The sequence below is a fragment of the Platalea leucorodia genome, assembly GCF_965183815.1.
Source record: "Platalea leucorodia genome assembly, chromosome: 2".
Classification (NCBI taxonomy): domain Eukaryota; kingdom Metazoa; phylum Chordata; class Aves; order Pelecaniformes; family Threskiornithidae; genus Platalea; species Platalea leucorodia.
The window spans coordinates 82,072,012-82,144,100 of NC_138824.1; the positions used below are offsets into that span (position 1 = coordinate 82,072,012).

General features: G+C 41.2%; 3 protein-coding genes across 3 annotated transcripts in view; all 3 read left to right on the forward strand.

Moving 5' to 3' along the window:
• Positions 1–11,096: 11,096 nt before the first annotated feature.
• EGFL6 (EGF like domain multiple 6) lies at positions 11,097–55,244 on the forward strand (the record flags this gene model as incomplete). Its single annotated transcript, XM_082333747.1, has 12 exons — positions 11,097–11,164; positions 17,656–17,768; positions 19,901–19,993; positions 22,856–22,975; positions 26,105–26,224; positions 29,992–30,126; positions 31,866–31,988; positions 40,040–40,369; positions 48,964–49,044; positions 51,774–51,860; positions 53,229–53,494; positions 54,687–55,244. 12 exons carry the CDS (start codon positions 11,097–11,099, stop codon positions 54,780–54,782), a joined length of 1,632 nt encoding a protein of 543 aa, XP_082189873.1. The 3' UTR covers positions 54,783–55,244.
• Positions 55,245–66,634: 11,390 nt separating this feature from the next.
• RAB9A (RAB9A, member RAS oncogene family) overlaps positions 66,635–72,089 on the forward strand; it is a gene marked incomplete at its 5' end in the record, with an annotated part of 32,577 nt that continues 27,122 nt past the window's right edge. Inside the window, one exon of the mRNA XM_082304605.1 lies at positions 66,635–66,720. The remainder of the gene's footprint in view (positions 66,721–72,089) is intronic.
• Positions 66,639–72,089, forward strand: part of TCEANC (transcription elongation factor A N-terminal and central domain containing) — a 16,162-nt gene continuing 10,711 nt past the window's right edge. Inside the window, exon 1 of the mRNA XM_082304601.1 lies at positions 66,639–66,720. Coding sequence (XP_082160727.1) covers positions 66,651–66,720 — 70 coding nt within the window. The 5' untranslated portion in view covers positions 66,639–66,650. The remainder of the gene's footprint in view (positions 66,721–72,089) is intronic.

Here is a 72,089-nt window from a genome sequence, read left to right on the forward strand (position 1 = left end):
GCAGTTCAGTCACTACTGCCAAATAACTTTATAACCTCACTTGGAAATCCAGGCTGTGGAATATAAACCTAACATGTGAAACCTCTTACTTATAAGTTTAGAAAAGTAAACTACTGCCTGATGGTATAATTTTAACAGGCTCTTGTTAATGTTGTGTTAGGCCACCCACCATCTTGAATGCATGATTTTTGATTATTTAAATATAATAAAATACAAAGCATTTCCTAAACACTGAGCTTTTATGCTTGCCATTATTTTGGCCAGAAATAAGGATTCCCTCATAGAAACCAGAATTTGGTTAGATGTACTGATCCCTTCTTAGGAGTATCTGGGATCCATGTTGATTGTGTCAATGGATTCATACCGTATGCTGCACAGAAGTCAGCAAGCGTTGCCCTATGAACTACAGGGTTGAGTTTAACCATGGTACCAATCTGAAAAACATTATCAAATATCAAAGTATGCAAACAGCCCACTTTGGGGGGTATTTTATAATTTCAGGTAGAAAAGAAGTTGAGGTTCCAAGTAAATTTTCCTAGTGGCAGAGATTTGTTAATACTGGTGCTCTACCTTTAACAATCTAGCTTGCCAACTTTTCCTCATATACATAGTCTCAGTGAAGCAATATTACCAGCTCTCATAAATCCCTGGATATTTTATAGTTTTCCTAAAGCCTCAGATCCTAGTTAAATGACTCCAAGAATTTCAACTTTCAACTTAATTTTGTTTCTTAAGATAGCCTGAAGCAATACTAAATGAATGATTTCTGAGACTCAACCAGCCAAACCAAAAATGAATTACAATTCATTTTATAATCATGATTCTAACCCAATTCAGAAATTCCATTCATGACTTTTTAGTGTTTTGAAATGGTCTGTTAAAGCTGATAGAATGATTCATGGGAACAAGAAATGAATGGTTTGCTCTTATTCCCCTGTTTATTCTACTGCACAAAAAGTCTATAAAATTACTCGATCTGAAACTACTTAGCAAAACAAATGGAAACTTCAGTAACCTAAAAAAGGGACATAGTCATGATTGCTATTATAGTAATATTTCAATCCTTAATGCTGCAAGTGATCTATTTTTCGCTCTATCCAAAGCCTAATGTAAATATGTTAGCTAAAGTATTTCTCTTTCAACTTCATTGGTCTTTCGTGACTCCTAATTAGAGATTAGATAATTGATATTTCCAGCATAAGAAAAATTAGAATCTTAAACATTAGAATCTTAAACCAAGAGCTACTTCCAATAATAAGACACAGAGAGAACCTGCAACTCCCATGATAACAGAAGTGTAGTCTTTGCGGTTAGCATTGTAACTACAACAGTCTGTCAGCTGAGAATACAGGGCCAAATGCCTTTGTGATGTGAAACCATGAAGATCTTCAAAAAAATAACACACCTTTGCATGGGGAAAGCAGTCTCTGGCCACTCGCAAACTGAACTTACCCTGCTACAGAGAGACATACACATAGCAGGTGGTCTTTATACAAAATTATCTCAACGGACTAAAGGGATTTCACTGTTTTGACAGATATAAGCCTTCATTCATTCTACGAGTAACTTCAGCTGCAACATGAGAAAATACCTGCTCTAGGAACTGAGTACTTTAACATGCAGAGGAGGCTTGATGAATTCTGCAAAGCAGCTCTGCATCCTGGCTCACAAAAATATAACTGCTCTCAAGCTAGATATGTTCATCTAGAAAAATACAGAGAAGTCTTTAGACCCTTGGCTTCCTCCTATAAATGCAGAGCCCAGCTGCCCCATTCTTCCCACTCCTGTCATTCTGGGTGCCTCATGACCACTGACAATTTCCCTAAAATGTCAGGTGATTATGAAAAGATGTAGGTGTAATTTTTAAAAGAATTTTCCATAACTCTTATCTGAAGAGAATATTTCATTCTAAAAACCCTAGAAGCAAAAAAAATCCATTACCAATTTTAAGTCCATCTTGTAATTTAAATTTTTTAATTGGTACAATTAGGGTAAACAGTACTTCCTATGATGGAGTTTGTAAAACACCTTATGTATTGTAGTTTTTAAGCAGTACCGCAACTGAGTTGTTAAATGATAAGAACCATTATACTAAAAGTAATAGCAATCATAACAGGATTGTATCACTATAGATTTTCAAGAAAATCCCTAGTATTGTTTACTTCAATTAAAAGTGTTTGGAGTTTTTAAAAATCAGATAAAATGTCAGACCTGTGAATTTCAGATTGCTACAAGTCTCCTTCCTCTATCAATCAGTTCTATAAAGCCACAACTGTTACATGGAGGACGGTCTGTGCTTCCCCACCAAGCTGCTTTTGTGTTGTTACTGAGCATGCCAGTACTGAGATGCTCAAGGGGAACAAACAAGGATGCATCTTGAGGATCCAAGTTAACAGAAATCTACTGCCATTCCCCATACAGTAATCTCAAAGGACAGTAGCAAATTAGGAAAAGCTGAAGAGCTGCAGTTATGGACTCATGATAAGTTCAGTCTGGCCCTATCTGGTTTAATCCTGACTTTTTTTCATTCTTTTGCCACGTGCTGAACTGTTACATTTTGATGATTCAAATAAAAAGGACAAATTGTTAAAGTTTAAACCTCCAAAGCATGGAATTACAGGGCAGTCAATTAACATTTAACACTTATCAATATGACAAAATAAAGGTATACATTACATGAGCTTTTCATTTTTTTAAATGTAGTATTACTGAACAAACTTTAAAATCAGTGTTTTTTTCTGTCAGAAAAAAAAAAAAAAAAACAAAACAACTGCTAAGACAGAGGTACCATGTTATTGAGCTACCATATGGAAAGTGTTGTATATAAGAGGATCAACAGTGATTGAATTATTTTTGTTACAGGCTAATGTAGTCAAGCAGTGAAAGACTTGTGCTTTAGTATGTAGCGAAATAATATGAGAAGAAAAGGTCTAAATCTTTTTGGCAGGAGACCTGAAACTAAAGAAAATCACATCAAAAGCCATGAATTTATACTCACAAAATTCCTCAGCAAAAAACCATACAGCGATCTCTTATTACACTCATTCATAAAGCTGTTGGAAATGGTAATCCCTGATACATATATGGATTGCGTAGGTATCAATTAAAATAGGCCAGGTGGGAAACAAGGGCTTACATGGGAGACATTATGTATTAGATACTTGGTGTTGGGTTCTTCACACGGGACTTGAAGCACTTTTCAGAGTTCAAGGTTTAATTTGAAAATGTAACCCCTTCCTTTCTATTGGAAGGGATACTTGAAGCATGGGGAAGAAAGGAGCAAACCTAGCTCAGCTCTTCCATAGCCTCAGGAAGCCACCCTCCATCCCACCCTTCTGTCCTTTTGAGCACGAGTGTTACTGTCGCAGAGCAAAAAGCACAGTAAAGTGTGGTTCAGCCAGAGTTGTGCCGGTGCCTGTACTTCATGTCCTTCAGCACGCTGTGGAGACTTAATCTCTTCCTCTGCATGGGAGCTTCAGGGTCTGTAAGTCTATACAGCAGTTCCGCAGTAACTTTCAGAGAGGAAGAAGCAAATATGAAAAGTAGGAAAAACCTAAGCAAATGCAAATTTGGTGGATTTCCCAGCACTTTGCAAAATAGGTCATTAGGAGACTGAAGTGCATGAGGAGACTCAAGGTCTTAAGTGCCTGGATGTATCAAGCTGAAGAAAAAGCTTTTCCACACAGAATCTGGATTCAGAGATTATAAAGAAGGAAGCAGTCATGTGAGACACGAGTCTTCTCATAATTACCATAACTACCTTATAGCGTAGCTAACATTTAAATCTGGGTGAAAAGACAGCAGGAATATTGACAGTCATAAAAGGCCCTCAAAAATAATTTCAGTTGTTAAAAATGATCAGCTTTGGTTTTCATTTTGTTTTCTGTTTTTGTGTTTTCTTTCTGTTTGCTGTCACTACTATTCACCTGGAGCCATGAAACACATTTAGCCTGAAAGCCAAGAGAGCAACATCTGCAAAACATTTGGTTCTTTGTCTACCAGGAACCTGACCAGTTTCTGGCAAGAGTGGTCAGCAAGGGCCTTTGCAAACCAAAGCAACTGAGTTGCCACTGTAAGTAGGAAACAGATACTAACTTCCCACTATCTTTTAAAAAGAGGAAAGCATGTGTTTTTCACTTGTGCCTTTAAAAATCACTTAATGGGCATTTTCAAAAAATATGGTTGAAATTTGAACCCTAGGAAATCTTAGGTTCTTGAAGGCCAGATATATCTTTCTCTAGAGATTCTGAAAATGCTTCTCTATACCAGCTCAGTCCCAGTTTAGTAGGGGTTGTCACTGATAATGATGATGATGATGACAGCTAATGATGATGACAGCTAATGATGATGGTCACGGCTAATGATGATGAGTTATAAAAGAACAGTGACCTTCTCTAGTAGCTAATCTGATCTATACATCGGGGATCAAACCCGTTTAACCTTACTCATAGGAACCGTGTGAATGACCTAAAATGGAAGCTCTCCTGTGATTACTGAGAGCAACATCGGATTCTTAAATTCATAACCATAAAGGTTGTGACAATTTTACTGTGAGATTCTTTCTGATTAAGCTAAAATGGCATATCTGTAGACTAAAATTGCCTTAAAACATCTTTTTAATTTTGAAGGCAAAATATATATCATTTAGTTTATCATTTTTATTGTAAATAATTGCAACCTTTATGACCTGTGAACCAAATGAAAGTAAGTTTTTCCATTATGTTGTTATTGACCAGGCAATTTTACTGGCGGTATTTTGTGCATGACTGAAAGCTGCCTATTAAACACAGTGATGGTAAGCATTTCATGTGACTGACAAGGGAAATAAGGGGGGATTATTCTGTGTTAGTAAGAAACCTAGTTAATCTCAAAGCCATATCTCCTTGTGGGTCAAATCTGTCTTGCAGTATTTTTCTATTATTATTTTATACATGCAATACTCGCTTTAAACACAAAAGCAGTTTCACATCTGTGATAAAAACAGGATTCAATTTCATCAAGATAGAGGACACTGAGTTGCAGGAGGTGCAATTTAAAATTTTGTGTTTTCTTACCTCTTCTTGCAAAGCCCAAGCCTTTGATGAAATCAACTGCAAAGTGCTGCAATGTTGTAACAAGAGCAGAAAAGGGCTTGCAGAATGTGTCATGTTTTCAGGCTTTTCACTTCCTCAGCATAAGCTCATTTTCACGCATATCTCAACGGAGGACACGATCCGACAGCTGTGGAGATACAATACTTAATTCAAGCAGACATAAACCTGATCAGAGGTTTTAATTTGAAATGTCAATAGCTCCACTCCAGTAGTCTGCTTACACCATGCAGTTTAGCATAAACGCAGCACTGAGGGGCACAGGATTTACTTTGCAGTGCAAGCTCAGGCACCAAGTTCTCCCCTGCCAGGAGAAAGACATCTTGTTCCCCTGCTCCTCCCTCCCACCTGCAGCACGGACGCTGGCCCTGGTGCTCACTGGAGCTCTTACGAAACCAATTTAATTCACCAAAACTGCAGAAGATTACCTTTTTTTTTACTTTTTTTTTTTTCCCTGGATACGTTTTAATGAGTTCCAGCATCACGTTAGCAGTCCAACATGCAGCAGCGGGGGGCCAGTGATGTCGGTGCGTGGCTGGGTATCAGGCAAAGGAGGAAATGAGGGGGGAGAGTAGGACACCCCCCCCCCCCCCCCCCCCCAATTCAGCGCTGTTATGGCCGTTCACACCATTTTGGGAAACCGCACCCTCAGTGAGAAAGCAGTCCTGTCATGGGGCCTCACCTGAGTCCAGAGATGACAAACTGGAGTATAAAACATAGCTAAGACCCAAAACTAGGGGCAGTGCTTCATGAAACAATAACATGAACAGTGTTCAGTCTAGCGACAGGATTAATAATTGCCATCCCATTCATTTCTTATATTGCATTCCAGATCTCAAGGAAATATATGGACAAGAGGAGCCGTGAGCTCTGCTTTGGGATCAGGATTACATGGAGTAAAAAAGGGTTTTGCTGAAAGCTGAGAGAGTTTCCTGTAAGATGTTAAGTAAGACTCTGGAAGCCATGGGCCACTCTTATGGCAGCCTGGTATGAAACAGCCCCTGTGAGGGCTCAGATTGGGAGGATGGTCCAAAAACTGCCCATTAGCTTTCACTCAGGAGGCAGCCATGACTACAGCCCCAATAAATAGCTCCCTAATAAATCACAGGGAACAGGGGAGACCCAGGGCCAGTCCCATTCCAGCAGGCATTGCTGTGATATACTACTTAGCAGGGACCACCAGGGCTGACAGACGGTGGAGAAGATCATGCTTGACCTTTGGGAGTAGCCCAGAAAGGCGGTGTATTCCCCTGAGCCCTGCCGCAGGGTTTTTCCTCTCATTTGTACAAGTGTGAATGAGGGGCTATTCCACTGAAATTTGCTACTATAAAATAAATACAGATTCACTGGTACAAAACAGCAGTATTGACAAAAACATATTCTACAGATGGCCAAGGAATATACAGAAGTGTGTCTGCACTAGGTGGAGCATTTCCAGAGGATTACCGCCTCTTCTGGCTGAAATGGTAAGAGTGGCACCAAAAATGTACTTATTTGCTACGTATATGTATGGCTCACAGCATCCTATTGTTATTTTGGAATTGGTTTTTAAAGCAAAACAAAGACATTATAACTGAGTGTTACTTGTGTTTATTACTTTACTGACATTCATCAGTAGGCTGGGTCTCCTAGTGAGTGAAAAAAAGCAAAATCTTTGTCAGGCAAAGAGTGTCTCAGAAACTTTCCTTTTCAGATACCTCTCTTTTAAGTGATAAAGTTCTTTCACATCTTCTCTTTTCTTTCCAAAATTATTTTCTAGTGTTTTTTTTCTGCTACATTTTTTTGTGTTGCTGCTCTCTGGAAACAAGGTGGTGTGGTATCAGGGCTCTGCAGCTGTGCTAGTGATTATGTGCTGCCACTTATACGTCTATTGCAAAAGAATATTCTTCATAACTGACTTTTGGGGAAAACATATGTATTTTAAAATGCATTTAGAAATACGACTGCTTAAATCACACATTTTCCAAACAAATGTCAAAATAACTTAGTTTTTGCAATAGATTTGTTAAGATTTTGTGTAATCATACAAATGTATGTTGAAATAACTGACTTCCTATACCCCCTTCTTCACCTAGCAGTACCCTTTAACATCTTAACCCATCAAAAGTTTCCTGGCCATGGGTCAGGTAAAAACTGGTATTGGAGAAGCATAGGTTGGGCATTTTGTGAGTCATTTACTCAGTGCAGCCCAGCTCAGTTTGCTGCAATAATCTCTCAGCGTTACTCATTCTTCTTCTTTATCTTCTGCCAGAGCAGTACTTTTCATACTCAGAGGAAGGAAGCCGCGGATTTCTTCTATAAATATAGAATATGTATATATTCTATATATAAATCTGTCGTGTTAGGAAGTTACATTGAGCCTGTGTGTTTTGTTTGTAACTGAAAAAAAAAATTGAAAGTCCAAGTGGAGCCTTTTTATCACGTTATGACTTCTTTTCTCTATTTCTACACATCAGAGATTAAAAGCATGTAGAGTTTAGCAGTGTAGAAGGTCAACACTGGCAATAGTAGTTGGGGATAAGGTGGAGTGAGAAATCATAAATGCATTAAAATATGCTCCACCTTGGGTTTGGGTTTAGCAAGTGCTCTGCTCTGGTGGGTTAATGTTGCACCCCAGGGGGAACTAAAATGTCCTGACATCCACAAGCACCTCTAAAAATGGCCTACAACACACATGCTGTTCTCTCGTCTGTTTTGTTAGTAAAAATGCTTTTATCTAAAATTATCCCCAATAAGAAAGACTGAAGACTCTTCTCAACTCTTCTGTCTTGTACTGCTGTGTCACCACTTCCATGGGTACTGACAAGCTTTGTAGAAGGCATTCCCAAACTCGTATTCCTCTTACACAATCACTGACTACCCAGATTAAAAACAAACAAACAAACAAAAACCTAGTATGCACTTAAGTCTGAACTTTAATATTAGTGTGTTTGAATAGAAAAAAGAACAAAGAGAAAGCAGAAGCCATATTGAAAGAAACTCTTGAATTTTTTTCCCTTTGTCCTCTGAATAAACTCTCCGCACTATGGACAAGCACAAGCGATCCTTTGGCAGTTGAGTAAACATGTACAGTGGGCAAACGTGAGTTTATCTTCCACTGCAAGACCACAGGGAGGTGGCTTCTACAGCCAGCAAGCGGACGGCTCCAGAGAAGCTGTGCTGCTCCCGGGCCCTGCTGCAGATGTGACCCTTGGCAGGGAGGACGAAGCTCCAGGACTGCACGGTGGGACACGGGAGCATGTGCCACGCTGGCCAGCGGGAACTAAGAGGAGAGGATGTCAGGTACGAGACTAAAATTTCTCTAGTGGCCCAATAGATCTGTATTTCCTACTGGCAAATCAGCATGCTTAGAGTCTAATAGAAATCATGGTTTACACACTGTGGCTCAGGTTGATTATAACAGCTGATTAAAACGTTTGCATTCCTGTTATAACCAGGTCAGGCAAGTGTAATTTAAGAATTTTCCCAAAGTCATAGGTAGTAAAGGTGTAGTTGGAACCTTGACCTATTCTGTGGCGAAGATGTGTGTAACTTTTTGGATGGTTAAAGCAAAACCAAATTAAAATGGTAAGTGTGAATAATAACCGTCTCTGTTTTCACTCTGTACCATCTTTTCAGGGATGGATCATGGCCTGATACTTGAGAATTTCTCACCTTGGGTATCATACAGCAAAATGCTGTGTGACAGGGGATCTCAGGAAAGCTCAGTATCTCGCAGGCTAGAAGGGCTAAAGAATGCAAATATGAATATCCTAGCAAATATAACCATGCTCTGTGAACTCCATTGTTCTTGTTTCTCCAATTATTGTTCTATATCAAGGACAGGGTTTCAGATAATCATTTTAGACTGACCCGAATAGGCACTGCTGCTTCAGATACCTCTCTTGAGTGTAGGTGTTGATATTGCTCAGCAGAGGATTAAGCTGGAGTGACTAAAACAGTGGCCATCCCAGCTCTCCTGGACATTCCCATTCCCATGGCAAGGATGACAGAAGAACACGCTGGCCAGAGGCTCCTGCTTAAACCGCTGAATTCAATATGCCAGCGTACAAACGCTCCCCTGCAGCATCCCTGGCAGTCCCTGGGGACCGCAGACAGCTAGCGGCGCTGACTGTCAGCCATCCCAGCCTAATCTGCTGAGGCGTGCTCGTCGACACCCACCGAACTGATACGGGGTGACCCACGGCAAGTGACCTTGTGAGAAGATCTGTTTTCTTTTCCTGCCTTCACCACAGACTTCCTGGGTGATCCCAGATAAGTCACTTATCCCTCAGCTTTCCCTTCTGTCAAAAAAGGAAAACTAATCCCTTCAAACTCCCAGCGATGTTGCAGGACCGACCTCACGCTCACAAGGGTCTGTGAGATGACTGGGTGGGTGGTGTGATGCAAATGCAGTCAAGAGCGATAAAAGCTTTCCCTCTTTCATTTTGTGTTAGATACCTTACCGCTGCAATCAGAGCTACTGTAGGTATTTCATGAGAAATTTACCTAGCAAAAAAAAGTTGGTTGGTGCTAGTGGTGGGTATTTTTACTCCAGAATTATCATCGCAGGTCAGAATTCTCTTGACTTAAACTTTCAAATTTGTTTCAACACTACTTTTATAAACATTTCTGCTTTCTGAATCAACTCACTGATTGTGAATATTCCATTGCATGTGTATTGTCAGCACTTGGGATTTTTAAGTATGAATTACCACTTCTTTGTGATTACTCAGGCTGTAACCTTCCAAGCTGGCCGTTGTAACAGCTGCTCTTTATACTCCCTCATCTAATTCTGGATGTGTCCGACTAAAGATGGGCTCAGAATCCAGTGTCCAGATACTTTTGATAAGAACACTACATCTGACTAAATATCCCCTGCTTTGTACAGGTGCTATGCTATCTCTGGTGATTCTGGCTGCCCTCTCCACATGCTCAATACAGCAGAGTTGCTTTCAACAGAAGCAACTACCTAGAGCTTGGGATTGGGAAAATTGTTCATAGTAGGATCTGGAAATTGGGAACAGAGACAGTGCTTTTTGACACAATATTCTTTATTGCCAAAAAGTGTTTAGCAAGCAGGCTAGTGTGAACATTAGCATAAAAAAAAAAAAAAAAAAGACACATCCTTCTTGTGCTGGGTGCTTTTATAGTATGAGTAAGGCATCAAGGGATACAACGCAGGCAGAACATAGCTTACCAGTATTGCAATGAAAAACTTTTAATTTGCTTGCAAACATCAGTCACATCCTAACCAAGTTTCTCCATCACTGCAAAAAGATAGAGTTCTTAATTAATCTGGAAAAAAAAACCTCTAGTATGAAACCCAGCACCCCCCGAAATGCAAGCGCTATCCTAGGGTGATATACAAGGGGGTAAGGCAGTTCACATGCCGTAGCAGCAACACCAAAGCCAAAGGACCAGCCAGCAAGAAGTAACGTAACCCATTAGCATGGGCAGCTTAAAGAAAAACTTGGCCCAGCAGCGGTTGCCTTAGCAGCTCAAACAACGTTTGGCCACGGCAGGTCCTGCAACTGAAAGGCAAAACCTGCACACCTTTCAGCGCAAATGCGCTTTCCCTGCGGCGGCAGCCCGCCGCCGAGGCGCCGCGGCGGAGGCAGCCCCGCGGGACGGCCCCGGCTCTCGCACGGAGAAGCCGACAGCGGCGGCCGCGCTTGCTCTCGGTGCGGGGCCGGGGGGCCCGCACTGCCCGCCGGGCTGACGCGCCCTTCCCGGGGGGACCCGGCCGCGGCTGCCTGCCCGTGCCCCGGCTGGGGCCACCCCAGCTCCCCCTCTCCCCCGCCGCCCCGGGCCCGGCGGAGCCGCTGCCCCGCCCGGGGGTCGCTGCCCGCCCCGTCCCGGCCGTGTGGGACGCGCCCGGCGAGCGCGGCCGGAGGCGGGCCCGCCCCGCCCCGCCAGGTTTATCAGCCCCGTCCCGCCGCCCGCCGAGCCTCCCGCCCCGCCGCCGGGCCCGCCAGCCGCCGCCTCACCGCCGCGGGGCCCGGGCCGCCTCCCCGCGGCCGGGCGATGGTGCCGGCGCCCGGGGTCGCCCTCCTCGCCGCCCTCCTCGCCGCCGGGCTGGCCGCCGCGGGCAGGTGAGCGGGGCCGGCGAGGGGGCGAGGTGGTCGGGAGGGGCCCGGGGCGCGCTGCCCCCCCGCTCCGCGGGAGCGCCCCGTGGGGTCCGGGCGGGACGGGGCCGGGGCGGGTGCTCGGCCGGCGGCTCGGCGGGGGGCCGGGCCGGGGCAGGCGGCTGCCTGCGCTCCCTGCTGTGCTCGCCCGCTGGTGCGGGTGTAAGCGAGTGCCTCCCTCCTCCACGCGTGTCCGCGGGGCTGGGCAGGTCCCCGGGGCCGCGCTGCGCAGCCCCAGGCCGCCTCGGGTAGGGCCGGGCAGGAGCCGGTACCGCGGCCCCCGGCTCCGCGGGGCTGAACGCCGTTCGCGGAGCGGCGGAGGCTTTCTGGCCGCTCTCCCGCAGGGAATCGCACCAAAGCCCTGGGGCTTTTTTTCCTCTGGGAAAAACGATAACTTCAGTGCGCCGGTGGAGGTCCAAGCGATGAGAGCAGCTGCACCGCCTGTGGCAAGGTGTGCGCTGCTCGAGTCTTTGGTTTGCCTGCACGGACAGAGGCTTTCCATCAGCCTGCCCTGGCAGCTCTTGTGTTCCGCAGAGGCAGGCGCACTCCAGAAACAGAATGAGATTTTGGGAGAGGATAAATAAAAATGTTTACTCCAGCTTAAGCCATTCCAGCGTTCCCCCTCCCCGTTCTCCAGGAGCAAATAAAAGGCCGTAAGTGCTGCAGCAAGGGAGTAGCTAGTAAAGGGAGAATTCACAGCAACTGGGGATGAAGCCTTCAAGATGTCCTGTGGTTTATTTGTTTAGTACCAGATTTGTGAATGGGAACGTTTGTGATCAACAAGTGGCAGCACGCTGTTCCAGCGCACACAGGGCTATGGAGCGGTCAGCTCCTCAGGACCTGGAAGTTTATAAACTCCAGACCTGCTGTTATAGAAAACACATTTGCTCTCAAAGCAGAGCTCCGTTTAAATGCTCATGTTAGTAATTTCTTGATGTTGTGTATTTGCATTTCAAACACTTTGAAAGGTGTCAAAACACAAAATAAGAGCATTATCTCCTTCCAGAAGAAAGTATGCCCTGGAGTTAGCTGAAGCAAAAAGGGTTGTGTTTGGTAAAAATGATGTTATTTGACAGTAAGTCATGAAACCTACAACCTACCTAAGACTGATTTCTCTACAGCCTGTCTTGTCCAAATTGATGTCGGATGATGGTGGTGGCATCTCTCTTTTCTATCAAGATTGTCATTCTGCCTTTTCCATTGGGAGGAAGGGGAAAGACGAGATTTTCAAATATCCTGATGGAAGTCTTGGATGATAAGGGATACTAATTTAAGAGGACAAAGAAATCCTATTGACTCTGAATACCTAGGAAGAAGGAACAGGAAATAGTAAAAATTAGAATCAGTTTGAAAAAAATGAATTAATTATGATTATTTTTGTGTCCTAGACGTGTAGCTTTCATGCCTGGACTTTTATCTTTTCTGCTCTGAGCACTGCCTTTAAGGAGTTTGGTGGGCACATGAAGCCTTAAAGGAACTTCTGCAAGCCCAAGCTAAACTTCATTTGGTGTTTTGGGAGGGAGTGGCAGTGAAGCAGGACTGTTGTCACGTTGAGTACCCGGAACTGGCTGAAGGGATATCTAAGACACAGTTATTAAAAGATAATGGGTGGCACTTTTATGGTTTTACTTAATACAATTATAGGTTAACTTTTTTCCTAGAAGGAAGTCGCCTTTCAAATAAACTTTGGTAAAACCAAACAAAAAACCCCAAAACCAGCCAACCACCACAACAAAAAACCCCTATGCTTTTCTTTGGAAAAGTGTTCAAATATATCTCTGCATGACGTACAGTCATAACGGACTTTTAGCAATTTGAAAGAAATTCCTAAAATCTTGCTAAGTTGCAAGATACCATCTTTTTGTCCTTCTGAATATACCAGTTGATCAAAATTTTAGGTTTGGTCCTAGTTGTTTTGTTGCTAGGAACAATGTCCAGAATTTTTTAAGATGAAAATTGAAGAAAGGGATAATATCCTGTCTTGGAAGTTAACTGGAAGCTGCTAATAATGTAATTGAGACCTTCCCCCCCCCAACCCCCCCAGCAGCAGGCAGCTATTGTATGGGCAAGAGCTGACTAAAAGCGTCCTGTAGAGATCTTATGGAAACAAAGTGCTAAATCTATTCAGCAGCTGTGTCTTGAAGGAAAAAAAAAAAAAAGTAGTAAAAGCTCAAATGTTCCTTTCCAGAGGAAGCTTTAGTAAAAGACAGAATATTAATAGGACCTGAAAAAAAACCAACTGTATTAACTCAAACAATACCTGACTTCTGTTATCTACCTGCCTGGTTAAATCAGGCTTTTGAAGACTTGCTTGCTCATCCTCTGCGGTTGTTACTGTCACATAGCTCAGTTCAGACAGTGCTTACCCTGCTCGTGATCACTGGTCAGGAGAACATGACAAGTAACTCTTTTAACTGTTGTGATTTTTACTTCTTTTTATTTTAGCTGTTACTGGTAAAATGGCTGTTAATGAGGATTACAGTCCAGCACAGCTATCAGCCCGGTTATTGTATTTGAAATTTTTGGCTGCCCATTGGTATACAGAATTTTTAGTAGCTTGGATTTGGCCTAGGTCATAACTAATTTTGAGAAACTGATGCAATGTAAAACTGTTTTCTTATTTTGTAGAGTGAAACAACAAAAAAGGGGGGCGGGGGGTGGCGGGGGGAGTCTGTTGGATAAGCAAGTCCCAACATTCAGGTGTGCTTTGTTCCCCCTCTTTCACCAGTTTTCATAATATTTTCCTTTGCAGTTGTTTGCGTATTTAAACTTTTGGGGATATCAGTCCTACCCTATCAGCAGCCTAGCTCTGCTGGAAGATCTACACTAGCCACTTGATCAGTGGAGCAGGTGAACTTTCTGAACATGTTTTATTGTAAATACATAAGTTTTCTTTTTTAATATCAAATTAATTAAATCACTGCAAGAAGTCAAAGGTACTGTGTAGTAGTTTAAGGTCTGTCCTCACATCACACGCCCAGTTTCTTTTGTCTGCTGCTCATGCCACTGTAGGTATAGGTATACCTACCTGGTCCTGGCCAGCAGCTGAATGCTTTGCTCTGAATTGATCCGACTTCTTTTGGGATAGAATTAAAGATCTTCATATTACTCCAGAGAGGAACATTTTTTTTCAGCAGAAGCTGAATAAATGGGACATAACTTCATTCATGCTTATGTTCGTATCGTTACAGGCAACATTACATCTTTCTTAGTTTATGAAAGAGACTATGTATCTTAGGTAGGAATTGTTCTGGTTCTTCAACGCTCTTCAAGACTCTCCCCCCTCTTGTGGCTGTGTTCGTACTCTTTTATCCCCCTGAGAGCATTAATGGACAGTAGCACAAGAGCAAATGGATATAAAGTGGCCTTTCTCTTAACAAGCTCTTCTCACTTTTGTTTGGAGCCGCCTGACAGGCAGCTAGGAAGCAATCAGGTCCCCTCTCAGCTTTTGCTTTGCTCAGCTGAAGCCAAGTTCTCATCCTCTCTAAAACAGGTTTTTTGTTCTTCATAGCTTTTATCATCCTATATACCATATATCATTCATAGTTCTCCAGCATGGATGTTAAGAACTGTACACAACACAACCTGATATGGCAGCAGTAAAACTTCCCTGGAATTTTGACTGAAACGCCTGAGGGTCCCACCCATTTTATAATGGTGCTAGTGGCTCACAGGGATCTTGTGAGAGTAAATATGGACAGCTCGCTCTTTCTGTCACCTCAGCTAAGGAGGCCCTGGCTTATTGTAGAAGTTCTTGGTATTCATCTTGAATGTTCTTTGCTAAATGTCATCCTACTGGTGTCAGCAATGTCACAGCCACGTAAAATCGGTTACTTCTCTGCTGCCTGAGCACCCTGGATGGCTCAGTCTGACAGTTGTTACCTTTAGCACTAGCCCTGTCAGCTGCTGACTCTCAGAGGACAGACTTCTTCACTAGAAATGTGGAGACTGCTCTTGCCACTGACCTGCACAGTGATTTGACCTGCACAGTCTACCTTTTCTTGCCTTTTTTCTTCAGTCACATATTTAGACTGCAGGTTCTTCAAGGCCAGGCATTTTTTGCACACTGAGCAGACAGTGACAAGCACAGCAATCTCACTCAGGCCTCTAGGTACGCCTTGTGAAATCCTATCAGAATATCATACAGGGAGGGATCAGAAGCCTCCTGTGCCTCCAGTCTGCGTTACTTCTCCCCCAGTGTCCAGGAGGGTCCATGTGACATTCTCCCGGAAAGGATCTGCCTGCCTGGAAGGATCTCCTTGTTCTACATTTCTCTCCTTTGCACAAAATGCTGAACTCCTGAAAGCAATAGCTGAGCTGATGGCTGGTGGTTCTTCACAGGCCAGAGGGACTAACCTGGCAAAACTGGTTTTCCTCCCAGATTTTGGGATCCGGGTGGGCTCTCAGTGATCTAGTTGACCTTTCCCACTGCCGAAGGTAGGCTTTAACTTGGTGCTTGTTTTGGAAACCAGCACAAGTGAAAGACCTTGTCCAGGGTGGTATCTATAAAGTTCAGCTATGTTCATTTTATTTGCAGTTTTATGGAACATTTCCAAGTTTTAAGACAAGTTCGTACTGAAATCTTGTGAGATACTGTATACTTTGTAAAGATACTTTCATTATTTGATTTTTAAGTGAATTATTAAATAAAATGCTACTGAATGAGGTTGTCTTCCTGTGAAAATGAGCACCTTTTGGAAAGTAATGAGATCCTGCTTCCTCCAAGCTTTAGGCATTTTAACCTTCCAGGTAAGTCATAGCACTATCCAGCTGCATTCAAGGGGATTTTCCGGGATGTAAGCAGAATATATATTTACTATCCAGGTGGATTCAAGGGCCCTTTCTAGTATGCAAGCAGAAGATATGTTCTTTAACTTGTTTGCTTGCAAGTGATGTAAGCCAGCAGCATTTGGATGAACAAAATGGAAAATGATTCTTTTACTGTCTATAAATCCAGAGGCAGGGTACTGATTTCTCATAGATACACATAGAGGAGTCATAGCTGTTCAATATGCTTTTTCTCCTGTCTGAAGATGGGGTATATGTACTCCTGTAAACTGCATCACTGGGTTGATGGCAAAGGCTGGGTGACTTCAGAACAACTTATTCTAGCACTGAAGTCTTTTTACTTGCCAGGTGACGTGAGAACCATATCTTCATTCAGGGTATCTCAGATACATGAGCTTATGCATTTCCTCTGAGCTCCCTTCTCTTTCCAATGGTTCTGATACTAAAGAAAACTCTGAAGTAATGTTTTGTATCTTTGAAGCATATGCATATATTTATTTTACTAGTTTGCCTTAGTGATTTTTGCAGTAACTGTTCCAATATGAGTGCAACCTTACAGATAAGCACAGAAGGGTATGTGCAAAGCACTGCGGTAAGGTGGTAAAGTAATGCCTTTATTGTGCATCAGACTAAAAAATGCAAAAGTTCCTGGCCTGTTGACTTTTTTCCTTTTTTTTTTCTTCCCCCCCCACCATGGAATGTTTATGCCTGTATGTTGCCCCCCTCAATACCTTAGATGGCTTACTATGAAGCTCTCGCAGATAAGGTATTTTCTGTGTCAGAAACACCACTTTGGACTCTTTGAAGAAAGTGCATTTTAAATTATGGCCTGGAAAAAGCAGTGGGGAGAGAGGATTTTGGATAAAGAAGAGAAAAGAAGGCATGTGGTAACGGAGAACGTAACAGCAAGCAGAGGGAGAAGAGAACCGGAGTCGCAGCACCCATTGCAGCGTAGAGTAGGTCTAGAAGACTTATGCAGTTGTGGATTTCCATCAGGTTTATAATTTTGGCAACTAACGTTGCAGGTTTTCCAACTCTTGCAGCTGTTGATCTGCACAGTGACTTTGAACCCCCTGGGCTTATTGGCAGATTAAATTAATGTTAATTTGTGTGGTCAGGGAGTCCTGTGCAACCAGAATGCATGGGGCTGTCTGCACTTAGGCAATCAATTTGCACGTATGCAGTGGCTATGAGCCAGCAAGTCACTAGCTTTTATGGGTCTGCCTGATGTTCAGAAAACTGCTTTTCTGTGGAATCAGTATTTCATCATCCAAAGCAATAGCACTGTCAGGTATGGCATCGTATATCCAGTCCAGATTCTTCATGTGATGCAAGCTGGAGCAGCCCCATTGCCTTCACTGATACTAGAAAAGACTCATTCTAGCAGGGGACCTGGCTGTATTTTTTGCCTTTGCCATGTTTCTCATTAGGAAGGATTTGTGTTGCACAGTTAATTTATTGCAGGTGAAACATTCCCATCTCCCCTGTTTCGCCAGACGAATGCAACTTTGCATTCCTGTCTAGGAACACTGTCGAATGCCCCAAGGTTTGGTGAAATGAAAATGCCTGACAGTGGATAAAACATGAGGGAAATGTTCAAAGGAGTATATGGAGCAATGGATTAAAGTGTGTGTGCCTGCTGGAGCTAGTGTTTATCCTTCTTCCCACAGCTCGAGAGCTCGTGGGCAGCTGGTGACTGTGAGCCAGCCTGGGGTGTGTCGGTATGGTTCTAGGTTGGATTGCTGTTATGGCTGGAAAAAGAACAACAAGGGCCACTGCGAAGGTAACATTAACACTTTATGCTTGTTTCCTTTCCATGGCTGTGTACTCCGTACTAATAAAGGGACTTCATATATGTCTGCCAGAAGTTACAGAAAAAAAACTGAGGAGGAGTGAAATCTCTTAACCCTGTGAGAGAGTGAATAAAACATGTTTGAAAGACCATCTCCTCAAAAAAGCAGAGCTTTGGGTAAATAACACCAAACAATAAAATATGTATTAAAACATTCTTAGGTCCAGAAGGGACCATCTGTTCTAACCTCCTGCACAGCCCTGGTCCATGCCTGTACTGCTACAGCTGTCAAGTAAGTGCCAAAAATGCGGTGTCTTCTAATACGGCCCTCTGAAGTGTTTTTTTTTTATGAATTGATATCCATTACCTTCAGAGTACACAGCCTCTGAGAACCAGGATGTTTTAACTTTCTAAATATATAAATAAAACTCAAGCAGTAAGTGCACCTGACTTGAGCTTGGGTAGCCCGCCAGTGTTCTGGTCTGTGGATTATTGGCTTAATGAAGAGTCGATGACTCCTATGAAATTTCAAATTTGTTAAGGGTCTTCAGATCCCAAGGAGAAGGTGATGTGCAATCTCTCTCTGGCTGTACTTGGGCAAAACACAACAAAGTCATAAAATATATGTTTTGGGAATCTTTCTCAGATGTTGCACCTGTTGTCCCAGAGAGTTTGGCATTGTACGTCTGGTGAATTTGAGTAGACGCTTAGGGTTATTCAGTGTTGAAAATCAACAAACTGATGTCTAAAAGGGAAAGATGCAAAAAGTCTCTGCTCTGTATATATAGCATGATGGTTTAAAAATGGATGAATACCTTTATTAATATTTATTAGGTGTTTAATAGCACCTTAGATTTGATGCAGATGAATACCTTGAGGGACAACTGGCAAATGTAACTTCGATCAGCCAGTGGAGTAAGTTGTCTTGTTGTAAAGCAATAGGGTGCTTTATGAGTAAAATTCAGTTTTCATAAACTTTTAACATTCTTCTTTGACGGATTTCTTTAAGCCAGCTATAATGTAATTCTGCATTGTAAATCAGATGCAGTGGTGTTCTCTGCTTCAGTGTTAATACTCAGCTGGTCTCACACTATGCCATGTTGCATTCAGGGATGGGGCAGTGTTGAAATATGCCTTAATCTGCAGAGCTAGTACATCTGAATGAATCTTTAAATGTAAGGAAGATACTTGAATTCAGCAGCATGAATTTTAGTTAAGAATTTTACGATATAGTAACTAACACTGTGACTTTCCTAGTTCCTGTTGTTTGGATAGCAGCTGAATTACACAAGGTAGCGAGATGCACATCCTGGTGCATACTCTTTTGCTGTTTTTCCAGAGCTAGTCCTGATTTAAATGCATGTTTGGTTTGCTTTTCCTGAATAACCCTCATGTTGACAATCACATTGACTTTAGGAGCCTTAAGCCTTATAAAAGCCAACATTTAATTTCTGACTAATGATCCAGAGGGCTGAAAGTTAGAAAATTTTTACTTTTTGATGCATCCAGGCTAAGCACAGCCCTCTCAAGTCATTGTAAACCTGATGCAATTATACATATTGGGATGTGTGGTAAAGATAGTTGCCTGATCATTTGACGGATGTGCTCTGGATGTTCCACCATGGGATGGGCATGTTCCTCAGCTGTAAGTGAGGAGGTCCAAGAGTGGAAAACTGCTGTAGGGTAATGTATCTCCTGTGGCTGCAGGAGTGCTCTTGCCTCTTTCCTACTCCAGATGCCAAGTGTGGCAAGTCAAGCTGCTGGCTAGCTGCTTCTCACATAGGCTTCTTAAAAATAGGAAAAGGGCAAGAGTACAAACCTAAATGTGAATCGTAAGCATGGCCGAAAAAACATGAAGGAGAGAGCTAAAAGCAGCCCTTTCTTTTCCAGGTCTTTACAACCCTGGAATAGCACATGCTTGTGTAATCCATGCTAGGGTCACTTTTTTCCAGCAGAAATAAAGTGCTGATCAGTAGCTACCATGCCCAAATTGGAGGGAGAGGTATGGAGGATGTTGAACTTGTGCAACAAGTTTTTAAGCAACTAAGCAGGCCAAAAGTTCTCAAATAGAGTATTTCTAACTTTTTCTTTTTCTCTCTTCTTTCTCTGCCTGACTCCCCCAGCTATCTGTGGACATGGCTGCAAGTATGGCGAGTGCATGGGACCAAACAAATGCAAATGTTTCCCTGGATTTACAGGGAAAACCTGTAATCAAGGTTTGTGCACATGGGGATATTACTCCAGAAAGCAGACTATTGACGTTCTGTCTCCTTATCTTGTAATAAGGATTGTGTCACCTACCAAAATAGTAAAGCAAGATATTTTCTTATGTACATAGAAGAGCTTAGAGTTTAAGGCTCTTGCATCTCCAGCATCCCAGACAAGCTCTAAGCCTCCCTCAGCATACAGAAGTTTGAACCTATATCGTGTATCTCCTGCAGGCTGATGATAGGGGCAAACCGTCATATTTCTAGCCAGAAGATTAAGGCATGGAGAGATTATACAGGAAATTATTAGAAGAGCCAGAAGTCAAATACAGAACCCATGTTACTTTCTTAACTAACCTTCTCATCAGAAAGACATGCAATTATAGGCTAGACGTGTAATTTCTCAAGCTTCCTGGGGCAATGCCATCTGTTTGCATATGCTGAGTGGTATTTTTGAGAACACAGACTTTGGAGTCTTTAGGATTGCATATTCAGAAACTTTGAATGCGCCACCTTCCCTCCATAAACTTGCAGTTAGACATTGAAATATTTCAGCTAACACATTGGTGACAAGTCATATATTGGAACAGGAAAAAAAAGCTGAGACCCCTGTGTTGGATCAGATGAAGGGAGCAGGTCACCGTGCATGGAGCCAGGCCATCCTATTGCAGTGCAGATGAGTGAACTGCAGGTGTGTGAGGGAAGCAGGACATAAAGGCCACACGAATGGATGGGTCTATCCTTGCCACCCTCCTAAGTACCTGCAGCCTTTGCTTGAAAATGTTGCATTGACATACTAAACACACTCACATTTTTCAAAGTCAAAACAACCCATGTATTACACAACATCTTTCAAGCAATATGCTATAAAGCTATATTGTTAAGTATTTTAGAAAACTCCATCTTTTTTACTTTTGGTGTTGCTTTCAGGGAAGTAAGTCAATTCCTCAGTACCACTAGAGAGGAAAGTGAAACAGCAGCCATGGTTGTATGTAATAGATATGTAGGTATCACTTTTACAGCTTCTGCCTCTAAACCCAGAAGTTTAACCTCAGAAATTATTTGGCAGCTTAAATATTACCAAAAGGCAACAGAGAAGTCCTCAGCTTTTAGGTGTTTTTTGTGCAGTACCTCCAGCTGGGTTTGATACGCCCTCCGTACGCAAGCAGATCACTTCTGCGCACTTGTAGCAGATTCAGAGTCTGAGGCTTGGTGGAAGCACCGCACAGACCTACATGTGCAAATTGCCTGTTGGCTCCCGGGGCTGTTTTACCTTCTGAAGCATGGCCAGGAATTTTTTAGTAAAGTGGTGGCTGGCACAGCCCAGAAATATCCTGAAGCTATTGCAATAGTATAGCCATATAGGTGGTCATGTTCCAGCAGCCAGGAATGCTCAGAGCCACTTCTAGTTTAGAGGCAGATGTAGCCTTGGTCTGTCCTTACAGCAGAATGCCCTGCTGAGCAAGCTTAACAAGAGCTAACTGAAATAACAGAGATAAGGGGACTGTATTAGTCCCCCACTGAGTCTGAGCTAAATTAGCCTTATCTCCATAGGTTCTCTTTTAGAGCTGCGTATGCTATCTGTGCATTACTGTGCATTGTGCAAGATAGGTGCAGCTAAGCACTTTCAAAAATGTATGGTCTAAGTGGAATAACCTTTGTTCCCCTCTAGTTTCTTTGTTATGAGAGTCTTTGTTATTTAGTGGAGCCACAGTAGCACAAAACTCCAGTGTGATTTGCAAGCTGATAGGTTTTCCTCTTTCAAACAAGACCCTACATTGAAATAATAGAATGCAACCCTGTTTTTCTTCCCTGGACTGAGCTGTAACAAACAGTTCTGCACATGTATAACCACCACAAAGGTTATGCTTTGAGTGGTCTGAAGATTTTTCTGTGGCCTGCAGGGTGCATAGACATGAGAACATATTATTCTCTCATTAGAAGTGGAGCTGCACAAGCTCAGTGCTTTGAGAGTTGCACCTTTATTGAAATTATATTATTGGTAATTTGTGCCATTAAACACATGTTGAATGGGCTGTGTATGCTGGTGCATTCTGTTCATGAATTCTATCTCTTTACTAATGAGGTTTCAAAATACAAGTGGGAGAGGTGTCAGTTCACACAAGTCACAAGCACAGATGTTGTCCCCTTGTCATAGGACCGATACCATTGTCAGATCTGCTCTGCCTATACCACACAAATTAAACTTCTTAGGATTCTAGTTTTCTCCCTGTGAAGGATAGCTATTGGGAATTAGAAATTAATTTAGTTTCTGCGAAGCCTTTTAAATCCTGGATTTTGAGGTTTTAGGATGCTCTTATTCTCAGGATTTTGAGATTTTTGAGATTTGTCCTTTTATTCTTAAAGTCACATAATTCTTATATATCGTATTTCATTTCTGCTACTGATAACCTTGGTGCTAATGTGTAGCTCAGAGAAAAACCCAAAATCTTTGTTTCACTTTATCTCAAGCTGATTTGTTGTTCTTAGTCTCATTTTGCCTTTCCAGTACGGAGGTCAACTGGAGGGCTAAAATCTCCAGCTAGAATCAGAGAAATCCAGAAAAATAACTCCCAGAAAAGAGACTAAATGCAATTCTCTCCTCACCCCTCCACCTCTTCTTAACAAGCTGCCAGATGTGGCCAGAGTTTGCATTAGTTTTTCAGGTGTAGAGGTCTGTGTATGTTAGTTTTGCTAGCAGTCTTTCGGCCAGATGGTCTCCTAAACTCTCATCTTGCAAGGGGCTGGCTCATTTTCAATCCAGGCGATTGTACTGTGGGGAGTTCAAGGCATTAGGCAATATTATCCGCCTCTATGTATGAATATATGTATATAAACCCAGCACTCACTTCATTCCAATGACTTCTGCAGATCTGAACGAATGTGGACTGAAACCACGTCCCTGTGAACACAGATGTATGAATACACATGGCAGCTACAAGTGCTATTGTCTCAACGGGTACATGCTTATGCCAGATGGCACATGTGCAAGTAAGTAATAGAGCTGATAGGACAGGCACACCAAAATCATCTAATCGCATTTAATCCCAGCAGATTTTCTTCTTGTGATGAGTGGATTTAGCTTATTCAGGATAGGGTCTTTGCCTCAGCTCTCTGGTACTGTCAGCAGCTGAAAGAGGCTTTCTGTTTGGCAGTATCTGGACAAGGCAGACTAGGTCATACTCGTATTTTGGTGTTTGGAGGAATTTTTGTCCTGCTAGAAGTAAAAGTCTTTGATAACGTTACTTCAGATGAAGGACAGCTAGTATAACCTTGGTGTATAGTCCTGCCAGTTCATCTGTTGAATAAGGATGAATGAATCTATCCAAGCAAAGCACCAATACAGACTACTTTTTACTGTGCTGAATTTCATGCCATTACTCCTTGCTTTACCTTGTGTGTTCCCCGACTCATTTATTTTCTCTGAGTGTTGATATGCTTCCCACACTTGCCGCCAGCTTCTTGCAAACATTTGTTCACTGAGCTAAGGCTTATCTAAACTGTATTTCTACCTATTTTCTTTGTCTTTAAGCCAGCAATGTAATGGAAAGTATTTTGCTTTCTTAGCCAACCTGATTTTTCAGACCTGAGGAGGCTTCTTATTTTTCAATGACACTGTTTTGTTTGTAGAAAATAGTTTGGGGTTTTTTTTTTTCTTCACCTGAGCTGTCCCATACAGGTATTTTGGCTTTGAATTTCACAAAACCCTAGGTAACACGGTGACAACACTTTGTGGAGTCCACGGGACTGAAGCAGATACATCAGTTGGACAAGGAAGCTAGCTGGTCTCAGCCGTGGAACAATCTGCTTGAGAGGTCTGTCCTAAAGCAATGGACCTAGCTGTACGGGATGCAGCGCAACCTTTCCCATGGATATGACAAAGAACCATAAACTCTTGATCTCCCAACCTTGGAGACAACCATTCAGCAGGCAGGGTGTTCATCTGGCAAGTTTGCTGTATGTTTTGGGATAACTGGAAAAATACTCAGCTTTAGCAAACGCTCACAGGAGTGCAGGGTCTGCAGCTCTGGGGCAGGCAGAAAAGCCAGAGCTCCTACTCTCTCTTTTTGTGACAGGGAGATTGAAATTGCTGCGAAAGGTGCCTGGGGCCAGAGCTTTTGGAGGGTTTCCCTTCCCTGCAGCGCAGCTCATGGCTGTGCCTCTGCATTACTAATTATGGTGGGTATCACCGGTAGACAACAGCTGTGGGGCCCTGAGATCCCTGAGAAATGGATATGTATTCCTTCCGTTTCTTCCAAGATAATTTGTGTATCTGCTGACATCATACACCGAGCAGTTTTCAGTAAGGCCACTGTCTTATGGACAGCTGAAGTTGGCAGAAGCCAGAACTACAGTCAAAATAAACTATCTTTTGAGCTCAGCAGCAGCTTTGTCCCACCCATGCCTCACTCCTGCTCCTCTGAGCACAAACACTTGCTGCAGCCACACTGCTGAACTAAGAAAACTAGATCCAGGTTGTTACTAACTATTTCTGCTGGATTAGCTTTAACCAGTCTTAGTTCAGGACTGGTTTCCTGATTTAATAAACTCTGCATTTGTACCAAATTTGTACCAAATGCGCAGTTGCACCATCTCTTGCTTAAGCCAGCACAAAACGCTGAATTTCTCAGCAGCAGTAGTGGCCAGTGTCGAGTGCATGTGAAAAAATTGCCTGAGCAGCTGTGAGCCCTGGAGCTTGCATTTCACTTTGGCACATGGAAACATTATTTCTCAGTGGAACGCCAACAAACACTGATGCAGAATGAAACCAAATTTCTAGGGGGAAAAGCAGGTTTCCCATAGAAGGGAAGTCTTCATTCTTCACAGCTCTAGTCAAGAAGGCAAAAAGTGTTCATCCAGCTCGTGCTTTATTAACCAGCCCATCTGCCATCTTCCAGTTCCGAAGAGCATTTATTTTCTTAAGCAGAAGCTATGATTATGAAATGAAGTAATAAATTATTTACTCAAGTAGACATTGTTCTTGGTTAAGTCCACTAGTCTCCCATTTCACTTGATGCTAACTTAAGCTTGTACTCAGATGAAATGCTAGGTTATTTAACCAACTCTAGAATTCTCATCATTTTATTCAGGCAAACATTTTGAGCATAATGTTGCTCCTTTTGAATCAAATTCTCCATGATGTAAGTCTCCTTAGCAAGATGAAGTCCACCTAGTCTGAGCAGCCAGGCTTATCTGCAACCACACCAAGGGACTGTGGAGCTGGAAGAGGGATATCAGAAAAATGTGGCTTTGGGCCACAGAGGACCATTGCTTAAAATAGATAATAGGTTAGTACCTAACACAAAGTCACCTAAACTCTGCAGGAATTACTACACTAGATCTGATTAGCAGTTCAGCTAAGCCAGTGTTATGTCTAACCAAAGCCAGAATTAGGAGCTTCAAACAAAAGAGAAAGCGGACAATTACCAATTGCAGAAGAATAATGTTTAGGAAGTTTCTTTATTACCACTTAGGAAGTAGATAATGTGACAAAGTATTATGATTTACAGTCCATCTTTTTTTGCCTCTTACCTCCTGTATGTTCTCATTCATACACAAGTAAAATGCATTTGCAAATACAGTGAATTCTTGGCCTTTAGTAGCTATCACTTAGCCACAAAGTCTAAAGAAACCAGTCTAAGAAAAATAATTTTATCACAGATTAAAGAGATTAATTTTAAAAGCACACAGAACTAATATGCATTATATTTTATACTCAAATCAAATAAGATGGCTGTAGCTATATATGCACCTGCACACATCATTGTCTTTTCTATACACTTATTATACGCCGTTCTGAAAATGCTGTTTTCTTTTGCTTTGAGCAAGTTCTGTCTCTGAATCTAAAAGGCAGTGGTAAGAAGTCACAAAAATGGGAGCAGAGAAAAAGGGAAGAATAAGGAAAGAACAAAGTGAAGGAGAGGGGGAATTTAAGATCTATCTCATGGACTCCTGAATTGTATTACTAATGTGTTAATGTATAAACAGCTTGATTAATGGTGAATGGAGTTTTGTTGTTCTGATTAATTTTCTGCATTCATCCAGATCTAACTTAATTTTAAGTGTGTAATCCCAGACTAGATTTTTTTCTCTTTTTGTTATTTTAAAAACTGTTTTCAGGTTCTAGGACATGTGCCATGGTGAATTGCCAATATGGATGTGAAGAAGTCAAAGGGGAGGTACAATGTCTTTGTCCATCAGGTGGCCTTCAGTTGGGACCGAACGGAAGGACGTGCATTGGTATGGTTAGAGAACTCACTCTCACCTTCTTTCCTATGGGATCCCAAACAATTTAAGAGTCTGGGGAGAGGTTAATAAGCAGTTAGCTCTCCTCACTGGCTTGAATAATGCTTCTTGTTAGTCACAGTGTGATGTAAAGCTTGCATCCTTTTTTTTTAAAAACCGTTCTCATAATATTGGTCATGTAATTCTTCAGGCGAGTCCCATCCCCAACAAATAATTAAATGTTTTGACATAATTTGGAGTCATCAACAGATTCAGTTTCTCTCTGTTGCTCTGAGGTCTACAAAGTTTTGCCTGCAGGAAGCTGTCCTACTGACATAATGCATTATAGAACTTGGGGCTGGTGTTTGGATGGGTTTTTCTTTTATTGTGATAACCCACAATACAAGCTTCCAGATTTTGCTCCAGAAGCCTCAACATCACTTTACCTGGGGGTTTCCTGTGTGGTGAAGAAAGCATTACTTAGAACACTTGGTACTGTTCTGTGATACCATTTTATGTTGTCATCTGACAAAGCAGTGCTACAGCATTGCAATCCAATGCTGAAATGGTACCCATTTCAATACTGAAGCTAAATGAACTCCTTTAAAAACCCAATAGATGTGAAACAAACCCTCCAAAGCAAGGGACCACCCCAACAACTAGAGAAGAAGGGGCAGTGTAGTGCACGTCAGGGAGCAGAGGAGCGGGGCTGGGAGCCACGTCTGACCCCAGTGTCTGCAGGGCTGTGCCCTGATAAATCAGGTCCAGGGTCTGCCTGGGCATCTTTCCAAAAGCTGGCATATTCTTGTTGCTGTTCATCACAGACAAACCTGAAAGGCTCTGAAAGTGTTCATTTTTCAGACCAGATGCTCTTTGTTTTAAATTTAAGGGAAATACTGCTTTGTATGTACTTTATGCCATTTCATTTTAAAATAAGACTAGTAGCGGAGCTTCATATGGGAAAAAAACAAAAGAATTTTTGGTTCCAGATTTCTTCTTTACAATAGCTTTAGCTAAGTCTTAAAATGCAGGTTGTCCTTTTGAATCAATAAGTACATTTTCCTGTAAAATGCTATCTTGTAGCATTTGAACAATATCAATTAAAAAAAAAAAAATTCTCCAGAAGATGGCTTTTGTTTCCTTCTTTCCTATTTTCCCTCTTTCCCAGTGTAGCCTTTCTTTCCTAGTCTCACCTGCCTCTAAATGGGTAACACTCCTAGTCAACCTCAGGGAATGATATTTTGTGGTTTTTTAATCTTTGTTCCATCCAGGCAAGCATAGAAGATTGAAAATTGCAGCTAGGAAATATTTTATTTCCCAGAGCTGCCCAAAAGAGAATGAAAAATAGAGGATGGATGGAACTTCCTCCTTGAAGATATTCAAAAGCTGTTTTGACATGGTCCTGGGCAACTGTCTCTAGGTGTCCCTGCTTAAGCAGGGTGGTTGGACCAGATGAGCTCCAGATTTCCCTTCCAACCTCAACCATTCTGTGATTCTGTGAAAATTTTTTTTGCAAGAAGTGCTATTTACTAAAGTGCCTTTAGCAACGTACCCAATGACATTGATGATTTCACATATTTTTACATTCTTTCTGTCACAATAGTGCAAGTCCTCCAGATCATAAAGGGCAGCTTGGACATGATACCTTACAGACAAAGAAGAGTAACAGCAGCTAATCCATTTCTGATGCTGCTTACCAATATGTAGTGGTTGAATGATTTCTACAGCTTAAAGAATGTTTTAGATGTTGAGAGGTTTAACATTCAAGCATAAAAAATGAATTGGAGCTGCAATGGCCAAAACAATATTATACTTCACGTTTCAAACAAAAGATTAAATAAATGCATCAACCAAAAGACACTGCTGTGTAGAAGGATAGTTACTGTATAGATTATTCTCCTTAACACACAGCTGTAATATCAAGTCACATATGAAGGCTGTATGGCCTGGGACTACTTAGTCACTTTTAGGAGCAATCAGATAAACCCGTATGGATACTTGGCTCAACTTCCAAACTATAAACACTCCAACATGAGAATGCTATTTCTTTCTTTCAAATGAAATGAGTTTGTAATTGGAAATGACCTGCTTTGAGTAATCAGCAAGGCTTTCGGACTACTACCAGTCACAGTTAACAAGTTTAAATTATTTAAGAGCTATTTGAAGGTGAACATCGTAGACATATGTACTTAAATACAATAGACAAGATGAGTGGTTCTCTTAAATCTCTTATTGAATTATTCAGGCAACTCTTTTTATTCTTTTCTATTGGGTTCATTTGTATTTACCTTGCCTGCTCAAATGGATTTGGAAGAATGCTGATACATAGGATAGAAGGTAAAATAGACAAAAAGGTATGTCCAGTGGTTGGAAATATCAGACCCCTTCTTTCTGCGAAACTTGTGGTATGTCACTGTTTTTCTGTCACCAGTTCTCCCTCTATAAAATGAGAGAAATAGTAACATCATGCCATATAGCATAACGCTTAATAGATTAAAAGATACTCTGATACTCTAGTCTTAGTCACAGAAACACTATAAACAGATAAACATTTGAAGATCCCTGCCTATTAGTCTTAGCTTAATCCTCCTAAGAAGCTGCATTATTCCTGGACCTGCAGAGCAGAAGAGCACATTAATATGTTTTACTTTTCCTCTTCAACATGTGCATAGGTGAAAAAAAAAATATCAATTATAGATTAAAAAAATTCAATTAACCTAAACCTGTTGTTTCTAAGAGTACAGTGAGTCTTCAGTGTTCACTGCAGACATAAACTTCACGCTAGGATTGAGTGCAGCCAGGCTTGTCCTTTAGCTTGTGACAGACCCTGGTCCTGGCAGAGAACTGAGAACCTGGAGAGGCCTGGGAATGCCCTGGAGGCTAGGGAACAGAGACCATCATCAGAAAAGTGTAGCATGGGCAGAAAGAGGGATTTTTTGACTACAGGTTTGTTTAAATATTTTTCTGTTGTTGTCCACTTTCCCTTGATCAAATAAGCACTGTAAAAGAATGGTAGAGATGATAAAAAGACAGCAGTTCTAAGGTGTGAAGGCCAGCAGCGTGGCACGATGAATTACATGCAAAGTCACTGCTATGTGCTGAAATGTGGTAGGGAAGGACAAATGCCAAATATCATAATCGACACTATTTTAAATTTGACATTACAACAAAACAAATCAAATTAGCAACATTTAATTGCAGTGGTTGTTGAATAATGTTCTTAAGCTCCTCCCATACCACGCCTCCTCCTTCTCTCTCCAAAACATCTCTCCCTGTCATCTGCCTTGCTTGGCAGGCCACTCGCAGTCTGGAAACTCTCTCCCCGTTGTATCTTGACTTAGCCCAGCAAGGGGAGGTGCAGAGATTCAGCAGAAAGAGCTGCTGCTGCTCTCGGTTTCCTCTTTCTGAGGCTTTCTCTTAAACTATTCTCTGACATTTCCTTTCTCAGAGAAATAATGGAATTTGTGGAGTTCCTCCTGACCCTGCTCCATGACCTTAGGGTACATCATTGTCCCCAGTGAGGACAATCACCGCTGCCAGTTACCGTTTCTTTTGCGGTGCCAGGTCTCTGGCAAAATCTTCCATAAAGTTAGTTCACATTTTGCTGCTTCATTCATATTACCGCATGCAAAGGCCATCCCCAAGTATGAAATTATTGGACTTTTTTATTAAACAACTTGTGATAGCCAAGACCAAACCATTCCTGTGCAAATCCCAAGTAGTTCTTGCTTTCCTGGTTTGCTTTCTCATGGATCTGACCAGCATCCCTTCTTCTGCTCTAGACGTTGATGAATGCTCCACTGGCAAAGCTGTCTGCTCTTACAACCGCAGATGTGTCAACACATTTGGAAGCTACTACTGCAAGTGCCAGCTTGGTTATGAACTAAAATATGTCAGCAGCCGTTATGACTGTGTAGGTAAGATTTAGCCCATGAATTTTCCTTCTGCATTCTTTTTCGTTCCCACACTGTGCATCTTTCCTGTCATTGCCTGAAGCATATTGGCCTAGTCTGGGGATACTGCTTCAGAAATGGATAAAAGATGTCACTAAGAATATTCTTGGTGACACTTTGGATTTTTCTCTGGGTTTTCTCTGTGGCCTTACGAAAAACCTAATCACTGGCACTTGCAAATTAAATTGCCTCATTGTACCAAGCCAAGATGTGCAAGGGCTTCTGGTACATTAGCAACAATTGACTACAAAGAAATGCTACTTCTGGTACAGGTTTCTTTCAAGAGCCATTTTTTGTCCTCTTGGCTTTCAACCTGTGATGAACAAGCAGTCCCACAATCTTTTTTTTTTCTTCTTTTGTGTCGTTAATGAGGAATGTGAATGAAGTGCCTTCATGACTGTAAAAACAGTTGTTTAGATGGACAGCACAGAACTTTAAAAAAAAAAGTATCAAAATAGTGGGTTTTAATTACTTTTCAGGTCTCTCTTGCATGCCTAAGTTTCTCCCAAACAAAAATAAATACAGGCAAAAAGTTATCTTGACATGCCCAGCTGTTAAAACAAATACCAAAACACCTTTATTACTGTTTCAATCCATTAGCTGAATGGTGGAAGAACAACAAAATATAAATTACTGCAGCAGGCACTGCAGCAGTATTGTTCAAGCAGTTGACTACATGAGGGCCTGGAAGGGTTGGAACTACTACAAGAACTGCATACAAAAGAGAATTCATAGGTTTTGTTTGTATTTGCTTGGTATTGGGAGTTAGGGGTGGGAGGGAGGTCATAAGGGAGGTTTTGGAGACTCAAGTTCGCATTTCCTGTTGTATGCAAACCCTGAGAGGCATAAAGTGGAAAAATTACTTTTTCATACAATATGTGTGCATGGGGCAGAAACTGGAGAGCTCTCAGTAGTGAGGCTTTTATCTGCAAACCTGAATCTCATCCTCAGACATACCACATTTGTGAGTCAGTCTTCTTGCTACTTGTCTCCTAGCTGACTTACATTATGAGACGACCTGTCAGCTGCTACAAATGAAGCAATCTGGGTAAAATGCAAGTGGTGCAAAAATTTGTGCAACTTGGCTCCCTCATGTGGGAGAAATCAGAAACATCTTTGTGATGCAGCAAAATAAGGGGAAAGGAGAACAAAATCAGTTACTCAATGCCTGTACATTTTGCTGTCAGTTGAACATAGTATTTTCTACTGAATTTTTCCTGATTATAGTTTTATCATACAGCATCATATGTATGCCGGAATGTTAGCGGCAGATAGAAGATCTTAACATCTTGGCATGCTCAGGGTTACTTTCCATTGCATTTCTTCCAGAGTGAATGAAAGAATGAGAAAGATTTGGTGAATTGTTTTTTAATTGATGTCACATGTTCTCTTGGTGCCTTTTGCTTTTTCTTAATAGAACAGTGTGTACAACCTGTAGTTTGAATCCTTTTCTCAGTCAGAAAATCACTATGTTCACTTTGTCTTCACTGGGATGCTCTACATTTTCCAGGGACGCATATGCCAGTAGTTCTGCAGTTGGAGCTGACGTTAGTGTGAATTCTTCTGCCTCCAATGGTCTTTGGACCGTCTTGGTTTAACACTAGTGATTACAATACCTGGAAACAGATGGCCGGCACAAACAGGCTGTCGTGAAGCTTGGGTTTCAACGCAGTTTTCACTAAAGCATTTATATCTCTTCCTAGATGTAAATGAATGTGTGACAAATACACACAGGTGTAACCTCCATGCAGAGTGCCTCAACACTGAAGGATCCTTCAAATGTACATGTAAACAGGGCTACCGAGGAAATGGATTTGATTGCGCTGGTGAGTACCACTGGATGTCAGGAATAGTGCTATATTGTTTTTCTCCAATAATTGATGGTTACAAGGCATTTTCTAGGAAAGATTGTGATGAACTGTGCTGCAATACCAACCAAGGCAAACCTCTCCACGAAATAACATATTTATTGTATGAGTCATTGCACAGTTGATGATACAAGTATTACTAGCTCAAATTCATTTTGCCTATGAGTCCTCAAGTCTCATAGTATCACTAGGAATTGCAAGTAGAACAGAGAAGAGAATTTGGCCTGAAGAAACAGAGAAAATAGCTTTAAAAAGTCTACTGTGTATTCTCCTCAAACTCCCACGGCTAGCCTCTTGAAGGGCTGTGCAGTCCCTTCCAGAAGAGTTTCAGGCTAACTTAGCAAAAAGTGAGAGAACGGAGGATGTATGATGATTATACTTCATGGTCACAGATGTTCTATGAGACTCTCTATTATTCATGTTCCTACTCCCATTATAATAGTAATTGAAACCTCCAGTATCGTATCAATATTGACACTTGCTGCATTTGGAATAGTGCTTTATCTGTATGATAGTTTATCAACCATTATCTTCTCTGCATTTAATATTAAATATATTCACTCAGTATGAGCACTGGTTTGAAATCAATGGTTCCAACTCCAAAGTCATTTGTACCCTTTGGATCTCAGGTATGAGTTATTTTACAATGTTCTATGTTTTTATACTTCAAGAATGTACTTAGTATCTAAAAATCATTAAGATCCCTGCCAGGGTCAACCCAAAACATCTGATGTCAATCAGGTTGTTTTATAGATTAAGAACTTGACAGTGCTATGCTAAAACTGTATGTATATATATATATATGTATGTGTGTGTATATGTATATATATGACATCTATGCATGCTGTTTCTCCTACCCTATAGTGGTGGAACTCATAAATATATATATATATATATATATATATAATCACTCCTCCAGGCTTAGAAGTTGTTTTATGAATTTATTCTTTATTTGAAGTATGGTGTTTTTGTTATAATCTCTCTTCTGCATTGTCATGCCTTTGGTGCCGCATTGAAACACAACTTTAAATGTTACATACTTTTTTTTTTAGTTATGCAAATGTAGCTTTTCGAGCCCAAAGTTGGTCTAAAAAATGGGATATTCCAGTGAAAAGCAGAGTAAGTTATAAACCCAGTGGAGAGTTTTCTACCTATTGTTATAAACTGAAATTATTGTTAGTGCCTATTACTGTATAATCTGGGCATGTTAACCTATGTTAAACCCAAAGCCAAAGCAACTCGATACATTAGTGGGGCTAAAACTATATTTTGGAAAATAGAAAAGCACAGAGATTTCTCCTAAGTTAAAATTTTGTTACGTTTCTACTTCCAGTGAAAAATGTTGAATTTTAACGAGAAAAACCTGACTGGTACTGAAAGGATTGCTTTGGACACCGATTGCCTCAGCAGAGCTGTGCAGAATTTTTTTTTATGCTCAAATTCAATGTTATGAACCAGTTTCCTTCCTCGACCACATCCCTTGTGATACGTCACTGCAGCTTACTGCAATGGCAGGATGCAATGGGGCTTGAGACCTGACTGAATATCAAAGCAAACTGACATGACACATCTTGATAGGGTTCTGTTAAAACAAAATGTACCACAGAAGAAATGTTAAACAAATAACACCTCTGAGCAAAAAGGTCTGGGGTTTTTTTGTTGTGTTGTTTTTTTTTTTTCTTTTTAATGAGAAGCTGAACATTTCAAAGGAAAATATCTTTTTGACCAAGTCTAAGTATAAAATATTCTTTCCTCAAGCAGAAACAATTCAACAGGAATGCTTGGTTAAATATGAACAAAGGAAATATTTTAGCTTGTGGAGAGGCTATGACATATTTTTTAATGTCTAGCCCTGTAAAAAAAATCAGTGCTGAAGATAAATGATTTCTATCTTCTCACTGGTTTTCTATTAAATTGTCAACTCTCTGCATACTTCCTCATGTCATATTTCCAATTACTGAAGTCCATTAGTTGTTTAGAAGAGGCAGGAGCTGTGCATTCATAAACTTAGTAGAACACACTAAATGGAAGAGATTTAATGCAAGAGAGGGTAGAAGAATAACGCACAGTAATGAGAGAAATCAGAGCCATAGGCAGAAGGTAAAAAGGTGAGGGTCTAGCTAAAAGATATATACAACAATAGAGGGGGAAAAAATAGAGTCAGTGGTAGGTAAAACCTGAAAAGCAGTGGTGCTAAAAAGAGACTGGTTTATCTGGTGGTAATTCCCACACATACACCTTTTTTTAAAGGGAAGAGGAGGAGGTTCTTTTAACCTGGAATGTTTCAATAGTTGATTTTTACTGCAATCCTCAAAAAGGTCTGATCAGTGTTAACTGATGGGGGCAGGACATGCGTTTTGTTATCAGGGAAAATGTTTTTTCAAACAATGATAGAAACAGCAATTAGATGTACCAGCCTACACTGAAATGCTAAGTGTTCTCCATGTTATACAGCAATTGTGGAAAACCTTGAAGTCAAAGGCAGTTTTGCTGTTGGGTTTAATAGGATGAGAACACTGTCCTGGGAATTTGGGGGCTGGAGGCTGTGGCTTCACATTTCTTTTGGTGGCAGTGGCTGCAGCTCCTGCAGCCCATCCCAGCTCCCAACAGATGGGCCTGGGGTTGTGCTGCAGTGAAATGAAAAGCTTCTTAAATATGTCCTCCACATAATTATTCCCGCAGGGTGGGAATCCTGTTTTCACAGGGAACCATTAATTCTTTATAGCAATTGTCTCTAGTATATAACAAACTGCCTACCATGGCAGCAGTATTAGCTTTTTCTAACAAATGAAAAACATTTTAATGTATAGCTTAATTTTCAGAGTATGAAATGAGAGTAACTAAGCACATTGTTTATAATGAAACTTCCATGGCTACATCTCCTCATGCTACCAAATAACCCAATAAGTGAGGTAATGTAAAATTCACATTTGCGCAGAAGGTGGGGGAAATTATTTCATTTAATTTGTATGTCAATATACTAACTTTGGAGAAACCTGCTGAAACATCAGGCTGCAAACAGTGCTGCTTGCATGGATACGACCTGTGATGGTTCAGGCACCCTTTTGCCATTCAACACTCTTATACGCATGAAACACTGGAGGCTGTTTCTGAACTGTCTGTAGGATACATTTCATTTGAGAATGCATAGAGGTATAACCTTTCAAATGCTCCCTAAAAGTGTCCTAGCCATTTCCACATCTGGCCTCTATCTTGCTGCAATCTGTTGCTGTTTTTGGGTTCATGTGTTTCCTGATTTCCTATTGTGCATTGAAAAACCACATTTCCCTCACCACATGCTTCTCTGTGTATTCCAGCTTTTATTGAAGAATAAGAGTCTCACAAGGTTCCATAAGCAATTAAGATTCCTGGGGAAAAAATGAACCTATTTTTGATTCACTTTTTTTGGTAGGAAACTACAAAATAACAGGAAAAAGCAGTACTAACTTAAAGCCTACAACCTTCAGGCATCACTCTAAGGAGCTCAACAATGGCACTCTTGTTATTGCCTGGCTGGAGGCAGAGGCTACTATTCTTCGTTATGCTTTGCTGGATATCTAAATGGCAATACAGAGTCGTGACAACTCCCTTTGTCCCTTTTGTATTACTCCGGTTCTTTTTTTGCTCATAGAGTAACCCCTAAAACCCATATATGATTTTGCTTTCTTATTAACTTGCCAGTCCTGAGAAAAGTTGGGTTTCACATAATAAAATTTCAAAGCTTAAAAAGCAATTCGGGTCATATCACTGGTGAGATTCTTACAATTTAATTCAGTACAGAGCCAAATACTGCTGTCAGCCTTTAATATATAACAATTAAGCTTTTGTCATACCACATTTCCTACTGGAAGCGTTGCTGGCTGGTTTAGTCATGTATTAAGCACAGTCCAGTGTGATGAACTTGCCCTGATTTCTCAAAGCATCCTTCCCTGAATAAGATGGTAAGAATTCTAGAAACGAAACAGGCTAGAAATACATATTGCTAGATGATATTCCATGATGCATAAAAGAGAATGGTAGTCTAGAATATGTGTTTAACCTATGTATGAAAGCTTTCAGACTCTCTTAAGACTATCTAAGAGAGGTTGAGAACTTTTAGAATGATTTCTGAAACCACATCCTGCTGATCTAATCTTTACTCGCATCTACAGACTCCCCCTAAACATGGTAAGTGGTTGTCTGTATCCCTCATCCCCTCTCCAGCTTCTGTATACGGAAGCTACAAAGGGAGCTACAAAAGGACTTGTAAGCCAATCTCCTACGCTTGTCTCTCACCAGGTTTTTAAATATACTGCTAGGTGCGAAGGTGGAAGCAGTGCGGTGCCTGCTGGAGTGCAGAGCAAGCTGTCTCCTCTTGCAGCCCCCTTGTATTCAGAGCCCCAGCCAGCGCCGGATGCGGTCACGGGGCATGTGGGAGGAAGACGGATCGCTGTCTGTACCTCTCCTCTATCATCCCAAGAGTATTTCCCTTTACACAATATAGCACAGAGACAGGAAGTCGGCATCTGCTCTCTCTATATTTTTTCCAACTCAACTTTCACAACTTGGTCATTAAACATCCTACACCAAGCCATTTCTGTGGTCATATAATCTTGCACAGCAACTGATGACAGAAAAGATTTACTTTTCACTCTCAGTCACTATTTGCCTTTGGTTTTCACCTCTCTCTAATTCAAAGAAATAAAATACCTTTGAAAGCTGAGATATTTTCATACTAGGGCAATAAACAATAACTGTATAAGAGCAGGAGGTGTTAATCTACATCCTTTCTGATGGAAGGTGTATAAAGAAGAGCTGGGATGAAATGCACTCCGTTTCTTTTCACTTTCTAAATTTCTCTATGCAGTCACGTGGATGGATAAACGCACAAATATTTGTGAGCAACACCTGTACATTTATATACATGTGTTGGGGCGAAGGGTCCTGAAAAATCACTGCCTCAGCTGTAGCACGCCAGATTGTCAGAGAAGGTGAGCTGTTTTAAGTCCACAGGCAGTGGATTCCACAGAACAGACTGAGTTTAAGGTGATCCATCGTTACATTGGATTATTCCTCCTGCAATTTATGGGTAGACATAAAAAGCTTTAAATCCACCCCTCCGGGTACTCTAAAGCTGAAGGCAGATTAGAAGGATACTAGTGATATGTCCTAAAATATGTTTGGTGTCTAGTCCCTCTTTTTCCCCATGAGCATGCAGATTTTCATACTGCAGCACCAAACTGGAGTCTGCAAGCGCATGGGGATTATACACTTTCATCCCCCTATTTTTGTGACTCCTGTCAGTTGATTTTCTGCACTGCTTAGTTTTGCACGTACAGGAGATTGGCTTTCTGACACCACAGAGGTTATTATGTTGAGCTGTAAGAATTTTTCATTTCACTAGGAAGACTTCAAAGCAGAAACTAAAAGCAGATGTTCAGGTTTGCTGAGCAGTCAGTCCTGGCTTGAAAATCTCCATAGTCTCTTTATTAACAGCCTGAAGTTTCTTGTTACTGATTGTCAAGAGGAAATTTGTTTGGAATGAAGCTTTCCTGTTAAAATTTTTATTGCTGCATTCTGAGTTTAGATCCAGAGAACCTTACATCCTTCATGACATCATCCTCCAGAGGAAAGACTCACTTAGTGGAGTATTAGTAAGGCGTTTACTTGCAAGTATCTGACAAGCAAGACTACAAGTTTTATCCAAAGGAAAAGAAAATCAAAATCTTCAGTTTTGATTTATTTTTTATTGGCATCCATTTACTTTATACCTCCAAATGCAGCCTCAGAAAATCTGCATGCTCCAGTGAGCACACCAAGAGAGTCTGATTTTGTTCCTGGGATATTAAATAGCATGTGGTTGCATTTGCCATGAATGAATTGTGATGAATTGACAGTGATAGGATTGTATTTTCCAGGAGTGAATATAAATTCAAGGAACTTTCCCCTTTTCCTACTAGGCTACAGTTCTATTTTATTAACTGGTATTTTTTCTTCTGCTATGTTTCTGTGAAAAGAAGCACACAGAAAAAAGTACTGCCTAAGGTTACAAATCCAGTCCATCTGTCCCAAAATACTACTATAAAGTTTTTATTATTACAAAGTGAGGAGCAAAATAGGAACATATTTTTGCCCTGATAATGCAATCACTAGACAGCAAAAGCAGAGGGAAATAAAAATAGCTGACTTCTCCCACCACCATTTGCAATCCCAAAAGACTGTAGGCACTACAGCATCAATACTGATCGAGAAGCAAAGATAGGAAGCAGTATATAGGGCTATTCTGACCCATTGGTGGAAACGGTCTCCATCTATGAAAGAGCCTTTGTACAGCACACTGGAACTGCTCAGCTCTCGTTATTTCCTAGGTACTTCATATAAAGGACTCAAACTCTAGAAGGCTGTCAGTAGCTTATGACATGGTTGTGCTATCCTGCTTACCAGTCCTTCTTCCTAACCCACACAGATTCAGGCTGTGGCCAGCACTAGAGGGCTAAGTATATAATTGCCTACTGACTGGTCATGTCATAGCAGTCATGAAATCCTGAGTTGATTCAAAAGCCTCATTGTCTCAAGCCTCAAAGTCCATTGCCATGGACTTTAAACCCCAAGGACACTCTCTTCCTCAGTAGCGCTGGTACTATGACAGGTAGGGACGTGGTTAACTCTAGCGGAATCCTTATGGTAGGGTGGGATCATCACATAAACTAGAACTCCTCAGATTTATGTCTTCTCTAAAACTCGTGTATTTGTCACACAAACCCTTCCAGACCTAGTTTTGCCACAGTGGTGTTCCTCAACTGATGTTGAGCAGCAACTGATGTTGCTGATAAAAAGCAACAAGTGCAGTATTGCCATAATTTCTCCTTTGAATTTGCTTTGTACTGTACCATACAACTGTACATACCTTGACAAACTGATCTGAAGTAGTCCTAGCTTTAACCCTCAGTTATGATTTGGCTATCAGCACGAAGAGCCATCAGTCTTTGTCAGATGACAGAAGAGTACATCTGGAAGGGACTAAAAAAAATCAGTTAGTCTGTTCTTTTCCTCTGAGGCAGATTATGTCCAGCATATTAATGACAGTTGGTAGCCTAACAATTTTTTAAAACTTCTAGTGATACAGTTCAAATAATCTAAAAGCGGCTTGCTCCTGTGTTTTACTATCCTATAGCAAGGATAGTAAGCAAGTTTTTCATAATATGTAACTAAAACCTCTCCTCGTGTCACGTAAACTGATAATTTTCTTAGAGAACATGGAGAACAGTTGGCCAACATACTGTCTCAGAGGAGCCCTTTGCACTCCTACTGGGTCCCACCACTGGTGGAAAATCAATCAATCAAGAGGAATCATAAAATAGTAAAAATCTCAGGAAATTTTACATTTATGTTCTAGTCCACCTTGGAATTGCAAGAAGATAATAATTTGGCATTCTTGAATGCCTCTCTGACGTTTTGGGGTTTACCCTTTAGAAGTAAATATCCCTTAAAGCTAAATGAAATCTGACAGAGCAGCTTGACGTGTCTCCTCTCAAACTACATTCCATTTCAGTGGCTTTCAGCCTGTGGTGCATGTAAAGTTAGGCCAGAAAAGTTCACAAAAGATAGCTAAGAAAAATGCTCATTGCTGGTAGGCTGACATTTGTTATGCAGGGAATCACACCTCCATGGACAATTTTTAATAGTCCACAAATTGAAGAAGGATAATTTTTTTTTTACCCGAGCTCCAGTGTAAAAATAACTAGTGTAAGGGGCTCTATGGCCTGTTACACAGGAGTCCAAATGAAGTTATGACAGAGGGTCACTTTGGCCTTTTCACTGTAACTTAAACGGAGGGTCGTCTGCACAACAGAGCTAAACACGTGTATGTGTATTCAGTTCTGTGCAGAGCTGAACTTGTATCTCATAGTAGAGAATTTGGCTGTATGGGTCTCTGGATATGGTAAAGGATGCCAAGGTGCCATTTATAAATGTTGTCATTGCTGAATGATTCCTTAGATGAATATTTAATGTTTTCTTCTTGGTTCTAGTTATCCCCAAAAAGTCAGTGAAGGAAATTGCAAGAATCCCTGGAACAGCTAAGGACACAATTAAGAAACTTCTTGCACATAAAAACAGTGTGAAAAAGCATGAAACAATCAAGAATGCGATCCCAGAAGCAGCCGTGACACCAGCTTCTAAGACCCACTTGCAGTTATTGGACTATGAAGGTGGTATTGATCTTGGTGGGAGCTACACTGAGGAAGAGAAAGAAACTGAAGCTACAGCAGAAGAGGATGCAGAAGAGTCAGATGAAGAGGAGAAGGAAGATTTTGAGAATCAAATTGACCATGAACGAAGCCTTAGAGGAGATGTCTTTTGTAAGTTTCTTCATTTTTCTAGAAATCTGTTTTCAGTGTAAAAATATATATAAACGTGAACAAAATCAACACAAAACATTACAGTCATTTTATCAGAATTTACTTGTAGAGAATGAAAAGCAACCTAACATATACCTACTGGTGAGACTAAAGGTACTGAATCTCCCTTTTAGGGGAATCTGTCTGCAGTCAATGTGAGCACTGTCCCGACAGCCACTCTGCGGGCTGTGCTTTCAGAGCAGCTTAGGCACAGCACATAGCTTCTCCCCATTTTCTTCACAGAAGCCCCAGCAAAACAAGATAGTGTGCTGCTTCATTACGAGTAAGACAATAATTAGCTTTGATTCGTGATAGGCATACTGATCATCCTAAGTAGCGTGCATTGTTCAGAGGAAAAACATAGACTTTGGTGTCCTTGTGTTTCAAATAATATAGACCATATAATAGGTACCGCTGTTCATGTCATTCCCAACAGAAAAATAGCAATGTGAATCACAGAGGGTTTTTTTAATCCCTTTTGTTTAAATGTCAGGGTTTATCTGAATGGACACTCTCAAATTTAAAGCATTTGATGGTATTTGAACCGGAGCCTTGCTTAATTTCTGACATTAGTCATTTATCTGGAAGATTGCCGTAGGTTTCCTTAGCCTGCTCTCAGGTGTTTCCTACCAACTATTATCTTTTATGCTATGCAATTTCTTGCTGTGTTCTTTAAAGTTTTCAAATGCATTTTAATTGGCTTTTAGTACATCTGGCTCAGTCAAACATTCTTCAAGGTAGTGGCAAAAACATGTAATATGAAATATACACCCTGTTAATAGTTTATTCATGACACTTTCTCTTTTCCAAAGTATAGAAAAATAATAAATACTATCCCACAGTGATAAAAATTATGCACCAAGTTTCATAATGATAAAAATGAACACAAATGAAGTTTAAGTTAGCATTCAAATCATTGCTATTTGATTTGAAAAGACACATAAGTATAATTTTTTTAAAGGAAAGATCATTTTAAAGTCCTCTGGAAAAAACGGTCTGTAATATTGGTACTGTAAGAAAGCCAAGAAAAAATGTGATCATGCACCTAAATACATTTGAGAATACAAGCTTCTTTGCCAAAGGCACTCTTCTCCTAAAATTGCCTTTTTTCGGTTTTTAGTGATAATTGGCCTTTTTCAGTTCAGGCTAATAGACTAATATTGCTTCCCCAGTTTATGCTAGCAAGCTGATAAACAGAGTGAACTCAGGTCTTTGTTCTCCAACCTCCTCCCTTCCTGCAAATATTAACTGTGAGCGCTTATGGCATATTTCAAGTTTGCTGACAACACCAAACTGGGGAGGGCGACCCATTCGCTAAAGGGCAGCGCTGTTATTAAGAGGGACCTGGCCAGGCTGTGGAAATGGGCTGACAGGAACATTATGACATTCAACAAAAGCGAATGCGAAGGGAGAGAAAAGCCTCATGCAACATTACAGACATGGGATGACTGCTTAGGAAAAAGCTTTGCAGAAAAAGGGAAGTAGTTCTTCCCTTCTGTTTGGCACTTGTGAGGCCACATCTGAGGTGCTATGTCCAGTTTTGTGCTTTCCATTACAAGACAGATGTGCACATCTGTGCATGAGTCTAGCAGTGCTCCACCAAGGTCAGGGGTCTGGAGAACATGGCATGTGAAGAGAGGCTGAGAGTAACTCTTTTTTTCGGCCTTAAGAAGAGAAGGCTAAGGGGAGATCTTATAGCTGTCTTCAAGTATCTAATGGAAGGTTATAGGGAAGGCAGAGCCAGACTCTTCTTGAAAATATACAGCAATAGGACAAGAAGTAATGAATACAAGTTGGAACAAAAAAAAAAAAATTCTGATTAGATATAATGAAAAGAATATTTTACCATGAAGGTGGACAAAAATTCATACAGGTATGAAGAGATGTTGTGAAATATCCATCCTTGGAGATATTCATAATATGACTGAGCTGGGCCTTGAGCAACCTCCTGATGAGGAGGTCAGACTAGGTGGCCTACAGATGTCCCTTCCAACTTACATGATTCTATGATTCATTCTATACTTTCAACCAAGCATTTCAAAGCAGTTTAGAAAACAGTGGTATCCAGTGTGTGTCTAGACCTGCATCCTGGAAGATGCTTAGATGCCTCTCTCGTACTGTAAGCACATAAGCTCACAATTCAGGAATGAGTGATATTTCCAAAATATCAAAACAGCTGCCACCTAGCCACATGCAAAAATACACTTCTGCACCTCAGCTTTTAACTGGGCCAAATGGTGAAAATACTCAGGACTGACGTGCCACTTCAAGCCCTTCCTTGCACAAGAAGAAAAGCTCAGGGTGGGATTACTAAAGCGAGGGAATGATAGATAGAGCTCTCTCTGTCATGGTGGGACCTTCGTGTATTGAGAGCCCTCTTCAGACCTTATGACTGTCAGAGGTAGAAGGCAGTTGGCATACAGGCCAACACAAAAAGAGAACAGCAGGATATTCAGGTTGAAAAAGAGACCAAAAACCCCCTAACAGCCAGAGTGAAAGAAGTATGTTCATGTTTCCATCTGATAAATTGGGAGGCTCAGCTGGCATACAGGAGATTGCCACTAATTCGAAATCTGTATTGCACAGACAGCAGGGACTTCAACCCACCTTACCTTCTCCAATGACTGTCATAAGCTCCAGGCTATACTGAATCTCTCTGCTTTTTGTCAAACATTTCTGTCTAATGGTGCCACGACTCCCGAGTTGAGGATCCTGTGCTCAGGATGGCACTGTCACTCTGGCCAACCAGACCAGATTTATTACCTAAACCTCAGCCTATCTCTTTACTCACCCTTTCACTCCTGACAAGCTTATGCCGCTTCCTATCCATGTTCTAAGGATCCCTTCATAAATCACTTACCTAAAAGAGGTAGCAGGTGCAGCAGCTGAAGCAAAATCGGGGCTGAAGTTTTCACTGGATGACAGGCTACCCTTGGGGTTCAGCCTTACCATTCTGGTACTACCAAATGCATTTGAGAGTCTCAGACCAAAGGATTAAGTGACTTGCCTCTGTTCTCTCACAAGAAGCAATAAAACCGAGGTCTTCTGATAGCCAATCTGATATTTTTACAACTAGAGAATTCTGTTTCACACACATTTCTACTAAAATACTATCCTAAAGAAGGACATAACTCTTCCCAGTCATAGTAATTAATCCAAAGCTAGCCGTAATTTTGCAGGAAGTATGGAGAAAGTGAGCAGAAGACAGTTGCAATATATATGGTAACTTTTGTTAAGACTAGGTTCTCAGGTACTCAAGCTTCTTCATGAAAGTAAGTTGATGCTTACATGAGCTTGCATGCACCAAGAGATACGTTCAGCTAAATGTGATTAGACTGGGAAGGACTCAAAAAGATTGACTAATTAACTGCAAAATGCTAGTGGAACCTGAGGGGATATTTACCCTCGGCAGGAGCGTGCTTCCCCGTAGTTGTGATTTCTGTAGGGACGAAAGCTTTTCTTTCCAAACAGAATTGCAAGAATATTGCTGGTCTAGCACTTTTAGGGGCATAGTACTAATAGGTTCTGTTAATAGTTATAATAAATTAAATATTTATAAGTAATACTGTTATTAGTTATAGATATATTTGTTCAAAATTCTGTGGATAAAGCGACTGTGGGCTTTTCTGTTTCCTCAATTGTAAGGCAAGGCAGCCCGTTAGAAAAAAAAAAATCATCAAAGCCAGTCCTCCTTTCTGCCTTTCTGTGATGGATGGATGGATTGATGGATTGGGGATGTAGCTCAGACATCTCAACAGGCTTCTTCTGTAACCTGCTTGGATAGGTCAGGAAGGATTGCCAGAAATAATGCCCCCCAGGGTAGGGTCACCATCTTTTTTGGTTATAAGGACATAGGGCTCTGCTCTCTGTGCCTGGTATTAAAAGGGGAACATGCTCTCCTCTGCTGGGCTACGTAACTTGATGCAGTTGCAAAGGGTGGATCATGTAACCTTCCTGTTGAGTACTCGGTGCTACAGTATTTGAGCAGTGTTAGAAAGACAGCGAGTACGTTTTTGTGAGAGTTCCCATGTGCTGCAGATTCATGCACTTCAGAATTCTACATGTTGGAATTACCAACAGTGAGATACTTTTCCCAAATTTTGTGTGTTATTTTTATATTTAGAGTAACTAGACTACCTAGGCAAAACCAGGCATAGGCATTTCCCAGGGGACAAAAAATTTAAACAGCCATAACAAGAAATAAAAATATACCACATTGCCCACAACTAGCACATTTAAATACATGTGTGCTTATACTCTGCTATATATCTGTTCTTCCAGTATGGCTGTCTCAGTAAGAGCTCAATGTGATGCCACAGATGATTTGTAAGAAATACGGTCCCACTAACAGGGAAAAAAAGGAATTAAAGCTTTAAGGATAGCACATGCATTACTGCAGACAAATAGAAAATTACTTCCAAGCTATAAACCAAGCCATATTTTTTCAGACAAAAATGTCATTTCCAAATGCACTGTAAGTAATTTTATATACAGCAGTTGGCAAAGCAGAGGTTTGAAACAAAGTGCACATAAAGGAAAATCTATCAGTGTTTTCACTAAGCTCCTTTAGCACCACAGAGTCACTTACCAGTCGCTTACCAGTGCTTTTGTACTGTTTCTGAAGGGTGCCCATAAAACAGTGCTCCACAGACCTATTCTACTTAGCTTCTGCTTGGTGGGTTTGGGGTTTCAGCTTCTTTTTTTTTTTCTTTCTTTCTTTTTTTTCTTTCTTTTTTTTCTGTTTTCTTTTTCTACTTTGAAACTTTTAACATTGCAGCTTAGTCCAAGCAGTGCTTTTCCAGACGTGCTCCTGAAGCTTCCTATCGCTTCTGTGATCTCGTTGCCCCTTATTTGACTTACAGACTGACTTGATGGTCTATCTACGTGGTACTTTTCAGGCGGACCTGAGCTCACTTTAGTTGTGCTCCAAGCAAGCTGGGCGCAAGCCAGCTCCAACCAAGAAGTCATGTAGTCAGAGCTGGCACAAGTGGCAGACCAGTGCTAACAAACCTGTTTGACAGGCAGAGTGAGCTGGTGTCTGCCTGCACTCCTAGGAGGACACTGCTGTGCACTGTAAGAAAGGATATGCTTGAACCTAACTAGCTCTTTTGCTACATCTTTTAGTGGCAGTCTGTTATCTTCCTTTACTTAGCTATCTAAAGGTCCCCAGACATGGGGATGGCTAGGAGGTGACTCTCAAACCTGATCTATTTTGTTATGTGCAGCGCTCCCTGTAAGCATGGTGGTTTTTAAGTGGAATTCTAGTTTCATGTATAAATTTGTTTCTAAATCCCCTTCATGGCACCCTGTTTAGGCACGTTTGTACTAGAACAATGTCTCAATGCTTCTTTTCAGCACTACTTTCTCATTTCCTGAGGTTATTGCTGAGAAGCGTTTCCATGATTGCAGACACCCTCAGTAGTTTCAGAGATGGTTTATGTGAGTCCTATTATTTTCTAGGGAAGTACTTGCAGCCCGATAGAGCTGGCTGGGGCTATTCTATTTTGCAGAAAGTCTCTTTCCTTGCTGCAGCCCCTGATATATAATACAATTGACAAACTGCATCTAATATGGCTCAAAGAGATTCCCCCTCCTCAGAACAGGGGCAATACTCAGATATATGTCGCAGATAGCAACACTGAATTTCTTGTAGATGCAGGAACCTGTGTCAGCAACAAGGTGGCTGTTCTCAGGACCAGAACGTCACCAATTTACTTATGCTCAGCTCATCACAGACATTCATAGACACAACTCCTATGGAAATTGGTGGTAGTTAGTTACATAGGTACCTCTGAAGACCGAGGCACTAGTTCACTCTGCCGCTAATTCCTGCTAATAAGATCAACCCATCTTACCTCATAAGAGTATCAGGATGACATCAATGGTTAAGAATGTGTGGCACCATGATACGAAGGGGTTTATATGTAGAGATTATATAGTAGCTAGAGCTGCAGATAAGTCAATGGGTGGGCACCAGCAGTACAGAAAGAAGGATAGACTCTACTGTGCCTTAAAATGGGATGTATGTGAGCTTTTGTTGGTGAGAGTATGTTCTTCAGGAACATGAGACAAGGCCTGCCTTTCTGCAAGCACCACCTGACAACAGAAGAGCTGAAAAGAACAATCCTGACTCCTGCCTAGTACTTAGGAGGGGGTAGACTTTGAATCCTGGCTATGTCCAATGATGGTCTTACGTAAAATGTGGGCACATTCCAAGAAGTAAGGTTTCTTGGAAACCTTTTTGTAAGCTGAAGCTTATGGTATCTCATAATACACAGGTGATATCTTCCAATAAGTGGAGAACCTGAGTGTAATGCCTGACACTGAAAACAAAAATAGATTTGGATACAAAATTTGGCTCTTTTTATGTACATGACAGTTCTTCACTTGAAGCATCTGCAGCACACAGCTACACCTGCATGTATATCCCTCAAGTGAATTCAAGTGTAATTCAATAACTCAATAAATAAATCATTCTGGCAGCTGTTGTCTTCTGTTAAATCACTCCACTCTTTCCAGAACTGATCATCTTTTAATAGCTCTCTTCATTTTGGCAAGGGTTTTCACAGCCTGGGCCTCTTTCACTAAGTACGAGGCTAAGTTTATGGCATGACAGTAAACTTAACACCTGATCTCTGTGTGCCTGTTCCTAAATGTGTATATGTAGACATATATTAATTTGGAGAAAGATATATTAATCCTTGCCTTAAGTAAGAATATTATCCAGGTGATTTAAGCAATGGTCTGGGTGAGGGAAAGGCTGCAAGGGCAACAAGAGAAGACATGCTCCTGGCAATTCATCAGAAAGCTCTTAAGATTGCATGAGTCTCCTTTCTTGGCTCAATTCAGCATCTCTGGAAGTGCCTCCAGGGCCTCTTCGTTAGTGTGTGTTTTCTCTGGTGTACACACAGAGCAATTTTTGACAGTTTTGAAGGAGCAGAAAGGTTAAGAACATGGCATAGTCTTTATGGTGCTAGGAGGCTCTGGACTGTAGTGGATTCTAAGTATATTCTTAAAATTGAGTATGTGTTTACGACTGTGAGTATGTTGGAGTATTTTGATGGAAAGCCCTAGCTCAGTGGAACTCACAGGAACAAACTCCCCTCTGAACAAATGTGCATGCATGGGAAAGTAATGACTTAAAATATTTGGCATTTGCAACTTTCTAATAGCATGTATGATACAATGCAGAGTAGGGAAAAGTAATTTCCATTTCCGTAGCTCCTATCATCTGGCACTTCTGAGGAAGTCTGAGCTTTTCTTAGCGCTGCTGCCCACATGGTGTGGCTGAAAAGTGAACTTCTGTCTGTCAGGCTTTCCACTAACACCTTCTATAAGCAGTAATCCAAAGGATTCTACCTCACTCCTCCTCTAAAATGGCACATTTAAGCTCCTCCTGTTTTCATAGGTGTGTATGTATATATCATAGGTATCATCTGCATATGTGTTTGCAAAGGATGGAATCCTCTGCCAGTGAAAGCAGATCTTCCCCTTATCTCACGTGTTGATTAGTTACTTACACAGGCTCTGCACAAAGAATTTGAGACTATTTTTTTTTAAGTGTGTGCACTTCTCTATTAATCACTTAAAATAGTACAAAAGAAGCTTAATCGCAGGACTTATAGTATTTTAGAGTATTACTTAGAGTAAATAAGAGTTTGCAAGCTTCTATATCTTTGTAGCTCATCAGACAGGAGAGGTTTTGCCTTGGTCTCTGAGGCTGCTGCTGAAAAATAGTGCTTCTTGAGTAACTACCTCCTTTAGGCCAGTATCTTAGAGAATGCACCTAACATTGATTGACTGTGCTGCTGTACCGACTCCTCCAGTTTGGCTCAAAACACATCAACCAATTTTTATGAAAGAACTTGTTTGGAGGTTTCCACCAGGACTGGTTATCAAAACATCAGGCTGCGCTTGCCAGCTGTTGCAGGGAGGGTGAGGAAGATGTAGGGCAGTCGCTGCACCCTTCCTTCCCAAAAGACAGCAGAGCTGATCAGGTTTGCAGGAGAACATGTACCCCAGCAGAGAGTACGGCTTCAGAAAAATAATTTCCTGGGGCTGCTGTCACAGGAGCATCAGCTATCACGTACTTGAATACAGAGCTGTAGGCCTTTGATCTCCCAACGTTTATGGCTTTTACAAAGTCTCTGACATTACCCATTTTTTGAGGCTGCTGTTGGCAAAGTGCTGCCAAGCTGTTGAGTCATTTTCTTCGCTGTCTGGTAGAGTTCAGGTACTTTGATCATTAGTTTTGTAGCAAGAAAGCAGATCGCCACACCAAAGAAAGATCATGTTCCATGTTTTATGACCTTGTGAATCTTGTAGCTCCATTGCCCACCGCTTAGAAGGCACAGTGCTGTGGAAAACAGCAATTTAAAGAAAGTTTTAAAATTCAGAGTTAGTATCTAAGTGGGGTTAGGAATGTGAGTTTGGTGGTGGAGTGGAAAACACATCCATTGAGTTATTTAAATAAATGATGGCAACTGGTATAAAGGAATAAAGTTCTTTTTTCTGTTCCGGTGATGACTCAGCACTTGACCAGCTGTTTTCCCTAGTTCCCAAGGTGAAAGAAGCAGCAGCCTTCGGCCCTCTCCTGGCACAGAGGAAAGTTCCAGTGTCAAGACCAGAGCAAGAAGGTAGATTATTTTTGTTCTACAGTATGTATTTTCCTGTGTATTGTGTGTTTTCATGACAACCTATATTAGCCAAGCCAGAACCAGTTTAAAAGCCTTTAACATAAAACAAAGGTTTGGTGAGTGCGTTAGTGACAGTATCTGGCCAAACCATTCTGCCAGTTCCAATGTGAGAAGCTGGTTTTGTGTCCTTTTCAAAACATACTTTAACTGTTTATAAGCCATGTGTAGAAAGTTCCCCCACATTGAAACTTGACTTCTAACTGAATTTCACTTGATTTATTTCATAGTCATGAAAAAATAAAGTAATTTCTATTGTCTATGAAATGAAACCATGTTAGAAGAGTGTTGCATAGCACGCAAAAATATGCCAATGTCCTTCAGCCATATTCTCTTGGGTTTTCTTGTGGTCCTCTGTCAGAAGTCAATAGGAGTTTTCCCTGAACAAGACTGAATAAATATTTACCCTGAATCTTAAATAGCCTGGCTATGAATTTATGATACTTCCAAATTTATCAGTAAGTCCTGTGGACATCAGAGTAAGATGATACCACCTGTTCTTTCTCACATTAAAAAATTGTTGTAAAATCAGTCAGGGGAGCGTACAAGGTCCAAGACCTGTCAATTTATGTACACAACTTAAGCTTCTGCCATGCCTTAGGAAACTGCTTCACGGACTTTCAAACAGAAGACTTCACTGCCTCTTGGGAACTATAACAGACTGCAGCGTAGTGCTGGTCAAAGCAGAGCATAAAGGCAGATCACAGAATCATAGAATCATAGAATGCTTTGGGATGGAAGGGACCTTTAAAGGCCATCTAGTCCAACCCCCCTGCAACTGGCAGGGACATATACAACTAGATCAGGTTGCTCAGAGCCCCATCCAGCCTGGCCTTGAATGTTTCCAAGGATGGGGCATCTACCACCTCTCTGGGCAACCCGTCCCAGTGTTTCACCACCCTCATTGTAAAAAATTTCTTCCTTATACCTAGTCTGAATCTACTCTCTTTTAGTTTAAAACCATTACCCCTTGTCCTATCGCTATTGGCCCTACTAAAAATTTTGTCCCCATCTTTCTTCTAAGCCCCCTTTAAGTACTGAAAGGCCGCAATAAGGTCACCCCGCAGCCTTCTCTCTTCCAGGCTGAACAACCCCAGCTCTTTGAGCCTTTCCTCATAGCAGAGGTGCTCCATCCCTCTGATCATTTTTGTGGCCCTCCTCTGGACTCGCTCCAACAGGTCCATGTCCTTCCTGTGCTGGGGACCCCAGAGCTGAATGAAATACTCCAGGTGGCATCTCACGAGAGTGGAATAGAGGGGCAGAATCCCCTCCCTCACCCTGCTGGCCACGCTTCTTTTGATGCAGCCCAGGATACGGTTGGCTTTCTGGGCTGAGAGAGCACATTGCCAGCTCATGTCCAGCTTTTCATCTATCAGTACTCCCGAGTCCTTCTCGGCAGGGCTGCTCTCAATGCCTTCATCCCCCAGCCTGTACTGATGCCGGGGATTGTCCCGACCCAGGTGCAAGACCTTGCACTTGTATCAAAGGGCACTCTCCCCCTCTGTCCTGGAGGGAAACAGTTTTCCTGTGATGGACAGAATCATCAAGCTGACTATAAAGACCTGCTAATGAGAGCCATGGAAAAAAGCAGAATCCAAAAGGGGGGACTGAGAGATCGTATTGAGCTAATGCATTTACAGGGCAGCAGCATTCTCCTGGGGAATTACCAGCCAAGCGGGCAGGGGCTGAAATGCTGGGATTGGCTGTAGCTGAGATTATTTTTAGGACAAGGTGGGTTTCACCCAAAAACAATCTACAAATGTTTCCAAATCTTAAAGAAAACAAAGCAAAACAAAACAGACAGATGTGCTGGCTGACATTAAGGATAAGATACTGGGGGTTTTCCAATTCAGAAAGCAGTAGTCTCAGAAACAATGGATTTATACAGTAAAGCTCTCTTTCTAAATGCCATGTGCTGCACTGCTCTGTCTCATGATAAGATACATGAAAAGAACAAAAAGGATGCTTCTTTCTAAGGAAATTCAGATGGCTGACATATTATTCTTAATCTGATTTGTCATGCTTGCATTGCACAGTGTTTCTTTCTTTGTGTATGTAATGCTTTTCATCTGCACAGTCACGAAGGCAGTGGTGTGCTCTGGGTGACACCCTGTTTCAGCGTGCTCTAAAGGGCAACTGATTTGGGCTATTCCCAGCTCCATGTAGTATGAGTATTAAGTGCTGACGTAAAGGATTCCTCTCATGGGAGGCCAGCTTCTCTCTTTCAATGGATAGAACTGGAGCTTGAGCATCTCAGCTGATTACAATTACAACAGTGTAACAAATGGAGAGAGGTAAACTCTAAATTTGGCAGATCCCAAACCATTTATGATGTTAGAGTTCAAAACTAACACCTCCAACTATAGCTGGCAATCAGCAGGCACTCAGTATACAGAAGTCACAGCGTCTAAACTCATGTGCAGATGGGAGATTGGCAGTAAAAAGACACAACAGATTTTCCTGTGAGTTAAAGAAAATTACTACATAAATTCTAATATTTTGCTTTTTTGCAATTTAATCTAGGTCAACACTATCTGAACTCAGCTTGTAGATAATTTTAGAATGACCTATACATTCATAACTGGGTGAATAAAGAGCGAATTATTTTTATCAGTACTTTTGATATAGTGCTCGTCTTATCTCTGAGTCTCCATTGCCAATCTTTTTTTCAGTTGATTGCAGCTTCAGTCGAGGGATCTGCGACTGGAAACAGGATGCTGATGATGACTTTGACTGGAATCCTGCTGATCGAGATAGAGGTATTTAAATATCTGTCCTCTAGCTATGTTTTGATTTGATGGCTCACCCCCTCCAAAAAAAGGGGGATGGAGGAGAAAACAGAATCAAGAATTAACTTTCCTATTAGTGGGTCATTATGAAAGAGAAAAGGAGGCAGAGCATGCTGGGAGTGGAAATTGTTTCTTTGAAATACCCAGTGGCAACTGGTGATCAGCAACATATTTCAACACATATGAATCAGAAGATGAGAAAAATTATTCGAATATAACTGTTCAGAATTGCAAGGTACAAGGCACTGGAAACCTTATTAGTTACGCGTTGTGTCTCTCCAAGACTGGTAGGGTATTTAACCACACATCTGCCATCGAGATGGACGTGGCAATGTAGTCGCTCACGTGGCTTAGACAGCACTGTGATAACTGCTCAGAAATCTCCAACTCTGCAAGACGAGCTAGTGACGGCATTCCTCAGAATGAGCCAAGGGCAGGGGCCTATTCAAAAACAACCAATACCTGACCTGGTACCAACTGCAGGCCTGCTAGAACCTGAGAAAAAGCTCCACAAATGCAATGTGTGACTGCTGTGCTGGTGTATATAAAAAGGTGTGGCTGAAGAAACTTGTTTGAAAGGACGTCTCTTCCCCTGTGACGCAGGAAATGTTGCAGAAGTTGCTGCGGTAGGGGCCGGTGGGTCCTGCAGATCCTGCAGGCCCCTTGCTCCAGTTCCTGCACACACATTCTCTCCCTCTTCCCTCACAGTCTTTCCATCCAAGTCTTTCTTCGCTAATCCTTCCTCCCCTGCTTCATTTATTTCCTTTTCTCCAAGTGCCTTCTCTGTGATGTCCCTTCCAGGAAGACCGTACCCTGACCTTACCCTGTCTCCCCGAACTTACATCTGCTGACTATGACTTTATTTATGGGCCCAGATGTTTTACTCTTTTATCACTTTGTGTGTCTCTGTCATTTCTTTGGTCCTCCAGGATTTGGGGAATAAGCTATCTGTTCCTTTATGAGTTTGTCATCACTGCAGAGGACAGTGGAGAGAGTACTGAGCTACCTCAAGTACTGGAAATGGTGAGGCACAGCAGCATCTTTCAGGCTGTTGCATTTGAAAAACCGAGGAGGTTTTGCCTTTGAAAAGCAGTGCAAGGAAGAATGACTGTAATTGCCAGTGAAATATGAACTCATCTCCTCTGTAAACTGATCTGACTTCCAACAGCGCAAGCTTATTCCTTGCAAAGTACACTCCCTGCTGCTTTTCTCCAGTCTGATTTTAAATTATTCAAGTAACACAGCTTCCATGTATTTTCTTAGCAAATATGTATTCAATTTGCTACTAAATAACACAAGTCCATTAAAGATGCATTTTCCTTTGTTTTTTGTTACAAGGCGATGGGTACTACATGGCAGTTCCAGCTTTTGTAGGGCACAAGAAGGATACGGGGCGTCTAAAACTTCTCCTCACTGACCTCAAACCAAAGAGCAGCTACTGCTTGATTTTCAGTTATCGGCTTGCTGGCGAGAGAGTGGGGAAACTTCGAGTGTTCCTGGCAAACAAAAAAACCGCTCCCGTCTGGGAGCAGAACAAAGGAAAAGATGAAAGGTGGAGAACTGGAAAAATAGACATATTTCAGGGGGCTGAAACAACCAACAGTGTAAGTACAACACAATTTATAAGCCAAATACCATCATCAACAGCTTGATTTCCTAATCCTCAAGTGTTCCACCAGCTGTTTTATAGGCATTGCTTACTGGCAATTGACAGGCTTATCTGAAATGGGAAACAGGAGCACAGATTTTAGGAGGCAGAAAAGTTATTATATGGTTGTAATTTCAGAACTGAATTACTCCAGTTGGTTAGAACATTGATGCCAGTAATCCTGTCATTTTGTAAAAACTGCATCAGGTCATAAATTAACACAAACAATTAAAATCTCTGTTTAGTATCTCATGCAAGAGAAGCATGCATATATTCCTGGAAAAATTAAAATGATCCCTGTTTCATAGAAGAGGATGCTCTCAAACCACACTAAACCAGGTATTTAGTGCAAAAGGAGGCATCACGTATAACCAAGGGCGGGCAGTCACCCTAGGAGCAGGACATACTAGCCAACAGGGAACACTGTGCACAGAAAACTGCCTCAATCAGGGCTTTAGCAAGTTTCTCCTTGAAATGCTAGGGCCTGGTTTTCATTTATGTGACTGAGCATTTTCAGTGCTATGTAAAGGCTTCTACTGTGTAATTGAATACTGTGAATATAAATGAAATGCAAGCTCTTTTCTAGGTTCTTTGCAACTGCTGGAATGAGGTAGAAAAGTCCTTACATAAATGAGAATCAGACTACAAAATAAAACCCCAGGCATCCTACTCATAAAAATGAACCTACTCTCCATATATAGTATACATTCTATACTATATATATACATACTGCATATATAGAGAGTAAATACATATGTAGTATACACACCCAAAAACTAAGGATCCAAATAGATCGAAAATGAACAGTTGTAATGTCTTCAAGAAAAGGCGTGCACTAACATCACATACTGTGATAAAACTACATTATTATAATAGGATTTCACTCAATTTGCATTTTCTTTGTACAGTGAAAACAAGTAATCTTATTAAAGGAAACCATTTGGTATTGTAAATCTGTGCAGAGGATTATCAGTCTAGTTCAAATAATACATGGAAACCCTAAAAACTGCAAGGATTTAAGTCATTAAGTCCCATATTGTGATAAAACATTCCTCAGATATAGCATTATAACTAATTAACATTAAGAGTTGCTAAATGGTTGGATAAACTACATTTTCACTGTTAATACATCTCTTTTCTTATGACAGGTCACTTTTGAATCAGAACGTGGGAAGGGCAAAACTGGAGAAATTGGAGTGGACAATGTTATATTAATTTCTGGTCTATGCCCAGAAGATACCTGATACTGGATATTGGAGTATACTGGATTTAATCCTATTTTTAATATTTGCCTTACTAGTAGTGTATTTTTGTATCATTTTCTTTATAAAAAAAAACAAAACAAAACAATAAAAACTGTGCCTTGAATTTAATGCAGCAATGAAACAGAAAAACTGACATATGCAAGATGCAGAGTACACTTTTTTATGAATTATTCTAATACATGCTTTGAGTGTAGCACTACTGTATTTTATAACTCAAGGTCGGGGTTTCTAAAGTATTATTTGTCTAGCTTTTTTACAAATTCTACATGCTTTTATTCTTTAAAATTCTTTTCAAGGCTATTCTTAAGTCTTCTATTTCATTTGTTGTACTCCACAAGAACATAAAGCAGTATTTAAGAGGATGTTACTACTTCTGGTGACATAATTTTAACTTCCTACTTAGTGTGTAGATATTCAATCTATTGAACAAGTAAGAGGAAAGAGAGGAGCTGTATTTCGTTCTTGATGGAGCTACACAAATTGTAAGTGGAATCATGTCTTTGAAGAATATTTTCATTACTAATAAAGTACGTAAAATATCTTGTCGTCAGTGTGAGTCACACAAATCACTGTTTATAAATTATCCCTTTATAGTTTTACAAGCATTTAATGTTCATCATTAACAGATGATGTTACCACCTGATACTGAAAAAAAGAACAAAAAGAATGACCCATTATTAACACTTTGGTGCCTGCTGGATTGCAGGCCTAGTTTACCTACTTTTTAGAGGTGTGAAAGAACGGTTTTCATTTTCCAGTAGACAGTGGTCACACAATAAGGCTCCTTCTTACATAACTGAAAAAAAAATGTTTGTTGCGATTCCCTTCATGTCCCTTCAAACTTCAGCAAAAGGGATGGAGACTATCCGCCATCCCCAGGAGCAGGGAGGTAAGCAGAACCTTCTCCCTCAAACTAGGAGCTGCCACCTGCCGCCACGCTCGCCCATGCACATACACATGTACGTGTACACACACATACACATACATGTAGACAGACGGGTTTGAGGGGGGTCTAGAATCCAGGTTCCACATTTTCTGAAAAGAAGTCGAATGATAATGCTGTGGAGGACAAGACCATCTTCCATCTTGTGATCTCTTCTGAAAGTGCCTAGCGGCCTGGATCCCAAGAGGACGGAGATGCCCATGGAGAAGCCCTGGTTCAGGCAATGTTCAGTTAAACGTGCATGCATGCATTTTCCTCTTGGTTAGCTCTGTGTATCCCCTTCTACGCTGACTGCTCACTGTTTATTACTAGTGACACTCTTTATTTTATTTCTTGTATGAAGAGGGGGACATCCAGAACAATTGAAGAGAACTTTATAGAGAAACACTAAAGAACCTTGAAGAATTCAGCCTATGTGAACCTCAGCTTTTTAACAAAATACAACTCCGAAAGTTCAAACACCTTGAACTGCACCTATGAAGCAAGTCAGGGATGCTTGAGACATTTCTTGTTGAAACAATATTTTTGCATTTCACACACAGCTGAGGAAAGGCTAAGCAAGACTGGAAATGTCTGGAAAGTGTACAATAGCTATGTAATCAGAAAGTGCTTGTTCTTTTTTAGAACTGGTTTGTGTTCCGAAACAGGTTCTCTGAGAACTGTACAGGGACTTCAGCATTGACATATGAATTTCTTTCCTGGTGTCTTTGGAGGTCCTGAGGAAATTACAGAATAAGGACTTGAGAAAACCAAATTCTCTTTAATCTCAGGCAAAGACCCTGGGAGTTTCAAAGCAAGGGTAAGGTTCTCTCAGTAGTGGATTGGATGCTGACTGTGATCTCAGGATGCCTGAAGAATCTGGTCAGAATGAGGCAGAAAAGTGAAACAAGTATTTTTCTGGACTCGCTCCTCCTTGTCTGACTCTCTGGAGTTGAACTACCGTTACTGAAGACCGAGAAAAGGAATGATCAGTTTTATTGAAATCAAATTCTGTGTCTAACTTCAAACAGCAATAATTTACGCACACACACTGCCCCTAAAGCCTAAGAAGCCTAAGAATTGTTACCGTCTCGAGCATTACAGTGCAAACAATAGATTTGAAATATATATGTGGAGCAATCCGAGTCTACCTAAAAAACTGCAGCTAGGTATTTCTTGCATGTGTGGTTATTTGGCACGGAAAGATAAATACTGCCTGTGGAAGGCGTAACGTCTAAAGACTATTTGCTCAATATGCAAACAACAGAGAGTAAACACAATGAACATGGTCTGATATGGAGCCAGATAGGCTGATATTTATTTGTTGGTGGTTGAATTGTAGCCCACCATGAATCATGACTGTGACAATTATTTTAGTAGTAGCATTCCACCCAAAAGACAAGACAAAAAGAAAAGATATTGCATTTCATGGAACGAGTAAGAAAATTATTTGCACAGATCAGTACAGACTGCAATAGCTGCCACAAGGCTTCTGTAGTAGATGCAGAAGTTGTTTCTCATTTGTTTGCAATGGCTTGTCAGATACAAGACAGCTTGCATCACAGCAGATCATAAAAATAATTCTAGCATAATAAGATCTGAAAAGCAAAACTGAAACCTTTTTTGTTGTGATTAAATTCAAAGATAGCTTCTGCAGAAGCAACAAAATAAAGCTATTATGTATAGACATTCATATAAACCACAGTAGCACATCAGCAAATTAACTGGTATTGTTTGCAACATTCATTCAAAAGATGCAACTGCTCAGGGCAAAAGCTACATGCTTCTCCTTCAGATGAAAACAGTTAGAGGGCATATTATGCCCACAGTCATTAATGCCTCAAAATGTTCCTGACAGTTTTCCGTTACTGTGAAATGTGAAATCCATTATCTGCTTGATTATTTTAGACAGCAAGGAAACTGCACTGGGAGTATTCGAAAATGTTAAAAGTATGCTATGTTCATGTGGCTTGAACTTTGACAACATCATTTGCAACTCTTAAGTCTGATAATAAACTTTGGAGACAGTACTCTGCCTACAAGTTAATGGAAAAAAAAAGCTTCTAGCTAATTACCCAGATCTATACTGCATCCTTCAAAAACTACTCAACAGATGTGATCACTGAATCTTGAAGGTTGTATAACAAAAGATTTCAATCACTTTTCTTCAACTGCCAAAAGAATTAAACATTTCATTTTGTCAACCTTGAACACATGGAAATGCTGAGGCATGTTCCCACAAGATGATTATCTCATAACCTGCAACTGAAAGGAACTTAAAACATTTTCCAGCTATTAGATGTTATTTTTATACATTAAATAAGGATTCCCCACTGAAATTTTTAAGGATCATAAAGATGAAGATAATGGAGAGATGCTTTCAATGACTGATTGCCACTCATATTTACTTCATAATTGCTATATTTTTTAGGACAGAGTCATACACCTGCATGTACTGGAGGCATTGAAATTTGTGACATTAATGAAAGGGTAAATATCAAGAAAGCGTGGATAATAAGTTATTTGGTCATATGTGTACTGTTACATAAAAGCTCATCACAGCAAAAGATTTTTGATGGAAAAGAATTTCTAATTTTGATAGTTATTAACCTCTCAAATACCTGACTTTAAAGTTTGATTTCAACAAAGTTAGGCATTCAGTCTTTCTGACCTTCCCCCTTCCAAACCCCAGCTCTTCAGAAAGTGCACATTATAGAAGTGTTGAGAGAACACTGATTGATTGTTCATTTTTTATTTGGGGAATATTTAGTCTTCAGTGATTCAGTAAAGTATGAAAGCATGACTGAATGTTTTAGAAGGTTCTTTCCTTTTCTTTTCTCCCCCCCCCCCCCCTTTTTTTTTTAGGAAATTGCCTAATACTCTGTCTGAAAATCTCTCAATTTCTTAAAATTTCTGTAATTCATTATACCAATTTCTATTTCAAATACACCCTTGAGAAGAATATTCTCCTTAGACAGACTTGAGAAACCATTTTAATAGTGATCCTTTTAGGTCCTCAGATTAAAGCTAACTTCAGTCCCACATTTGAAGTGTTTTAGTAATTCATTTTGAAAGGAAAGAAATTTTTTCAAAGCAAAATATTATCTAGAATAATATAATTTATGATAAACAGTGGATTTAATGCCAATAGAAATAAGGTGTGAGTTAAAGTAAACAGCATTTCCCTAGACTTGCCTTAAATTAGCATTTCATTCTTTTTTCTTCATATACTTCTTTTTACTTCCATGCAAAGATGGTGCTTCTCCAACAAGTTGGGTGGTGTGCAGCAGCACTGAAGAGCTCCACAGACCTGCTTTGTCAGGGCCCAACTCCAAGCACTCCCTCAAACGATTCCCAGGCAGGGCTTGGGAGTCAAAATGCTCCAGGAACCGCTCTCATCAGGCAGTTTCCATGCAGCAGCCCCATTTTTTGTAGCATAGAGGAGGAGGTGGCATGTTTAATTTCTGGCTGTTTGTTCTGCACATGGACAATAGCAAAGTTAGTTAAAAAAAACTTTTGATGCCCAAAATCTGTTTGCTGAACTGGACACCTCTGGGGTGCAGTCAGTAAATCTGACTAAGGTAGGTAAAGCAGGCAATCAGAATCTGGCCCTTGATTTCAGGCCAATACCAGTCTAACGTTAAATCTCTGTGTTTTGACTCACTGCAGTATTATAGTTTTCTTGCTATAGTTGATAGCTTAATACATGATATTTTTGTGTACTGCATCAGGAGTTGTCTTCTCACCTGAAAACATGGCTCAGTTTACAATTATATAATACCATACAAAAAACAGAAGTCACAAACATGATAAAATGATAGAAAATAATGATAAAAAACTTTGGGAAATATATGCCATAAAGTAATCGGAAACTTTATATTTCAAAAACTATTCTTCCCCCAAGCACTAATTTTATTCTAAACTAAGTAACATTCACGGCAGATTTAAAAAGTGCTAGAGCAGAGCCTGTACTCAAGAAAGGCACATGTTCACCTACAGTGAATTTCTCATCAACATCACCTTCCTGCCCAGTCCTAATTTTCTTTGTCTTCTTTGAAACTGCCAGAATGTTAAAACAAACAGTCACTTTTCTAGAGGCAAGGGCGCGCTTGTAGAACGGCCCAGCTATGTGCGCTGTTGAAAATGGTCAGTGAAAGTGTGAATAGCAAGGTGACAAAGTTTGCCTTCATTGTTCAAGGCAGTCAAACCAAAAGCTGACTGCAAAGAATCTTGTGATACCGAGTGACTGTGCAAGAAAATGGGATGGACAAATTAATTGTGAGTGACTGCAAAGTAAAGGACTAGGAATAATCTTCATTAGATCTACATAGTCAGGGGCTCTAAATTAGCTTCTACCTCTAAGGAAAATGATCTGAGAATAACTGCATTTTCCTTTGAAATGCTCACCTGCACTGAAAAAGACAAAAAGCACATAAAGCACATAAATGCTCCATGTTCATACCCAGTTCCCATATATTTTTGCCATATTTCCCGTACCAACATTGCTCTCCATCATGTCCTGCAGTGGTGGAACACAGGATCACTTTCTAGTTGATTTTTTTGCTGGTTCCTTCAGGAGGAGAGTCAATGGACTTATTGGTGGTTATCACAGTTTGGGAGCTCTCTTCTTTAACATCTAGTTACTATTTCAAGAACACTGCGTGTATGTCAACAACTCCAGGGATCGCAAAACAAATTCATATTTGCCTAACCAACATCAGGCTGGTTCGCTGTGGATGTATAGCAGAAAAGGAGAGGCAGAGAGAGATGACTTTATCTCAACTTCTCTCAAGTTAAGTACTCTGTGCAATACTTAATGGGCAAGTTACTTGGCTTCATAACACTCCACTGGCTCTAGCAGGATTTCTTCATAGATCCTCCTGGTAATTCAATTTTGGGTCTTCCTGGTGGTATGATACCCCCACCATGTATTGGTACTCCTGCCATGGAACGGCCAGGAAACACATGGGAAATATCTCTCATTAATGCTACTCCGTTAACTTTATGTGCATCATCCTCATTCTCCAAGATCAGTACCTTCCAGTGTTACAGAAAACGCACAGGGATCTCAGGACTGCCTCCTACTGACTGGCTCTCAAACAGGACGCAGCTCATCTAAGGTATCTTTGATTTTCATTGCTAGCAGCAATGCACAGCGGAGATGACTACTACAACTACAGCCATCTGCATCCAGCGTGCCAAGACACAGGACAGGAGAGAGGCTTTGGCTTCGCAACGCACGAACACATGAAGGCATTACCCTCGCCACAATGGGCTAGTTGGTGGGTGGCAGTCATATGAGCACCCCACTCAGTGCCCAAGAAGAAGACGGAGTGGGTTTAACCCACAGAAGCTGTGGCACATGGAGATAAACAGCATGAGCAGTCATAACGGCAGAGGTGAGCAGTGTTACTGCCAAGCTCATCCACCGCCTGGTTCTGAAGGTTTTATCTGATCACACATAAGCAGCAGCAGCTCAAAGTCAGCATAAGGAAATCCAGGGCCTGAGTCATCCATCTCCCTCTCAGAACTGGATCAGAGCCCAAAAACGTGCAAGTGACCCTTGAAACGAATAGCCACCCAAGACTTCTTTCTTTGTGTGAATGAACATGCTTCAAATGCTGTGAGGGCAGGTGCTCTCACAAAATGAAATCTGTCAGAGTCCCAAAGTATGGCCTAATTCGTGGATTTTCACAGTCTATGGACATGAGATTTGTGTAGAATTTGTGTATATTCTCTTCCACATATCATTAAGGATGGAGGAAGAGGTGATTGTTTAAAACACTCTGGTCCCCATTTCATTTCATTATAATGATTCACTTAATAGTGCTCGCATTATGTCATTTTTTTTCGTTACTTGCTAGCAGAATGGCAGGGAGCCTTTTCATGAACTGAATCATATGTCTAGGTCATAGACAGATTTTGGGTTTTTTTCTGGGAATTCTAAAAACAATATAAATTCAAGACATTGACAAAATAACCTTCAAACTGAAGAAACCTTAAACTGAAGAAAGCTCTCCAGAAAGAACTATAGTACTGGACCATGAAATGAATGCCATAGTGAAGGCCTCTCTTTCTGTGGGCCCTTTTTTACTTCTTTCACAATTTGCTAGATCTGAGCACCTCTCTTAAGAGAGCACAAATCTTGTTATGGTATCCTGCCACTGAAGCAAACTGGCCACTACCTAACTAAACACTGGAGGAAGTTGATATTAGGCAACCCAAGAACAGGAAAGGGAGCTCAGGATAAGGGTCACTAACTGGAGCATGGGAAAAATATGAAAGCCAACCTCAAATGCAGATATACAGTGAATGATATTTTCTTGTGTCTGGTTCTTACTGCTCTCTGACCATATCCATGTTTGCTCTTACTGCAAGATTTGGTATCTCAATCAATCAGTGCCGTTATTAAATAAACAAACCACTTCTTTGAAAGTATTGTGTACTTCTGCTTTTCCTGCTATCCCAGCTGCCTTCCTATACAAGATGGAAATGATTTTGAGGGCTTCATGCTAGAATAGATATAATTGTATACTTCCATTCAAATTGCATCCTAAGTTGAAAGTCTTCTTTTTAATGTACGTTCCGCTGTCAGGAGACAGATGCCTCATCTGGCTAGTGTCTGTTGGATTTGGGAGACAAGATACAATTGCAAAGACGTGAAATCTCCTACCAGTGACAGATTGAGACATGAACATATTGGCCGCTCAGGGCTCCCACAGGAATTCAAGCAGTTGGAAAGAAGTCTTCAAAATCACTGCAGGATATTTTCCTAGTAGCCTCCCACACCTCCAACTTCACCAGTTTGCTATTTGCAGTACCTGTCTCTCTGCTTGTTGCTGCTGCTGCTCTGCTACTCCAGGAACATCCTTTCTTGAACACGAGGCCATCTGCGGTCCTTCTCCTTAGTCACTCAGTGATGTGATTAATCATTCTTGGCTTTGTAGATTTTCAAAGATAATGTGATCTAATTCTTCCTAGGCAGGAAACACAATAATAAGAATCATGTTTTAAAGTCAGTGCCAGAAAATGTCCATAATTCTGAACAAATCCATTTTATTCAGCCATGCTAATAAAGAGTTTCTGAACCGTCGCCACCTTTCATTTTGTCTTTACAGTCATATTATCACCAAGATTTAATACAAAACTATCCTGTGGCCAATTCAGTGCTTTACAAACGTATTAAAAAAGGCTATATGAGGTATGATGATACTTTTCTATAGGATTAATGGCACTTTTAATAATGATACTTGTAATTCTGCCTTTCTTTAATTTTCAGTCAGGAGGCAAGAACATTTTTTAATCATTTATCACAACTTTGGCATTCAAGCTTTTTGCTGAAGATATGGAGACACATTCTGTTCTCAGCCATGTTCATGCAAATATGCTTTCACTACTGACACTTTGATTTATGCTGGTGTTATGGAGAGCTGACACTGGCTTTGCCTTCCTGTCTAGGAGCGTTTCTAGCAAGTGACCAGTTACCAGTTCCCTTTCAGGTTTTCAGGGAGGATACAATTTCCTTGATTCCTCTCCATAAGGAACAGCTGCTGCCATGACCAGTGCACAAGGTTTCAGAAAGTTCAAACCACAGCTCCAGTGCCTGTACGCAGGGATTTTAGAGGAAATGCCTGTCCGTCAGTCCTTCCCCCCAACACATTTTGCCTGAGCTATTCTGAAGAGGCAGTTGTTACAATTTCAAGAATGGATAATAAAAAGGAGAGGCTAAAGCTTATCTTTTGAAAAAAAAAAATGAAGAAAGAAGACTTTTAAGGGAACTCACACATATTTTGTTTCAAATAATAACTACATTACAAATATTTTGTGAATGGGAGTACACCTCTGCTGTATTTCATTGCTAATGTATTATCAACACACATCATCTTCAAAACTGGGAAAAAAAAGCTTTTTATTTAATGAAAAGAAACTGCATACCACTGTTCTACTTTCAGTGACTGTGATCTCTTTCATAGATACAGCTGTAAGTTAATAAATGAAGTAATAATTGTGGTAGTTTTGCAGGACGTTTCCTGCTCGATGGCAAGCCAGAACTGTTCACATGTGTTCTTATGCTAACGTTGTCTTTTATGGAGATCACACGTGGAAAATGCAAACCTACAGCTCATTTAAACTTAGTAATGTTAAATTGTTATCGTATGATGTCCAAAATGATGTGTTGTACCACTGCGGGACTATATGACAAAGCAGTAAATTACATGATAAAATAGGAGGCTGTTAGGACATTATGATATGACATAATTTTAAAATATATATATATAATATAAAAAATAATTTTATAGAATAAATAATACCCAATCATTTTGTTTTGTTTTTCTTTAAATAGAACCATTGTTTTAAAAAAAAATAACAAACTTTTTTAGGAAAGCTTATTTGAAACTGATACTATTCTGTGCAAGAACCTTACAAAGAACATTGTTTTCCCAACATTTTTCCAACTAATTCTGTGGATATTTAACACTTTATCAGCTGGCAGAATATCTCACTTGGTTGAATAGAAGCCTATGTTTTTACAGAAGCAGATACTTATCACAGCCAATACTGAAGTCTCAAGGAAGTTGTCGGTGTTACAGTAGCACTGATTTTATCCGGGAAAACCATGCAAATGCAAAGATGTACATGTATATCATTACACACATATGCACATATGTATGAATATAATGGGTATATAATTTTTATCATATTTTTGTTTTGTTTTAGTTCAGGGGTAATTAAGAAAGCATTATTGTCTCTGTTTTATAAATGGGAAACTGGAATAATGATCCCTTATTCATTAGACCAAAGATGATTTAATGGAGACGCCTGAGCAGTCCCTTGGGGGAGGAACTTGCCTCCAGGAAGGGCATCCTCAGTTTTGATCCCTGCTCAAAGGCAGGCTGATCACAAGGAGCAAGTCATGCTCCTTCTTGTGCCTTCCTGCCCAGGGAGCTCTGCACCTCTGCAGTAGGCAAGGCACTTTCAGCTGAGGATATGAGGAATCCTGTACATACCGTGCTCACAATCACACAGACAGAGAAAGGTTAAAGAAAACGAGCATTCAAGAGCCTTCTCCTGGGAGCCCTAAACTGAAACTAAACTGCGAACTCTTGAATATTGCAATGATAGCTGCTGCTGATCTCATGACATACCTGTGCTGCAAAAATACTTAAAAATATGTAGGATAGGCCATTGGATGATATGCCACATTTGGACCTGGAAGGCTTGGACTGCCTTCCTGTTCTGCTACTATTTTATTGTGCCAGTTCTGGACAGTCATTTCATCTGCTTCAAACTCTTCACCTCTTGTTTCATAAAACGGCGGACTCTTTGGGATACCTTTTTTCCCACACCTTGTTGCTGTGCGAGCCACAAGGACAAGGCAAAAAGGAAGCCTGATCTCAACTGCGGCCTCCAGCTGGCCGGGGCTAACCATTGCACCACGCATTCAGTCACTGATGGATTCGTGAGTTCGGCACGAATACATTGCGAGTTAAGTATTAAACAGAACTAGACACCATTCTTCAGTCACCAGTGTATAACGCAACCACTGCAGCACTAGCAACGAAAGGTTTGATACCACTCAATAACGAACACGGATCGCTGGTTCATTACAATAATTTAATAAATGGCTTATGCGATTTCTTACATCCTGTACAACAATGCAAGGCTTTTTTTTTTCTTTGTGATTAGTACTGGTGATGTTCATTAAATGAAAATAAGGAAAAAGAGGTGTGTCTGCCGTACATGACATTCACACTGGAACGACTTCTCAAGCTCAGGTAGGTAAGTTCAGTTTACTGTCAGCAGAGGGCAACATAGGCCTCATTAGTGAATAAAACCAAAACCGGGTATTAAAAATTCACACCGACTTTTTACTGTAATTAAGAATAAACCCCGGCAAACACCTGTGCATTTGCTGTAGAGCCGAAGTTCTAGAAGTATTAATCTATTGCAAAATCATTTTGAACGCCTGTGTAAAACATAGATGAAAGAGGAAAGCACTGCAATAAAGGTAATGACAAATACCTTTGCTTTGACTAAAATACATCAACTTTTACGTGTTTACTGCATAATCTGATAAGCCCAGCACACTTCATTGTATCCAAAAGTTGTTACCCTGTAAAGTAAGTTTTATAATATTTATTTTCTTTAACCCCGTGTATGCCAATAGCTCCATTTGTCATCCAAAAGATTAGTTGCAATACAATGTTGAAAATGAGAAGTTTTACAGTGTTTTTTCTGTTCTCCGTTAGCTGTAGGCATGATACTCATTTACCCCGCTCGGTGTGTCGCACTGTCTTTCCCGAGCTGTGTTTGCTCGAGAAGGAGCACGTCATGCCTAAGGTTAAAGCTTAAAATCACATGAATATCATCTACTTTTTCATTCATCTCAGGGATGAGAGGGGAGCCGAAGAGCTTTTCCAGCGTTCCCAGGGCCAGCGTGCAGCTCCCGCTCCAGCGGCACGGCGGAGCTCCCAGCGCCACGCAGTCGGGCACCGGGGGCAGGCCGCGCCCGGCACCGGGGGCAGGCCGCGCCCCGCACCGGGGGCAGGCCGCGCCCCGCACCGGGGCCCAGGGCAGCGTCCCGGCGCCCCCTCACCCCACGGCCGGCTCAGATGCCGGAGCGGAGCGATGCCCAGAAGGCAGCGGCAGCCTCGGCGGAAGCTGCGCCTTCGCACCTCAGGCTGCTTAGGGACGCGAGTTATTTCCCCGGCTGTTGCTTTCTCCCGGGTGCTTCTCAGCGCCGGTGCCGCTCCCGCCCACCGCGGGAGCCAGCGGGGCTGCCCGCGCTCTGAGGCGAGCGCCCGCCTCAGGCTCGCCGCCCGCAGCCGGGCGCTCCGCCGCCGGGGCTGGCAGGGAGCGGCGGGCCCAGGCCAGCGCGCAGCCGCTCGCCCCCGCAGTGCGGCCCGCCCCGCCCCCTCGCAGAGATGGCGGCGGCGCGGCCCGGTGCAGAGCGGGAAGAGTGCGGGAGGCGCCGCGTTGAGGCCCGCTGCCGAGGTAACGGCGCCGGCCGCGGAGTACAAGGGGGAGGGAGGGGTGGTAGCGGCGCTGTGTGTCTCGCCAGGGGCAGCCGGAGTGAGGCGCGCAGCTCCCGCCGCCTCGGTGACGGCGAGGGGACGCTTTCCCGTGCCCTGGCGCTGGGGGTGAGCGGTGCGGGGCTTCCCCGCAGCGCCATGAAACGGCGCCCCGCGGCCGGCGGGACCCCCCCGCGGCCCCGGCCCCCGGGAGGCCCACACCGCCCCGCTTCTCCCCAGGCCCGGTTTGCCCGGTAGCACGCTGGTAGCCCCGGCGCTGGCCGCGGGGGCCAAGGGGGAAGGGGTGCAGCTCCCGGAGGTGGGGGGCGTTGGTCGGTAGGTCCGTGCTTCTCCTTCTGCCTTGGGCGTGCCGGGAGCCTGGGGAGGGGCGACAGCTCGCCCCTAAGCAGTACAGCAGTGGATCAAAGTTACGCTAGACGGGCCTGAGGAGGTGTAGGAGGAACAGACCTGAGTAGGTTTCCATGACGGATTTGGAGGAGAACCACGGAGTTAGCGAGCCCGTGGCATTACTGAGTGGCGTTTCGGAGCACAGTGACTGTGGGAACTGGCCCACCCGTTTTATGGGGTGGCTGCCGGCAGGTCGCCACCCCGTGCCTCGGGCGGGTGTCGGAGCCGCAGGTTACGGTGGTGTGGGTCCGCTGCTGGTGGTGTCAGGCCAGCCCCAAGCCCCTTCCCGGCAAGCTGTCCTCTGCGGCTGGCTTCCAGGTCAGGCAAGCGTCAGCTGCTTTCAGACCAATACGTACAGCTGGGCTGCTTGTAGTTACCCTACTGATTTATATCATTTATATCATAAGCGGCTGTAATTCCCGCTCACAGAAGAGGCTGACCTTGAAAATTGCAGGATGGATATCTATGATGTTAGTGTTATGGGCATTTATTAGCTATTATATTGGTCTCCGTGCAGCATTGACATCTTGAGATAAGTCAAATGCTGGCATAAATATAGAAAGGAATTAGAGTTCACACTTTCCAATGCAGTATTGTTTTTAATAATTAAATATATAAAAGTCCGTTTCATTTCAAGTGTATTTCACATCTTATTTCAAGCAGTGCATCAGATGTCTTGGTCAAGACTCTCAAATGTTTAGATGCTGTGTACTTTCATGTTTAAGTATTCATGTTTTAGCAGAAGGAATTTTAGCAGACACTAGTAATATCTTACAAATATCCTTTTATTATATCATACGCTTTCTTTGTAGTGGAGTCAGGAACCTATGTGCTCTTCTGCATACAAAGGATTTATTTTTAAAGGGAAAAAGTTTTATCATTTTTCAATGGAAAACCTGTAAAAGAATGATAAAGCAATATCTAATGTAAGTACGTCCCTGACAGTGGAATGATAAATAGAAAGAGTATTGTGCTGAGGCTTAACTAGAAAATAAACATTACAGCAATAAAAAGTCTGTGTTCATCTGACAAATGATCAAAAACTCACAACAGTTCATAAAACATGTTTTTATTACTTACATGTTCCATTTTTATATTAATTTGTCAGCACAATTTGCCATAAAAAGACATTGCAGACTGAACATTTACTTGTGCTTGTAGTGTGCTGGAATTGAAGTCTTTGCTAGCTCTATATGAATAAGAATAATCTTTAAAGCTATTTTGTCAAGGAAATGTATTCAGGAAAAAGAATTACTTGTTCCTCTCCAAAGCAACTCGTATTTTGTTTCTGAAGTATTAAGTGAACAAATGTACTTTGAATAGATAAGTCTTAAGTACATTTTTATTTGTTGATTTAGGCTCCTATCTGCAAGCCAGTGGACTTCTGTGCCAATGCAGAAGCTTACTGAAAAGAGGATATGAGATCCACCTTAGGAAAGCTTTGTTTAGATTGAGGCTGTCCAGGTTTCAAATCAGTACATCTGCAAGAGGATATAAACAGTATTTATGGAGACTGAAAAATAAGTGGATGTGCAAGAATGTTAGATGAGATCTGTCACTTAAAAGCCCATTTTAAACCTGCAGCTCACAACAAGTTCTTCACTTCAGTAGGTTTAAAAAAACCCCACCCAATTAATTCTGCCTAGGTAAATGAACAAGAAATTCAAGAGGAAGTGGAGGAAAGTTCCGAAACCAAGCAGGAACATGAGAGGTAACATCATTATCATCATTATAGGTGAACAGGGAAAGTATTGTCAGTCTTTTACAGTTACAATAGAATGCTCAAAACTCTGATTTCTTCAAGGACTGGTCCTTGGAACCATGTTGTACATGGTAGTGTAACCTTTCTCTTTCAAAAAAGTAAACTCCTAATCATTTTGTTTGCGGAGTAAAGATAGGAACACTAGAGGCTTGCAGCCTTAAAAGAAATGCAGAACAGCTCCCAGTTTTTTACTTCTAAAAGCATTATACTGTATAAGCCAATCTCAATGTATTGGGGATGTTGAATTATGATTTCCCAGTGTTTGGAGCACGGCATTATGAATGCTTCTTGTGCACAGACATTGAGTAGAGGGAGCAGTCTAGCTGTCTGATACAATCCCAGTGGTGGAGAGAGAGTGCGCGCCCTTCATGAACTGGAACTTTTAGCATTACCTATGTAAGGCAATACAGTTAATGTATGTTGAAGAAACCAGCTTCCCCTTGGACGATGTCACAGCCTTGCTGGAATTATTTGACTGGTTTGCTGTCCTAAGTGATTGGAATTATGAATATGATCATTTGCATCCATCCAGATGAACAGTTTAGGAGACTAAACTGTGTTGAATTAAAGTAGTTAATTAATACACGATGACGCTAAGCTGCTTAAATCATATTGGTATCACCTGGTATGTTTCTTGAGTGAGGAGGAATGTTTATAGCATCCTCTTGCTGTGGGAAAATAGTGAAATAGTCTTCATATTGTCTTTCAAATTTAACAATAATAATTTCTTTTCATTTTAAAATGTTACTGTTGGAAAAACATGAATGTTAGGAAATGAAGCAATTGTTTCACGAAGTGCAAATAAAATAATTTCACACAGTGAAGTTTTGATTGGGTACTAAGGTAGGTGATGTTATAAGAATGGTATTAGCATTTTCCACTTGTCACAGGTTAAACTTTGCTCTTCGTGACAGAGGCATGTTGGGAAGATGCCAAATGTACTTCTAGCAAGCTTGGGTTTTTTATGCAGATGATAAGCTGTACTCTTTAGTTTGCAAGAGACTCTGTTAATTTATTATCACCAAAATTATTGTATGATTTGTGAAAAATTGTGTGCAGACCCCCAAAAAGCCTGAACCCCTTGATAAGCTTCACTCTAGCAGGTCAGCTTTATTAGTGCAAAATACAGATGTCACAGTCTGTGTCCCTGCCATAGCTAGGTAGCATTAATTCACGTCTGAATCATCTGCTTAAATTTCATTCAACACACTTCTTTTCCTATGTGTATTTGTCACTTGTGTCCAAAACAGTAATTCATATTTTGAAAATGTGTGTCAAAAGCCTAACTTTTGACCTGCTGGAAGCTCCAGCTAGTACCTCATACTGGCAAGTAGTGGAAAGGGGCTGAGAGCAAAGGTATTTCTCTGCTAGCTTTGATAAGGCTTTGTCATAAAAATTTGAAAAAACAGAGCGCCCTGTGGAAAATGTGTGTGTCCTTGTGCCCAAACTTGAAAGCATGATTTTGAATAAAGTTAGTTAATACTGAAAAATCATCTGGTTGTAAATTAGAAAAACCATGTAAGTGTTTCATTATGTGAAATGGTGCAGATTTTAAAGCAAATAGAAGCACACGTTATTTATACATAATTTCAAATGAAACTGTTAATGACAAATCTCTCTGGACTATATATACATTTTATTATTGCCCCGTTGAATCGTAATGTATTAGAATGTATTGTGAATCTGTATAGCTATCCTGTTGTGGAAGAGGTTAGCTAATACCTCCACTTGATACTTGCAACCTGTAACTTGTTAAAACTAAATTTTGTCTTTTTTTTTAACTCCTTAGAAGTATTTTATTAAAAAGGTCAATCATATCAATAGAAGTAAAGATTTCCAATCAGTAGAATAATGCATTACTTGTAAGATTTTCAGAGTTTAAGGTGCTTGTCTAACTCAGATAACCAGACAGTTCAGTAAAAAAATTCACATGGGTAAGGCAGACAAGATACAGGAAAAGCTAAAATATCTTCCAGTGAAAATAAGTTTAATTCTAAACTAAATTATTAAAAGAAACCATTAGCAAGGTAACATCTCTGCTGGGATGTGTGTGTCCACTGTCACATCAGGTGGAGCTCTTAGAACTCAAAACAGCTATAGCTGTTCAATATGTAAAGAATTTTCTCAGCTACTTTTTGCCAGGAGACAAGTCAGAGGTGTTATTCGTCTGGTGTAGCTGTAATATTTTGAGTGTTTTCCTGAGCTCCAGCTCATATACTGAGGTCAAACGAAGCCAGTGGCTAAGCAGTCTGATAAGGGCAACAGCTTTTCCTATCTCATTAAATCCATGCATGTTTGTTTGATCTTATTAGAAAGATGTGCTGACAACTCTACTTTGGGATTGATCCCTGAGGCTTGATAACTGCATTATTGTCATGGTTTAACCCCAGCCAGCAACTAAGCACCACACAGCCACTCGCTCAGTCTCCCCTGGTGGGATGGGGGAGAGAATCAGGAGAGTAAAAGTGAGAAAACTTGGGGGTTGAGATAAAGACAATTTAATAGCTAAAGCAAAAGCCATGCACACAAGCAAAGCAAAACAAGGAATTCATTCACTACTTCCCATCAGCAGGCAGGTGTTCGGCCATCTCCAGGAAAGCAGGGCTCCATCACGCGTAACGGTTACTTGGGAAGACAAACGCCATCACTCTGAATGTTCCCCCCTTCCTTCTTCTTCCCCCAGCTTTATATGCTGAGCATGACGTCCTATGGTGTGGGACATCCCTTTGGTCAGTTGGGGTCAGCTGTCCCAGCTGTGTCCCCTCCCAGCTTCTTGTGCACCCCCAACCTTCTCGCTGGTGGGGTGAGATGAGGAGCAGAAAAGGCCTTGACTCTGTGTAAGCACTGCTCAGCAGTAACTAAAACATCCCTGTGTTACCAACACTGTTTATAGCACAAATCCAAAACATAGCCCATGCTAGCTACTATGAAGAAAATTAGCTCTATCCCAGCCAAAACCAGCAAAATTTTGCAGTCTGTTGATTTTTTAAAAATTTTTTTAAAGGAAATAAGAATTCTGTTTTAATTAAAAATGGGGGTTCTAGGAGAAGCAACTCCACATCAGGATTAAAAATTTGCCTTGTAAAAGAGGCTACTGTGTGCATCCTCACATGAATGTGATGCCCTCTCTCCCCTACAAACTCCCTCTCTTGGGAAGAAAGCTGTAGGAGAATGGTTCCAGG